This window comes from Theobroma cacao, chromosome 5 (genome assembly GCF_053813885.1).
Source record: "Theobroma cacao isolate CCN51 chromosome 5, ASM5381388v1, whole genome shotgun sequence".
In the NCBI taxonomy this organism is placed as follows: Eukaryota; Viridiplantae; Streptophyta; class Magnoliopsida; order Malvales; family Malvaceae; genus Theobroma; species Theobroma cacao.
Window position 1 is genome coordinate 30994821 of NC_142643.1, and position 72089 is coordinate 31066909.

A 72089-nucleotide genomic window follows, 5' to 3' on the forward strand; every position below is an offset into this window, starting at 1 on the left:
AATTTATCGCAATCTAGCCTCTCAAGGATGAATACATAGTATATATAATTTTTTATACAAATACCAATTTTTCCATTCATGCTCACATATTGCTATAAGCCATATAATTTAAAACACAATTTATAACACAAGCAGACAGTCTCCAATTACTCTAATTTCAAAACCAGTATTCAATTTTCTAGAAAATTTATAAAATCACAATTTCTCTTAAAACATAGCAATTTACCATTTAAACCCATTTTCTATAAAATCACACAATTGTATAAAACTACTCTAGATAATTAAGACGATAATAAGTTTACTCACAGTTTTCGAAAACTAAATTCGGGTACTCCAACTATTACTCCTCGGGGGCGATTTCTTTGCCCTTGCCAGAGGATTCGCCACCTTGACAAATTGCACAATTAAGAGGTTTACCACTTTGGTACTAAACCAAAATAAACTAATTTATACTACTAATGCATGATATGAAGTGCAAAATGTCTAAATTTTACCTAAACGAGATGTTAGCCTATTTCGATCTTTTACCCGATAAATCGATATACGCGTCCGTTTAAACTCCAAATTAATTTTTTTCAATTTCTATACTTCAACTGCACCCAAATTGACTTAATGTTCCTTAGTGTGGTGCAAATTATCAGTCCCGATAGCAAATTACGAAAATACCCCTAGTTAGTAAAAATTCATATTTTTGCTCTGAAAATTCCCATTATTTTTCTAGGCTCATAATTCATCATTATTCATCATAATTCCTCAAATAAACATCAAGATCAGCAGCCAATATTCCCCTAGAAAATTTGGCATAATGGGTTTCAATGGGAGAAAATTATTTCTCTAGCTTATTTTTGCTATATTTCAATATAACCTAACTAAAATCACTTAATTCAATTAAAATCAACCAAAACGCAAGTTCAAAACTCATCCATGGAGGTTTGGCCAGTATGGGTGTCCATACCCACTTTCTAATTTTGCATGGAAATGAGAAAAAAATGCATGGGTAGTGAAAAGCACAAGGAAAATCAATGAAATTTACCTTTTTAATGCTTGATTTCTTGATTTCTCTTTATTTTCCCCAAAATTTTCAGCTAGGGTTCTTATTTCTTTTCCCCCTTTTTCTCTCCTGGTTTGGACAGCTGAAGAAGATGAGAATTCTGGAATTTTGACATTTTTAAAGGCTAAAATAATATAATATTATTTTATTCATTTTTTTTATTAATTCCTTAAATTCTAGCCATCCATTTATTTCCAAATTTTCACCATACACTTGTCCCACATATCCATAGCTTAGATAAAATTCTCAGACTTATCCAAATTCTTGGTGGAGTAATTTTTGAAATTTACACTTTTGCCCCTATAAAAGTCAAAAATTACTTTTTTGCCCCAAAAATTGAAAAATTGCCCATAGACATATTTTTCATCCCTTATATTCATACCATTCTCCAATTTGTCAAATTTGATATAAATTCTCTCAAAATCTCAAATTTTATCCGTGGGTGGAAAAATTACGATTTTGCCCCTACACTCCAGAAATCCCCAGAATTAAACTTTTTCACTGCCAAACCCTCAAATTATACTCCAATACTCAAATCATACTCCAATAAGTTAAATGGGGCCAAAAAAACTCTTTTATCAAAATTCTCATTGTCCTCAAGTGGCAAATGACCATTTTGACCTTGGATAGTAAAAATTTCGGTTTGACTCCAAATTGATCCTCGAACTCCGAATTACCATTTTGAGTCATCTCTGAACTGTGAAACTCTTAATTTCACCTTAAAATTCCTATTTGAACTAGTTCGAGGCTTAATCGACTTAATGGTACCATTAAGGGCAATATCGTCTTTTAACGATTCCTCGAACTTCCTAAACATGCAAACATTTTATTGAGCATGTAAATGATGTCGTAATTATTTTATAGAATAGGGTTTGACAACACTACCCTCCTTAAAATAAAATTTTATCCTCAAAATTTCACTTATCAAACTCAAAGAAAATGTGGGGTATTTTCTTCCATTATTTCCACATACTTCCTGTTTATCTCACAGGTATGAAATATCAATCTTCTTAATCATATTAATCCATCTTGTACGGCTTAACCATGCTATAGATCACATTTCCTTGATATTATCTCCTTGACTATTTCTCGGAGTCTTTTATGTTCACATAGTTCAATTTTTGATAAAATTTCTTATCATGGTACTACCTACATCACTCATCATATATGAAGTTTGAATCTTAATTCACTAAAAATTATTCTTCATTTTAGTTGATCACAATATCATCCCCACATATGTGTATATGCCTTATAATCCCATTTATGCTTCCAAGATCTACCTTGATTTGATCATTGAATACGATGCAATATCTCAATTTCTTAAAGTCATCTTTTTGTCCTTAATCATCTTTCATGCCTCTATATTACCTTGTATCTTTCTTGCATTATGATATTGATTTATCACTTAAGACTCAAACTCATTTGAATCATGTATACCTCAAGCATTTTCGAATTTCAATTTCCATAATGTATTAGGAAAATTGCATTATCTAACTACATTTTCAAGGTTAACTTCTATCATCCTTTGTTCTACTCTTTCATATAAATATAACATCATTCTTCCTTAACCAATTTACAAATTGTACCTGAAATTGTAAAACTTGAAAGTAGATTCTCCTCAAGTATTTTTCAATATTAATATGAATATCACTTTCAACTTACAGCTTCCTTTTTATAATCACATAACTTAATACTTGCTTTCACCAGATCCAGAGTAAAACTTCCCTTAAGTATTTCCTTGGAAATATCTATCTTAAACTTATGTCTTACAACAGATGATTACTTAACTCGTGACTTAGTCATTTGACTCCTCAGCAAGTTTCAAAATCCCACATCTTATACTCATCTCGTATAATGTATAATTCTTCCTCAAAGGTATTTAAATATTCTTGAAACACCTAATCACATATTTGTTCTTTCATACTCCAAGTATATCATTTCCATAAAGGTATAACCAACTACTCATATTTCAGTTTATCTCCAAGAGTTTCTAGCATGTCACCTAGTTTACTTGTGTTGTTACTAATCCTTTCCTTTCAACAAAGTTAAGACAAGATCAGTATATTCTCATAACAATATTCTATATCAACTCATTTGCTATATCATTATTGAAATCTTTATTTACATTTTTCCTCACTTGGTATTGACATCTCTTATCAGTATCTCATGCATTCATCTAACCTTTCGCTCGCTTCCTCATTAGTCTTTAACAAGACTTAATCTCTTGTTTTCCTTATTTCTTAATATTTGACTTCAGTCATCATATTATTCATCTTAACACTCCCCATGTTAATTTAGTTTTATGTAACCATCTCAAAAGCTTTCTAACTTTTCTTTCTCTTACATGCCAAGATACAAGGCAATAAAGAAACTTTACAATTTCACTCATCATCTTTATGTTAATACCTCCCCAATGCACTTAAGATTCCAAACAACAAAGCTTAGCATGAAAACCAATGACCATTCCTCAACTCGTAAATTTCATCTTCATGCCACTCTCAATTTGCTCATGCTTGCTAGCCATTAAGGGTTCTTAACGCAACAACGTTTGATAGTCAGTACTGTGGCGTTGCAACTATTTGTATTCACTTTATCCCAGCAATTCTTCTACCTTTAAAGCTACTACCTCAATTATTCACAATCGTGTGGTTTCCCTCTAAGTCTATACCACAATTAGCAATACTAACTTTCTATCACAAGTATGCGATCAGAACATTGATTTAATGTCTTTATTTTGCCACTACCATTCATATATCTTTACCATAACATTTAGTACGAGTTTGCTTAAGCAAAAATTTCCAAATTTATTCATAGCTACATGTATCTCAGATTGTACATCACTTATCATCAGTCAATAAATCTCACTTTAGAATACTCTTTCCATATTGTATAGTAACTTCTCCATATAGTATCACGGCACTCTGTTCCTCTATTCTACTATCATGTATACTCCACAAAATTTAATTAGAAGATTCACGTACCTTAACTAATGCTAATTCCATTTAATCATATCTTAAATACTCCAAACTTGTAAATTACAACTCCAAGTGTATGTCCATATATTGATAATCCTTATATATTTCATGAAAACTACAACTTACAAACTAGCTTTCTATCATATGCACATTATTAGAACATTAACTTCAACATGTTTAATTCTCCTTTGGTGATATGTTAAGATCATTCCTGGATACATTTTCATATTAACATTTATATGCCTTTACCATAGCATTTAGTAAAAATTTGATGAAGAAATTGTCTCCAAATAACCCTTAAATATATAATTATCAAATTGTATTCCATTAAACATCAAGATCTTGACTTTATTCATCAATAATCAATCACATTTATTAAGTGAATAATTTACTTAGTTATTACACCTTGCCTTTGCAATCATAAGATCAAAGTTATCCTAAACTTAGGATGCAGAAGTTCTCTCTCTTAGAGTATATCCAAACATCAACATTTTCTAAATTCCTTGCTCTGGAAGATCACCTTTAAGACTGATCATTTGTATCATAGAAACTTTGAACCGAATACACTTTTAAATTGATCTTTCAAGTAATTCGTATATCAATCTCAATTATAGAACTTCATATGGCACTTAGACTAGATTCGACATTTCCAAGTCATTTAACCTCAAGTTGCCAATTCCACATCTAGTCCTTTAATCCCTTGGCTCCTTCTTACTATGCATAACAAAGTTCAAGCTCATCCTTAGAGCAGATTTGTTTACTAACTTCTTACTTCATGACCACACATCAATTATAGTAATCATTAGTACTCACTCTCGAGTTAGTTCACATGCTTATATCCGTGAACTATAATAGATCCAATCAATTTTTGAAATCTCACAATCGTTTAATTGAAATCAACACCACTTTTATATGGGCATAACACGCTTAATTAACATAGTGTTCTTATCTTCATGCACATATGTATGAATTTACTCTTACCTCAATGCTTAATTTATACACTCCACCAAATGAATAAATTATCACGGCCTATTTTTCCAATTCCAAATTTCTCCACCCATAATCGAAGGGATATATCATTTCATTAATCTTTCATTAGGAGCATTCGTTTTAAGATCTCTCCAACACTGGCTCGTGGCACGGGTGGCATCTTAAACCCGAACAATGGCCTTACTTATGACCTTTGCATGACATTAACAAGGAAGTGGATTACTGGGAACAGGAGTTCCTATAGCTTCCATAAGATCTATAAGAAGAAACAAAACGAGTCTAAACAACTCCAAATTCTATATGCAGATGCACGTATTCTATTCTGTCAAACCTAACTTAACTTAACTCGGGCCACGCAGTGTTAGTGTGGATTTCTTAAAACAACTTTAAAACCAAAAAATTTAAAATCCAAAGCTTTAAAATCAAAATCTCTGATCTTTAAACCATGCTTTGATACCACTTTAATTGTCACGACCCGGAACTCCCATCGGGCCAGTGACAACCGCTGCGACGTCTCGATAGGTACTCATTATCCCAAATACCGATCGAAACCCCGCAAGGCTTAGCATCAGCTTTCACATATCCCCGGTGAGCGACAGTTATTAAATCTTGCATTTCAAGAAATCACAATTCATTTCCAAATCAAATCAATAAAATATTATTTCTGGCTCACAGGGGCATTTTCGTCATTTTTCTTCGATAATACCGAAACTCGCCAAAAACATGGTGTAAAAGCTTAATATGTTCATACATATTTTAAATCAGATAACTAAAGTATAAAATTACTTTTACAATGACACGTGGGCCCCCAACTAACCAATAAGATGCGAGTCTGTGAACCTATAATTTTGACAACGTAAGGCTAACTGAAGTCCTTGATGCAATTGGCTATCTACTGGCTATCTCAAACCTGAAATGTGGGGAACTGAGGGTGGTGAGATTATAAAATCTCAGTGAGTAAACAGACACCATCTAAACTATCTAAAGGCGAGTAAATGAAGACAATTAAAAATAATTAACTTTAGTAAATTTTTCACATTACGAATATTCATTTCAACCAAATAATCAATATGGCTCGTGAATTACTCAAAACTTGGCTCATGCCAAATCCTGTACTCTGTGACACTTGGACTAGGGGTATCCAACCGAGTCCGCCTAGGCTGTTAAAATTCATATTTCACATAAATCATATTTTTATTTTGAAACATAGTCGTTCCTTGGCGTTGGCTGAGTCTCACTCTCACACGGTGGTGCACGTGAAGTGCACTCAAAAAGCCCACCTCAGGAGATACCCTACGCGCCTCTACGATCGGGGTGAGAATATAAAGGAGTTTACCGTGCCCCTCTAATAGGCTGGCCCACGGAACCCCCCACTACTGTAGTGACTATGGATTATTTTATCTACCACCTGATTTATAAAATATTTATCCTCATGACATGGCAATTTATCGCAATCTAGCCTCTCAAGGCTGAATACATAGTATATATAATTTTTTATACAAATACCAACTTTGCCATTCATGCTCACATATTGCTATAAGCCATATAATTTAAAACACAATTTATAACACAAGCAGACAATCTCCAATTACTCTAATTTCAAAACCAGTATTTAATTTTCTAGAAAATTTATAAAATAACAATTTCTCTTAAAACATAGCAATTTACCATTTAAACCCATTTTTTATAAAATCACACAATTGTATAAAACTACTCTAGATAATTAAGACAATAATAAGTTTACTTACAGTTTCTGAAAACTAAATTCGGGTACTCCAACTATTACTCCTCGGGTGCGATTTCTTTGCCCTTGCCAGAGGATTCGCCACCTTGACAAATTGCACAATTAAAAGGTTTACTACTTTGGTACTAAACCAAAATAAACTAATTTATACTACTAATGCATGATATGAAGTGCAAAATCTCTAAATTTTACCTAAACGAGATGTTAGCCTATTTAAGTCTTTTACCCGATAAATCGGTATACGCGTCCGTTTAAACTCCAAATTAATTTTTTTCAATTTCTATACCTCAACTGCACCCAAATTGACTTAATGTTCCTTAGTGTGGTGCAAATTATCAGGCCCGGTAGCAAATTATGAAAATACCCTAGTGGGTAAAAATTCATATTTTTGCTCTGAAAATTTCCATTATTTTTCTAGGCTCATAATTCATCATTATTCATCATAATTCTTCAAATAAACATCAAGATCAGCAGCCAATATTCCCCTAGAAAATTTGGCATAATGGGTTTCAATGGGAGAAAATTATTTATCTAGCTTATTTTTGCTATATTTCAATATAACCTAACTAAAATCACTTAATTCAATTAAAATCAACCAAAACTCAAGTTCAAAACTCATCCATGGAGGTTTGGCCAGCATGGGTGTCCATACCCACTTTCTAATTTTGCATGGAAATGAGAAAAAAATGCATGGGTAGTGAAAAGCACAAGGAAAATCAATGAAATTTACCTTTTTAATACTTAATTTCTTGATTTCTCTTGATTTTCTCCAAAATTTTCAGCTAGGGTTTTTATTTCTTTCCCCCCTTTTTCTCTCCTAGTTTGGACAGCTGAAGAAGATGAGAATTATGGAATTTTGACATTTTTAAAGGCTAAAATAATATAATATTATTTTATTCATTTTTTTTTATTAATTCCTTAAATTCTAGCCATCCATTTATTTTCAAATTTTCACCATACACTTGTCCCACATATCCATAGCTTAGATAAAATTCTCAAACTTATCCAAAGTCTTGGTGGAGTAATTTTTGAAATTTATACTTTTACCCCCATAAAAGTCAAAAATTATATTTTTGCCCCAAAAACTGAAAAATTGCCCATTGACATATTTTTCATCCCTTATACTCATACCATTCTCCAATTTGTCAAATTTGATCTAAATTCTCTCAAAATCTCAAATTTTATCCGTGGGTGGAAAAATTACGATTTTGCCTCTACACTCCAGAAATCACCGGAATTAAACTTTTTCACTGCCAAACCCTCAAATTATACTCCAATACTCAAATCATACTCCAATAAGTTAAATGGGGCCAAAAAAATTTTTTCTCAAAATTTTCATTTTGTCCCCAAGTGGCAAATAACCATTTTGCTCCTAAATAGTGAAAATTTCGGTTTAACTCTAAATTGATCCTCGAACTCCGAATTACCATTTTGAGTCATCCATGAACTGTGAAACTCTTAATTTCACCTCAAAATTCCTATTTGAACTAGTTCGAGGCTTAATCGACTTAATGGTAGGGTAATATTGTCTTTTAACGATTTCTCGAACTTCCTAAACATGCAAACATTTTATTGAGCATGTAAATGACGTCGTAATTATTTTATAGAACAGGATTTGACAATAAGCCAATAAAACAACAAAACAAAGGAGGAAATAAAATGCAATAATTGAAAAGCAAATTAAGTAAAAACACATTACAAAATGCACCTCAGCATTTGGCTTATTAGTTGGTGCATGATCTCCTAACCTAAATAGTAGTGTTCAAATCCTCATTCTCCCAATTTAGAAAAAAAAAAAACCACATTACAAAATGCGCTACTAGCCTTTGCCCATGTTGAATTCAAAATTAATGCACACGCTACAAAAGAATAAATAAAGGCCAAATCATATTCACATAAAGATAGAAACATCTGACTTCAAGCAAATGTTTTAAATTAATTATAAGAGAGAAAAATAGCAAAATTATTTTGGCATTGTTTAAAAGTAGTATGTAAATCAGTCAAACTAATGAGCACTGTTAATAAAAAATCAGAATAAAAACAAACACTGACAGCATAGAAGGGAAAAAAAATCAACACATGATGCAAACCAAACATGTGCAAAACAAAATATATAAAATGAGCAAGAAAGCATAAACAAATGATAAAATATCATGTGATAACTACTAATGTTCAAAGAAAAAAACAAAACTACTATTAGAACAAAACAAAGATCAGCCAATTATACATATAGAATAACTTCACTAGAAAAAGAGAAATCTTTCCAGGATATTAACTACATAGCTACTTAAATATAAAATTACAATTAAAATTTCTCCTTTGTTTCTTGTGTAAAAGAAAATTTCCACATCCATATGTAAATAAAAGTATAAAAAAAGAATATGCTAAGCAATAGTTAATGTAGAAAGTTCACATAAAAATGAATCGCACCGATAAAATTTCATTTTCATATGCACCAATGCAATAACATCTATAACTCTTATAAAATGAAGCCCCAATGGGACTCACTTAATTATTGAAACAAAAGTATGAACCTTAAAGAAAGCTTTTACAGGAAACAGTAAATCAAAAATAGTTCAAGCTTATAACAGTTATCATAAAAAGCTTTAAAATAATATCAACAAACCTTAATGGTAACCTTTTGTTGTACTCCTTTCATTTTCTTCCACCAAGCTATTATTGCTAGACAATCTCTAAAACTAATTTCTTTGATTTTTAACAACTTCCATAAGCTTTTAGGTACTTAAATTAAAATCTTGTACATATTTACATTATACGAACTTTTTTTTTCTAGTTTTATAAACAGAACCTTAAATCATACATAATAAGCAGCAACCAAAATAAGAAACATAACACAACCAGTAAGTTTATTTTGCAGTTTATCTACACTATTCAATCAAGCTAAAATTACTGCAACCCGACACGACTTTTAGTTTCCTTTGAATAAAAGCACTAGTTACTCTATTGAAAAGTTAGGAAGAAAAATCTATTGGCTCCATTAGTTTTTGATGATAATAAAACATTCCTATTTATTTGTATCTAATACCTTTACTTAAGTGTGCAGGAAAATTAATATATGCAATTAATTAATTAACTCTTCAAAAAGTATATCAAAAGAAAAAGAGAAATAAAAATAACAAGATGCAACTGTCTAGCAAGGAGGAAGCTTATTGGTGAAACAAGGAAGAATGTTGGTTGACCAAGTTTCAAATTGGAGAAATGGCGGGCTGAAGAGTTTGAGAAACAAAATCAACTTAGTCAACCAAGTCAGTCGATTAACTGCTCTCTGCCAGAATCTGTAACCTGAAACAGAACCAACTTAGTAAACCAAGTTAGTCGACTAAGAGCTCTCTGTCTGTAATTTGAACTAGAGCACTACAAGACAGATTAACTGCTAGAACTCATCCTCAACTGTTTCCAACGGACATAAAACTGCCAAACTGCCATCAGAGTTGCTTTTCCAAGTATAAAAGGGTCTTCCAACAATTAGAAACAAGTTTTTAGAAGCCTTGAATGAGATTTGAGCTATAGAGAGTTGAAAATCCAGAAAATCTTCACTGCATTTGTCTGCACTTAAACGCCTACTCTTTGTATTTGTATTTTGCACTCAATTTTGTACCAATCAGATCAACTAGTGATCATAGGTACTTTCTTTTACTACTTTTCTTATATTCTTAGAATGAGGAAGTCACTTTAAGGGGTTGTTCAAGCTTGGGATAGCTTGATTGTTGTAGGTTGTGGTTGAGCCTTGAAAAAATCACTTTGGATTTTAGTTGAGCCCGTGAAAAATTAGTGTAAAAGGTTTTGGCTGAGCCTTGAAAAGCCATTGTAAAGCTTGGTGAAAGCTTGTGAATTTCACCGAATCTTAATGGATTTATTGGGAAAATCCTTGGTTGGATAATCAAGGTAGTGGATGTAGGTCTTAGATCGAATCACTCTAAATTGTTGTGCATCTTATACTCTGTTTTTATTTTCTTAATTTTTGAAAATTAGTTTCCAATATTGTTAAGAGCCAAATTGTGCCGTTCACCCCCTTCTAGCACATATTATCGAAACTAACAAGTGGTATCAGAGCTAGTTCCTTGTTATTAAGGCTTAACATTCTTAAGGAGGATCCAAATGGCTCTCCAAAAATCAGTAGTGGCTGAGGGACAATCAACAAACATATCACCTATGTTTGATGGCTCTAATTACCCTTATTGGAGCACTAAAATGTTAATTTACATTAAAGCTATAGACTATGAAATGCGGGATGTCATAACCGATGGACTCTTTATACCCTCAACCGTGAATGTGGTGACAAATGAGTTGATGCCCAAGCTAAGTTCTAAATGGACCGAGGCTGAAACTAAGAAAGTTCAAATAAACTTTAAAACCATCAACACATTGCATTATGCATTAACCCCCATTGAGTTTAACAAAGTCTCAAGCTGTACAACAGCTAAACAAGTGTGGGAAAAACTTAAAATAATCCATGAAGGGACTTCTCAAGTCAAAGAGTCCAAAATTACTCTCTTAACACATAATTATGAAATGTTCAAAATGGAGCCTGGTGAAGACATCACCAGCATGTTTAATAGGTTTACAAACATCACAAATAAATTGAGTCAGCTAAGCAAGCCTATCCTTGAACATGAATTAGTAAATAGATTGCTTAGAAGCCTACCAAAATCTTGGAAGCTAAAAGTGACTGCCATTAGAGAGGCTAAAGATCTGAACATCATCACACTCGATGAGATTTGCTGTTCTCTTCTTACTCATGAGCTGGAGCTTAAGGAAGAAGAAAAAGAAGACGGAATGAAAGCAAAGGAAAAGAAAAAGAGTATTACACTTAAAGCCAGCATCCTTAAAGAAGAGCTGGAAGAGCTTTCCTGTGATGATGATGAAGAATTAGCTCTAGTTGCAAGAAAATTCAAAAAGCTAATGAGCAGAAGAAATCGATGGCTAGCTAGAAGAGGTTTCAGGAAAGACCAAGGTGCCTCATAGAAAAAAAGAAACAAAATTGACTCCAACAAAAAGAAGGAGCTCATCTGCTATAAGTGCAAGAAACCTGGTCACTTCAAGTCTGTTTGCCCATTGCTGAAAAATGAAACTTCCAAGAAAAATAAGAACTCCAAGAAAACAATGGTGGCTACTGCATGGTCTGACAGTGACACTTCAAGCTATAAAGCTGAAGATGAAAAATCTGAGGAAAGAGCCAATATTTGTTTGATGGCACAAGATGATGAAACAGAGGTATCTTCATCCTCCTGCAATAATTCTTTTGATGACTTACAAGATGAGTATGAATGCCTTTACGATAAATTTGAAAAGCTTTTTTCAAAATACAAATCATTAAAGAAAAATGCAGCATTACTTGAAAATGATTTGGAACAAATCAAACAAGAGTTTACTTCTGTTTTTGAGCAACAAAATATTTTGCAAGTTGAGTTAGAACACTCAAAAACAGACTTTGAGGTTTTAAAACAAGAGCTGGAAAACAAGTTTGAAGCTTTGCAAATAACTCTTGATGAAAACACAGCTCTTAAAAGTTTGAAAAATGAATTTCCAAAAGGAGATGTGTACAAAAAGAAAAATTCTGCTAATGCATCACTAAGATGCTACATTTGTAGTAAAATTGGTCATTTATCACATGACTATTTTAAGAAAAGAAAAGTGCAAAAAATTAAGAAAATCTGGGTTCCTAAAGGATCCTTTGTTACAACTAACACTCAAGAACCCATCAAAGTATGGGTACCTATAACGAAAAACTGAAATTTTGTTAGGTTGAGCTAGACTTAAAGGAGACATGTTCAAGAGCTCAACTTAAGAAGCAACAACCTTGGTACATGGACAGTGGCTGTTCATGACACATGACAAGACATGAAATACTGTTTGCTCAGCTGGATAAAAGAAAGGGATGGACCGTATCCTTTAGAGATGATTCAAAAGGCAGAATCCATGGTATAAGTACGGTTGGTAAAAATTTCCAAACTCAACTTAGTCATATGTTGTTGGTTAAAGGCTTAAAGCATAATTTACTAAGTATTAGTCAATTATGTGATAAAGGATTTAAAGTATGTTTTGATTCAACTAAGTGTGAAATGATAGATATGAGTATAAATAAAATCTCATTTATAAGAAAAAGATTGAAAAATATGTATGTAGTTTTTCTTGAAGATCTTGAAGTAAATAGTGAAGTATGTCTTGTTGCAAATGCTGAAAATGATGGTTGGCTATGGCATAGGAGATTAGGACATGTGAGCATACATACTATGTCAAAATTAATTAAGAAAAATCTTGTTGCTGGACTGTCGAAGTTAAAATTTGAAAATTATAGGATATGTGATGCTTGCCAACTAGGAAAACAAGTTAGAACATCCTTTAAGACTAAGAAGATAGTGTCAACATCTAAACCTCTTGAATTGTTACACATTGATCTATTTGGTCCAATAAGCACAACTAGCTTAAGAGGAAAATCTTATGGCTTTGTAATAGTTTATGACTATTCTAGATATACTTGGGTGTATTTTCTTTCTCATAAAAACGATGCTCTACAAGTATTCTTAAGTCATTGTAAGAAAGTAAAAAATGAAAAAGGACTAGCCATAGTTAGCATAAGGAGTGATCATGGAAGAGAATTTGAAAATGATGAGTTTGAAAAATTTTGCAATGGAAAGGGGTTGGATCATAATTTTTCTGCACCTACAACACCCTAACAAAATGGAGTTGTAGAGAGGAAAAACCGAACCCTAAAAGAAATGGCTAGGACTATACTATGTGAAAACAACCTACCTAAATATCTTTGGGCTGAGGTAGTAAATACAGCAGCCTATATTCTTAATAGAGTTTCAATAAGACCCTTGATTTCAAAGACTCCATATGAACTTTATAAAGGTAGGAAACCAAATATTTCTCACTTTAGGAGTTTTGGTTGTAAGTGCTTTGTATTAAACAATGGAAAACAACCCCTAGGGAAGTTTGATGCAAAGAGTGATGAAGCAATATTTTTAAGATATGCATTAAACTCAAAGGCTTATAGAGTTTTTAACAAAACGACCTTAACCGTTGAAGAATCAATCCATGTAGTTTTTGATGAGTCAAATGCTTTACAAAAAGAAGTTCATGATGATGATGATGATGTAGAAATCCTAGAAAAACAAATGGAGGAAATGAGCTTAGAGAACAACAAAAATAATGAAGAAAGCTCACCTAGAAGAGAAAATAAAACTCCACTTCTAGAAAATCTACAAAGAGCAGAAAATCAGCATGATGATCTACCAAGGAGTTAGAGATTTGTAAGAGATCACCCACCATACCAAATAATATGTGACATTTCACAAGGAGTTAGAACTAGGAAAGCAACTAAAGAAACTTGTGAGTTTTTAGCTTTTTTATCTAAAATTTAACCTAAAAACTTTGAAGAAGCTGAAAAAGAGGAAAGTTGGATAATGGCCATGTAAGAAGAACTTGATCAATTCACAAGGAATCGTGTATGATCATTGGTACCTAAACCTTCAAATCACCTTATTGTTGGTACAAAATGGGTATTTAGAAATAAGGTAGATGAGCAAGGAAATGTAGTTAGAAATAAAGCTAGGCTGGTAGCAAAAAGATACAACCAAGAGGAAGGAATAGATTATGATGAAACCTTTGCTCACGTTGCTTGGATTGAAGCCATAAGGTTGTTGCTAGCTTTTGCATGTTTCATGAATTTTAAACTGTTCCAAATGGATGTAAAAAGTGCATTCTTGAATGGATTAATTCAAGAGGAAGTATATGTAGAACAACCACTTGGTTTTGAAGACTTTGAAAAATTTGATCATGTTTTCAAACTTCATAAAGCCTTGTATGGATTGAAACAAACTCCTAGAGCTTCGTATGAAAGGCTTTCAAAATTTTTAGTTGAAAAGGGTATGATAGAGGCAGTATTGATACTACATTGTTCATTAAGAGATATCCAAATGATTTAATTGTTGTGCAAATATATGTGGATGACATTGTATTTGGTGCAACTAATGAGGCTTTATGCAAGAACTTTGCTAAGGAAATGTAGGGTGAATTTGAGATGAGCATGATGGGAGAGTTGAAGTGCTTCCTTGATTTTCAAATTAAACATAATGAGGAAGGAATCTTCATCAACCAAGGAAGATACACTCAAGATATGCTCAAGAAATTCGATATGCTGAAGGTGAAATCAATTTCCACACCAATGAGTCCATCCACCAAACTCGACTTAGATGAAAAAGATAAGGATGTATATCAAAAGCTCTATAGAAGTATGATCAGCTCTACAGAGGTATGAATTTTAAACTATTCCAAATGGATGTAAAAAGTGCATTCTTGAATGGATTAATTCAATAGGAAGTATATGTAGAACAACCACCTGATTTTGAAGACTTTGAAAAATCTGATCATGTTTTCAACCTTCATAAAGCCTTGTATGGATTGAAACAAACTCCTAGAGCTTGGTATGAGAGGCTTTCAAAATTTCTAGTTGAAAAGGGTATGATAGAGGCAGTATTGATACTACATTGTTCATTAAAAGATATCCAAATGATTTAATTGTTGTGCAAATATATGTGGATGACATTGTATTTGGTGCAACTAATGAGTCTTTATGCAAGAACTTTGCTAAGGAAATGTAGGGTGAATTTGAGATGAGCATGACGGGAGAGTTAAAGTGCTTCCTTGGTTTTCAAATTAAACAAAGTGAGGAAGGAATCTTCATCAACCAAGGAAGATACACTCAAGATATGCTCAAGAAATTCGATATGCTGAAGGTGAAATCAATTTCCACACCAATGAGTCCATCCACCAAACTCGACTTAGATGAAAAAGATAAGGACGTATATCAAAAGCTCTATAGAGGTATGAATTTTAAACTATTCCAAATGGATGTAAAAATGCATTCTTGAATGGATTAATTCAAGAGGAAGTATACGCAGAACAACCACCTGATTTTGAAGACTTTGAAAAATCTGATCATGTTTTCAAACTTCATAAAGCCTTGTATGGATTGAAACAAACTCCTAGAGCTTGGTATGAGAGGCTTTCAAAATTTCTAGTTGAAAAGGGTATGATAGAGGCAGTATTGATACTACATTGTTCATTAAAAGATATCCAAATGATTTAATTGTTGTGCAAATATATGTGGATGACATTGTATTTGGTGCAACTAATGAGGCTTTATGCAAGAACTTTGCTAAGGAAATGTAGGGTGAATTTGAGATGAGCATGATGGGAGAGTTGAAGTGCTTCCTTGGTTTTCAAATTAAACAAAGTGAGGAAGGAATCTTCATCAACCAAGGAAGATACACTCAAGATATGCTCAAGAAATTCGATATGCTGAAGGTGAAATCAATTTCCACACCAATGAGTCCATCCACCAAACTCGACTTAGATGAAAAAGATAAGGATGTATATCAAAAGCTCTATAGAGGTATGATCAGCTCTATAGAGGTATGAATTTTAAACTATTCCAAATGGATGTAAAAAGTGCATTCTTGAATGGATTAATTCAAGAGGAAGTATATGTAGAACAACCACCTGATTTTGAAGACTTTGAAAAATCTGATCATGTTTTCAAACTTCATAAAGCCTTGTATGGATTGAAACAAACTCCTAGAGCTTGGTATGAAAGGCTTTCAAAATTTCTAGTTGAAAATGGTATGATAGAGGCAGTATTGATACTACATTGTTCATTAAAAGATATCCAAATGATTTAATTGTTGTGCAAATATATGTGGATGACATTGTATTTGGTGCAACTAATGAGGCTTTATGCAAGAACTTTGCTAAGGAAATGTAGGGTGAATTTGAGATGAGCATGACGGGAGAGTTGAAGTGCTTCCTTGGTTTTCAAATTAAACAAAGTGAGGAAGGAATCTTCATCAACCAAGGAAGATACACTCAAGATATGCTCAAGAAATTCAATATGCTGAAAGTGAAATCAATTTCCACACCAATGAGTACATCCACCAAACTCGACTTAGATGAAAAAGATAAGGATGTATATCAAAAGCTCTATAGAGGTATGATCAGCTCTCTTCTCTACTTAACAATAAGTAGACCAGATATTCAGTTCAATGTGTGCTTGTGTGCTATATTTTAGTCACAGCCTAAAGAATCACACCTAACAACTATTAAGAGAATTTTTAGATACCTCATAGACACTCAAGGACTAGGAATATGGTACTCTAAAGACTCAACTCTTAGCTTAGTTAGATATTCAAATGCTGACTTTGCTGGCAGTAGAACTAACAGGAAAAGCACTAGTGGAACATTCCAATTTTTAGGAAGCATGCTTGTGTCTTGGTCTAGCAAGAAGCAAAATTTAGTAGCTTTGTCAACAGCCAAAGCAAAGTATGTTTCACTAGGTAGTTGTTGTGCACAAATTCCTTGGATCAAGCAACAATTAAAAGACTATGGAATAACTATACATAACGTACCAATATACAGTGACAACACAAGTGCAATCAATATATCAAAAAACCCTATGCAGCACTCTAGGACAAAGCACATTGAAATTAGACACCATTTTATTAGAGACCATGTAGTGAAAAATGATATTAAGATAGAATTTGTGAGCACTTTACATCAATTAGCAGACATTTGTATCAAACCTTTGAATGAAGATAGATTTTGTGAGATTAAAAGAAATTTAGGGATGATTAATATGAAGGAATTATAGGAAAACCTTTAGTTCTCACATAGAAAACAGAGTGTATTCAGTCGACTAAGGAAATCTTAGTCAACTAAGAGTGGTCTGACAGCATTAAATAATAAGACTTAGTCAGTTTAGAGAAAGAGGAGTAAAATGAGGTAAAAATTGGGTTTACTGGGTGCAAAGAGAATGAAGAAAAACTGCCAAAGGTGAATAACCAAAATTTTAGAAGGAATTTTGAAATTATGAAGAAATAAAAGTAAGGTAGTACTTAAGGGAAGGTGAGCAATTTTTCTAAGAAATAAATGCTGACAACCTCTCCTTTTCTCTCCCTTGAAACCCGTTGCTATAAAAACAAAAACCCAAATCTTCTTGTTTGCCTCTGAAACTGACTCAAACCCTAACCATTAAAAATTTCTAGAATCAAAATGGCAAGAACATCTCAAAGTAAAGAGATATCAGAAAAGAAGAAAGGGAAAAGGTCAATGGAGGAAGGAACATGAACGGAAAGTCTGAAGAAGAAACAAAAAATCATGCCTACTTCAATGAAAGAAATATGTGAGAAACTAAGAGAAAAGAAGTAAAAAACTGACAAGAAGAAAGATACAAAATCCTCACTCCATAAAGGTACTAATTCTTCTTCTTCGAAATTTAGGAATAAGTTGCATGAATATAGGTTCAAAAATATTGAGAATGCACCAATTTCCTGTGGAAAATTTATTGATTGGAAGAATTTTGATGAAAATGTAGAATTCCAGACTAGTTTATCTGAGTCTTTGATGAACTAAAACTAAAAAGTTACAGCACCTTTAAGAATAGGTCTTATAGTGCAAGTCTGGTTAAAGAGTTCTATTCTGGCATTGCTCTGAAAGAAAAAGAATTAGTAGATTCTGATGATTATGTCGAAGATGGTTTGAATGTATATTTGAATGGAAAAGAATTTGCTATGACTGTTAAAGATTTAGGAAACCTGCTGAGAATAAAATGTAAAGAAAATGAGTATGAGTTCTCAGAAAAATATGACCCATCCTCATTGTGGGAGATTATCATCAGAAGGAAGGAAAAATACTCTTCAAAGAGCAATTTAGGTCTGATATTCAGCCCTCAAATTAGGATTTTACACTATTTTATAGTAGCAAAGGGTAGAAGTGGAAGCCTTAGCTACATCAGCCTCCAAGACTTTTGGCTGATGGAACATGCCTTTAACGGGATATCTCTAAATCTAGGAAGATATTTGATTGAAAAAATGAGAAGTGCCTGTAGACTTGATAAGGTTAATCTACCGTATGAAAATGTCATTACATCCTTTGTACAGAAGAAGGGAATATGGGTAAATAAGTATGATATGGACTTGGTAAAAATCAAAGATCAAGCTATTTATTATGGAAGCTTGATTAGAATGGGGTATATACTCGATGGGAAAAGATTCATTAAGACCCCCAAGACTGGTCCAAGAGAAGAACACAGCCTACCTACTCAACTTGAAGGAGCCTCTTCCAGATTCTTAAATGAAGTAATTTTTAATTTGCTCATAAGGATCAATGGAAAGCTGACTAACCAAGGAGAAAAGCTACAGAAAATTGAAGAGAAAATCACTGAGTTGGAAAACAAACTGAAGGAGAAGGAAAACATGCCATCTGAACCTATGACTGCAGACAACTCTGCAACATCTAGCATTGCACCAGCACAGCAAGGTGCTAAAGGTTCAACTAAGCCAGCAGAAAAATCTACTCCTCATGTTGGAAGTTATGGCATTCAAGCTAAAGGTTCCACCCACAAATCTGCCAGTCCTGTTCTGCAGACTAAAGACTCTCACCAAGGGGATGATCAGCCAGGCAAGACAACCTCTCCTGAACTTCAAAGAAAAAATGAATTAGAACAAGGGATTGAAGTGGTTGGTTCAAAAACAGAGAAACACTAGGCCTCTCCTCCAAATTTAGAGGAAGTTTTCATTATGGATGTCTTCCACCAAATGGTTAGGAGGGATAAGCTGAAAAAGACACTGTCAAGACAAAAACTCAAAAAGATGGTGGAGATGTAGGAAAAGGAAAGAAACCTGCATCAACTCCTAGAGTAAAGGCAAAATTCGAGAAAACAAAAGCCACTACAGTATCACCAACTAAGGCAAAACCACCAACCAAAGGAAAGAAGACTATGGCCACCAAGACAATTTTTCTCAAGAGAAGAAATTCTTCCAGGTTGGCAAAGAGATCTAGACCAGTTTCAGCCTCTTCTCCTCAAAGTCTAGTCCCTAACTCAAACAAGTCCTCACCGGAACCTTCCCCTAGAAAGTTATCACCTCTCCGAGAGCCCTCTCCTTTTCCTCTAAACCCTTACTATGGCACTGAATCCTCACCCTCTGACACATCAGATGAATAGAAGCCCCTTCCTTTGATGCTGACAAAAAAGGGGAGTAGAATGGCAGAACCAGAGAATAAATTTTTAAAAAAAAAATGTCAGGGTGGAGGAACCAAGAACCTAAGAAAGAAAAGAAAGTAGAACCAGGAACAGGAACTTAGAAAAATATGAGATAGGAAGCAAAATAGTCTAAGGGTAATTTCGAAATATTTTTTGATTAACTGCTATTTATGCCATGTTGGCACTTGAACACTTAAGTTTAATTCTGTTTTTTATATGGTTGTGTGTGAAATGTGGATGCTGATATGTCTATGTTGTTTAACTACTACAAATTGAAGTCTGCTGATATTTTGCTATCTTGGTATTTTTACTGTCATGAACAAAATCTGCTGATGCTATTTTGATATTGATTTACAAGCTGATAAATGATTTTCAATATGGCATTGAGAATAACTTCTGTTTATAAATAGATATAGATGTTGTGCATAGAATGTCAATTGAATCATGAAGGGAATAGATAAAATTTGATGACTATATGTTGTTGACAAAACTCTGCTAAATTCTTTATGAAAATTTTTCAACATTCATTACTATAAATTATTCTAGATTTTTGCATATGTATATACACATATATAATCTAAGTGTATAATGTCATTCTCTCTATATGACAAGAATAAAATTTGCTAGAATAAAAGTAAGCAAAATATGCACACACTAAGGGGGAGCATATACTTATGGGGAGCAATCCTCATTTTCTATAGAAACTAAAAAGAGTTAAAAGATACTATGCTGTTAATCAAGGAATGTTTTGTCATCATCAAAATGGGGGAGATTGTTGGCTCCATTAGTTTTTGATGATAATAAAACATTTCCATTTATTTGTGTCTAATACCTTTACTTAAGTGTGCAGGAAAATTAATATATGAAATTAATTAATTAACTCTTCAAAAAGTATATCAAAAGAAAAATAGGGATAAAAATAACAAGATGCAACTGTCTAACAAGGAGGAAGCTTATTGGTGAAACAAGGAAAATTGTTGGTTGACCAAGTTTCAAATTGGAGGAATGGCTGGCTGAAGAGTTTGAGAAACAGAATCAACTTAGTCGACCAAGTTAGTCGAATAACTGCTCTCTGTCAGAATCTGCAACTTGAAACAGAACCAACTTAGTCGACCAAGTTAGTCGACTAAGAGCTCTCTGTCTGCAATTTGAACTAGAGCACTATAAGACAGATTAACGGTTAGAACTCATCCTCAACTATTTTCAACGGACATAAAACTGCCAAACTGCCATCAAAGTTGCTTTTTCAAGTATAAAAGGGTCTTCCAACAATTAGAAACAAGTTTTTAGAAGCCTTGAATGAGATTTGAGCTATAGAGAGTTGAAAAACCAAAAAATCTTCACTACACTTAAACGCCTACTCTTTGCATTTATATTTTGTACTCAATCTTGTACCAATCAGATCAACCAGTGATCATAGGTACTTTCTTTTACTACTCTTCTTGTATTCTTAAAATGAGGAAGTCACTCTAAGGGGTTGTTCAAGCTTGGGATAGCTTGATTGTTGTAGGTTGTGGTTGAGCCTTGGAAAAACCACTTTGGGTTTTAGTTGAGCCTGTGAAAAACTAGTGTAAAAGGTTTTAACTGAGCCTTGAAAAGCCATTGTAAAGCTTGGTAAAAGCTTGTGAATTTCACAAAATCTTAGTGAATTTGTTGGGAAAATCCTTGGTTGGATAATCAAGGTAGTGGATGTAGGTCTTGGACCGAACCACTCTAAATTGTTGTGCATCTTGTACTCTGTTTCTATTTTCTTAAGTTTTGAAAATTAGTTTCTAATATTGTTAAGAGTCAAATTGTGCTATTCACCCCCCATCTAACACATATTATCGGGACCAACAAAATCGATATTCATGGATGATTAACTAAATTTTAATCATAAATATCATATAAGTAACATTTATGAAGAACGACAAATTTTATATACCAAGAAGTAATGAATTCCACCAAAAAATTTAAACACAAAAAACATATTAATGAATCATAAAACGTATGAAACACAGGGATAACCAACCACATATTTTAACTAAAAAGAAATTTGCCATCAAATTTATAATATCTTGCATATGTAATCTCAATAAAATTTGACTTTAAAGAGTAAATCAATAAATGAAGAGAACATAGAAGAAAATAAGTGCACTATTGAAAACGAAAGTAACGGAAAACACTTTACAATGTGTGATAATACTTTGTCTTAATGTTGCACATGCTACAAAGCAATAAACAAATTGAGTTGTAGATTCATAATTTTTTATGAATAGGTTTGAGGATGCATTAATTATATTCTGCTACATCTAAAGAAATTATTCCTGTGAACTCATAAAAGAAGAAATGTGTTGACAAAAGCTTTAATTGGCCTAATAATTATATCTCATCCTCAACTTTTACCTTTTCCTTCCCTCTAAAATCAATTTAGCAATGCAAATATCATTTTCTTCTCTAATTATTATTTAATAATGCTTTATATTTTTTCGTTATTAACCAAAATTTTGTTGCTTCAACTATGAGTTGGCACTGCAAATGTAAACCAATCTGTTTGAAATAGAACAAATATAGTTTAAATATAATGTAAAAATTAACCTAAGCTAAATACTCAGTTAATCAATCCTAGTAGCTTACAAAACCAAGAATGACACACAAATGAATAAAGAAACCCATGAAAACAGAAACCAATGAGTAATAGCAAAATTTTAAGTTCGTTGAAGTCGAACATCATTATCAGCTTCACTTTCCACTGCAATATATAAGGAAAAAAACTACCAAGTAAATTGCTTGCAATCGTTATAAGCACTAACACACAAACTGAAGTAGACTCTTTTGCAAATCAAAAAATGGGAAAGAAATCAATAACAAAACCAATGAATGAAATCTAGATGAAAAATCAGAATTCCAATAACACAGGTGCACAAAACATCATTGCATGTTCTTATTGAATACTGCAACAACCAGATAAACTAACAAGCAACTGAAACCTGTCAATGTCAACGTTTTGAACGTTTGCCTAATCTATTTTCCCCTACAGTAAGAAAAAAAACAAAAAAAAAACTATCAATTTATCCAACACAAACATTATCATCAACTTTAGTTTTCATTACAATGTATAACAAAAAACAAAAGTATGAAATAAATTGCTTACAATTTTTATAAACACTAACAAACAAACTGAAGTAGAGTTCCTTTTAAAGCAAAAACTAAGAATGATATCAATAAGGAAAACCATGTATAAATGAACAAATTTGAGATCGAAGACCAAAATAGCAATAATAGAGGTGGAAAAGAACATGACTCTATGTTTTTATTGAATACTGTATCGAAACCTAATCTATACATTTTAATGACAAAAGTTTGAACTTTTGTGTAATCCATTTTACCCAAATAACAATAGAAAAATAAAAAACCAACTATCAATAATAACAAACATATTAGTTTATTCAACGTGAACAATATTATCAAGTTCATATTTCGTTAAAAATAAATAAGAATAAAAAAACCATAAATACTATCTAAGTCCATCTTTAGTCTTCACAATCAATCTCACATAGAGATTTTCCATTGCAAATTAAGAACTTGTAAATTCATTTTAATAAACAACTGCAATCATAAAACTATGATATGCTCAAACAATAAACAGTAAATAGTCACAAACAAAATCGACAAAAAAATATATAAAATCCACATCTAAGGAAAAAAAACAACAAAAACATAATAACGAAACTCATGAAAAAATGCACAAAATTCACATTTAACATAAAAATACCAACAACAGACGCATAAAACAACACGACACCGTGCCCCAATCAAACCCATTTTCCCAAGACAATAGCAAAAAATAAAAACCTAAGGAAAAAGCCTTTAAATAACAGGAAAAAAATAATTATAGTAAAATTGCAAGGAACATGGTGCATAACGAAGAAGATATCCTTCAAAGATAACTAAACAATCTAAAGGTTAAAACTTCTTTACACCTGAGAAAACCCTAACCACCAAAGGAAACATAGAGAAAGCAGAGAAATCCAGATACACAATAACACAAAGAACCTTGAGAAAAAAAAAAACCAAGATTGAAAACCATGGCTAAAAACTCCTAGAAATCTAAAAAAGAGCAAGTAAAGACAATAGCAAGTCAATGATGGACATTAACAAGACAGTGCTGAATAACCAATACATGACACCCATTTCATGCCAAACACGTTAACCAGTTGTACAAAATCGAAGAGGTTGCTCCGAATCCTAAAAATCCAAAACACTATCACATGAGCCAACAAACAGATAGATGTAAGCACAAAAAAATCTACAAAAAGAATTATCCAGCCCCATGTCCAAGCTAACTTGAGGAGAACTCTGAAAGTTTAAGGACGATAAGAGAAAGAAAATGCATAAAAAATAATTAGTCATTATAACGACCCCACCTCGGTCGCTACTGGCGTCCGAGACTTTCAAGGAATTCCGCCAAGTCCCGAACAAGCCTCATTTGAGATTTTCATTAGATTCATTAAATATACATTTACATACATAAGCGAATAATATTAATTGTACTACTATTTACTTCATTCGAAATAATAACAATTAAATATCAATCATAAGGTCTTAAACCATTCATGTCCATGAGTTTACAACATTTTGCAACATCTAACAATTTCTTTATGACACAACCCTAGGCAGCGGAGCAACTTAGAGCGGGTTAAGAGATGCCTTTACCTAATCTACGGTGGACCGTATGCACCGATGAATACACGCTAGGCTGATCCCTATCTACAAAAAGGGAAAATAAGAGGGGTGTGAGTCTCACAGACTCAGTGATCATCGACCCCATGAGTAGGCGAGGAAAGGAAACAAACATAAAGATGGGATATTTATAAAACCAAGAGTAGGCGTAGAAAACACATTCCATTAAACTGAGAGATTTTGTTTTAATACCTTGCAAGTCTTAAGAATAATAAATCACAAGTAAACATATATGAAAACGGTTATATTTAAGGTACTAAAAAAAATCTTTAAATTTTGATATTCAGTCAATAGTAAATCCAATGGCAAGTGTAGAATGAAGAATCTCAAACATAAAAAAATGCGAAATAATTGATCACCAATAAATATGTAAATTTCACTTGCCATTCAATGGTAAATTTCAAGTGTTAATGCCATGCACTGTGTAATAAAAATCCACAAGTAAGCATCATCCTCGAGTAGGTTTAGTATAGCCTTTAGGCTTACTCTCTCAAACATCATCATCTACTCGTGGGAACTGCCCACGCCATTATAGATAAATCGAGGCTTCATGTCTCCTTTTTACCTACTCGTGAGAACTACCCACGTCACTTAATATGAATTGGGGCTTTAAGTCCCCCTTTACCTACTCGTGGGAACTACCCACGCCACATAATATGAATCGGGGCTTCATGTCCCCTTTTTACAATCAAATATCGATACTCAACAATTACTACTTTGTGCACAAAGACCACACTTAACCTGTTGTGGTAACAGGTCCTACCCAAAGTATCTCAATCATATTAAAATAAAAATCATTGCAATTTAATGCATTTGTAAAACATGACAGATCAAAAGCAATATAATCATAAATTGAATGTTATACATAATTTATTTCAAAACATGGCATATCCATCAAATCAGCATGCTAAGTGAAATCAATAAATTTTTTATCAAATCCCATGAATCAAATAATGACCATTGGCCCAAACATCACACAAGCTTGTAAGGTATGATTTTGAAGCGAAAAGCCAGTCAAAGTTTGTTTCCCCGTAATTAAAATCTTGTAGATATATACTTATATATAATATATAAAAAAACGAATTTAAAATCCTTGATTGCAATCACAAACAACCTAAGGCTTTCTACCAACTCATGCTTTCCACAATTTCGTGAACCATCAAAGGTAATATATATAATATATTTACAAGGATATAGTTTTTTGAAATTTAGCACCCATTTACCTCACAATAGCAGGACGTTACTTCGCTATTGGTTTATGCGTGTATCTAGCTATTCTCTCTTCCTTTCCCATTTCTTTCATTCTCTTTCCTACTCCTCTTTTTTTTTTATTTTTTCCTCTTTCTCTTCCTCTCTTTTCTCCCCTTGCTGTCGGCCTTACTCCTAGCCGACGTTTCTCTTCTACTTCTTTTTCTTCTTTCTTCTTTCTTCTCTCTCCTCTTTTTACTTTGGCACCACCGCTTCCCCTTTTTCTTCCTTCTTCCTTTTCTTCTCTTTTTTTCTTCTTTCTTCTTTCTCTCCTCCGGCACGTCGCTACTTTCCCTCTCTCTTAAAATTCTACTTTTTCTCTCTTTTATGCCTGGCACATTTCTTTTCTTTCTTTTTCCCTTTCCTTTCCTTCTTGTTCAATTGGCTGGCCCCATCATCATTATTTCTTCTCCCTTTATTGCTATTTTATTATCTTATATTTTTTTCTCACTTGGCCCGCCCCATCTTTCCTTCCTTCGTACAGGGTGTTACAATTATCATCAAGACGGGTCGAGCAAACAAAAGAACACGGGAAAAGAAACATAGGAAAATGATCAATCATGCCCAAACCCACTTGAGGAGGAATCTAAATCCATCAAGCATGCGGCCTGCCCAAACTTAGCACAAACCTTCCCCAAACCTATCACAAAGACCCTAGTCAACACGCCATGCGACTAATTAAATAGCTAATTAAATGTCAATTTTTGGGATCGGCATATGTCACCTTAAGGGAGTCTTGGGCTTACTTTTATATAGAACTAGAGTTATGATCTGTGCGTTACACACAGGTCAAGAATCCATCTGTCAAAAGATGAGAAGCCAACAAACCTATGATACAACCCCTCTGACTCCCAACCCATCACATGTCAGGCCCCCAACTTAATCTTCAAGAGCTTTAAAACCCTTTTTTCAAGTTTCAATGTGGATACTCTATTAACTGACTTATAGCAAATAGGCTTCTTTTTAAGTATGTTATATATTCATATTTTTTTACTTATCTTATCTTCCTAAAATTGGTAATTATAATGTTTTAGGAAAATAAAATAAAAAATTTATATTTTAAATTATTATCTACAATCTTATCCATATATGTCTATTTTATAAATATAAATGCAATGTTTTACTAATTATATATAGAAGAATATAGATTTTAAAATCATTCCCAACATTTGTATATTAGCAATTAACATAAAATAAACATATTTACTTTTTATTCGTATTAATCAAATTATTGTTGATATATTCTTTCAATTTATTCATTATCTTGTAACCTATGAAATTACTATTTACCCAATTGCATATCATTTTTATTTTTTTATAAAATCATTATCCTCTAAAAATAATGAAAACATTTTTCACCTACTTTATCAATCACCTATATATTTTATTTTCTTTTCTTTTTCTTTATTCCATGTTTGTACTCTATTTACTACACCAATAATTTAATTATTTTTTATAATCAAGGTTTTAAATAAAACAAAAGAAAGAAAGAGTAGAATAAATACAACAAATCAAATAATAAAAAATCATCAAAATATTTTTTTGACCTAATATTCTAATTACTTGTGTTCTTTTCCTTTACTTACCTCTCTTTTCTTTCTTTTTCTCTCAATCCAAATGGCCCATAAGCACAAAACCAACCTAGCATTGTAAGGCCAAAATAAATAGTTCCAACCCATAAAATATTAAACCTACCAAACAGAAAGGTCAAAAAAAGATTAAAAAAGCTCAACCCAAATCTCATCACACCTAGTCTAACCGTTAGCTCCATAATAATCAACTACCAGGATTTAAATTATTATTACTTGAAAACATGGCCATCCTCTTAATTGACATGTGGCTAAATGAGAAAGCCCTAAAGTATGTAATTGTTACGACCTGGAACTCCCATCGAGCTCATGACAACCGCCGTGACGTCCCGATAGACATTCATTATCCGGAATGTTAATCGAAACCTCGCAAGGCTTAACATCAGTTTTTCTCACTTCCCCTATGAGTATTAGTCACTAAAATTGTGTTTTGAGATATTATAAACTATTTCCAAATCAAAACAATAGAAAAATAATTTTTTCTCACAAGGGCATTTTGGTCATTTTTCCTCAAAAATCTCGAAATCTGCTAAAAATGTAGTATGCGAGTACAAAACACATAATTCATAATCAAAAATAAGTTTAAACATCTAAAACCTTCACTTAAAATGAAATTATGATTATTTGGATATAATAAAAAAATAAAAGAAATATTTAATAAAATATTCTATTTTCTTATAAAATAATATTTTTAAAGTTATACGTAAATAAATTTTTTTGTAGTAGCGTAAAAGCAAAATAAATTCATGCATACTGTAATACAGTAAGCCAGAGTATTTAACTTAATTTACAATAACCAGTGGGCCCTCGAATAACTAAAAGAAAGGAAGACTGTGAACCTACAGTTTGGAGGATGCAAATCAAATGGTAACCTCAATGAAATCGGCTATCTATAGCCTATTTTGAGCCTGAAATGGGTGGAAATGAGGGTGGTGAGATTATATAATCCCAGTGAGTAAACAAATACCATCTAAAATATCTAAAACCGAGTAAATGGAGACATATAAAATAGTTTAACATACTGTAATTCATCACCTTTCAACTTGTTTCAACCAAATAAAATCAATTCATATAAATCGAGTAATCAACATGGCTTATGAATTTCTTAAAACTTTGACTCGTGCCAAAATCATTCTCATACCCAGTTATTAGGGATACCCTGATCGAGGGTTATCCCAACCGAGTCCGCCAAGGCTGTTAAAAAGTTATGTACGCATAAATCATGTTTTTATTTTGAAAACATAGTCGTTCTTTGGCGTTGGCTGAGTTCACCCTCACGTGGTGGTTTGACGTGAAGTGAACTCTAAAGTTATACCTCGGGAGTTACCCTACTCGCCTCTCCAATCGAGGTAAAATATAACAGGATTCTGTGCCCCTCTAATAGGCTGATCCACAGAAAACCCGCCCACTGCAGCAAGTTAAACCCACCATATAATAAAATTTACAATAGCATTACATGGTAATTATTTTATTTTATTTTATTTTACAGCCTTTCAAGGCAAATCAACAATTTATACATTTCCAACACATTTATCAAATCAACCATTCATGCCAATATTGCCATAAGCCAATCAATTAGAATCATGAATTTACAACACACAAAAACAGTCTCCAATTACTTTATTTTCAAACCACCATTCAATTTTAAAACAATTTTATAAAATCATTTTCATTAAATCACATTTTGTTTATAAAACCAAAAAATTAATCAATTAATTCATTTTCCATAAAATTCACAAAATCAAATAAAAACATACTTTAGATAATTAAGATGATGATAAGGTTACTCACTATTTAGGGGTCGAATTCCAAGTACTCCGATTCTTCATTCTCGAGTACTATCTCTTTACTTTTGCCAGAATGATCACCATCTAGACATAATGCACAATAAGCCATTTACTACATTGTGCTAAATTGTTATAAAATCAATTCAGGCTTTATACTAATTTATGAAATGGGATGCAAATTGTTCGGATTATTGTCTAAACACGGTGTTCTACACAAATTCAATTGTGTACCTAAATTAAACGGTATTGACCTAATTCGATCTATCACTCGATTAATTGGCCAATACGTCCAATTCAAATCTAAATAATTTCATTTTTCTCCCAATACTCCAAATCATCAAACACAAATTAAATAACTTGAAATATGGCAAAATCATCCTCACATTTTCTCTTGGAAAATTCAGCCATGGTGGGTGCATCAACACTATAATTTTTCCTACTTGATTATCATACCATAAATCACTAATTCCTAACCAAATCACTTGAAATAAAATCAAAATCATCCTCAATATTCCACATGGAGAATTCGACCAATGATGGGTGATGGGAGAACATGAATTTTTCTTGCTTGATTTTCATGCTACACATCACCAATCAACTAAAAACACTAAAATACATTGAAATCTAACCAAATCAAGCATCAAAACCTCTCTCCTAGGGTTTGATCAGCACACTATCCTTCATGACATCTTGTGATTCAACCATGAAAAATGCAAAATAATGCATGGGAAAGGTAGATCACAAGTCAAAATCAATAAATTTTACCTTTGATTGCTTAATTACTTGAAATTCACCAATTTTCTCTTGAATTTTCACCTTAGGGTTCTTGTTCTTCCTTTTTCTTCCTTTGTTCTTGCTTTGGCCGGCCATATGAAGAGAAATAGGCTGATTTTGTGCTAATTTATAAAGAAAAAAATAAATGGATGAGATTTTGACACATGTCACCATTCCATTGGTCCATGTGTCATACGTAGCTATTAAGCAATCTCTCTCTACTACTTAAATTTTCTCAATTATCCATGATAATATTGAGTAAAATCCATGTGCTGGACAATTGTTGGGTGGTGTAAAATTACAATTTTACCCCTAGGGTGGCAAAATGACTATTTTACCCCTATGCTTGGAAAAATGTCAAAATTAAAATTTTTCACTTCTCAAACTCAAATTATGTTCTAAATAGTCAATCTTGATAAAAAAACTTCTTCCAACATTCCAATTTTAACCTCGGGTGGCAAAATGACCATTTTGCCTTTAGGTCATGAAAATTTCAATTTGACTCCAAATCGATCCTCGAACTCCGAATCACCATTTTAAGTCATTCTGGGGTTTTAAAATTCTTAATTCATCTTAAAATCTTTATTTGGACTAGTTCGATGCTTAAATCAACTTAGTTGTACCATTTGGTACATTGTCGTCCTTTAACGATTTTTGAGATACCTAAGTAAGCAAACATGCATTCTTATGTAAGAATGGCATAATAAACATATTGTAGAGCTAGGCTTGACAGTAATAGATATATATATATATATATATATATATATATATATATATATATATATATATATATAGAATAATATAGATTTTAAAATAATTCACAACATTTGTATACTACCAATTAACATAAAATAAACATGTTTACTTTTTATTCATATTAATTAAATTATTGTTGATATATTCTTTCAATTTATTCATTATATTGTAACCAATGAAATTACTATTTATCCAATTGCATATCATTTTTATTTTTTTATAAAATCATTATCCTCTAAAAATAATCAAAACATTTTTTCACCTACTTCACCAATCACCTATATATTTTATTTTCTTTTTTGTTTCTTTATCCCATGTTTTTACTCTATTGACTACACCAATAATTTAATTATTTTTATAATCAAGATTTTAAATAAAACAAAAGAAAAAAAGAGTAGAATAAATACAACAAATCAAATAATAAAAAAATCATCAAAATATTTTTTTGACCTAATATTCTAGTTACGTGTGTTCTTTTCCCTTACTTTCCTCCTTTTTCTTTCTTTCTCTCTCAGTCTAAATGGCCCACCAACACAAAAACCAACCCAGCATTGTAAGGCCAAAAATAGATAGTTCTAGCCCATAATATATTAAACCTAACAAACAAAAAGATTGAAAAAAGATTAAAAAAAGTCAATCCAATTCTCATCACACTTAGACTAACCCTCAGCTCCATAATGATCAACTATCAAGCTTTAAATTATTATTACTTGAAAATGTGGTGTGAGACCTTGACCCCTATAGGCTCGTAACTAGGCATAGACGCAATAACACGAGTTAGGGGTAATTTCGTCATTTCTTTAGTAAGCCCCTAAAAGTAAGTTTTAAACAATATTATGGCCTAAATAGGCCTAAGGCATAAATGGATGATTAAATAAGGGTAAAATGACAAAGGAAACAAAAATTTTGATGATTTCCACGGTAAGGGCAAAATGGTCATTTTTCACCTCGGGTCAAAATTTTTAAGTTTTCATGAACCCGAACATTTCTAGACCATTATGGACCTTGTCCCAGTATCAAAGGAGTCAAAAGACTGCATAATAGATTGGAGGAGAATAAGCTAACTTGTGGAGGGGCATTTTGGTAATTTAAGTGGAGTGGATAAGCTTGGGCTATAAATATCTCTTTCTTCCAACAGCTTCTACTTTCTTCAGCAACTTTTCTTCTTCTTCTTCTTCTTCTCTTTCACGTTGCTTCCCAACCTCCATGAAAGCTTGTTAAGAAAGCTCCACAACCTTCTTCAAATAGCTCCAAATTTCATGCTTTTGGTGCACCCTTTCCATAAACCCTTGTGCTCTTCCACTCTCTCACTTTAAAACCCTTGAAAAAATCTTATTTCCATACTCTCTCACTAGTTAGGTGTTTTAGAGAGAGAAAGAAGAAGCTTCAAAAATAGCTTGAAAGTTTTGGAAAGAATTTCAAATACAAGCTACCAAGGTGAGTAGTACACTAGAATTGAGTTTTGGTGTTGAGAATGATTAATGTTTAGATTTGGGGGTGAATTGGTAGTTGGGGTTGTTAATTCATTTTAGAGTGCTAAGGGTAGTGAGAATAGATAGCCATTTAAATGGCCATTGAAAGCTTGCTAAGAGAAAGCTTTTAGAATTTATAAATATGTGGCTTGAATTAATGGTGACACTAATGTGATAATAGGTTCCAACGAAGCCCCATCACCCCATTTAGACAATTAGAGAAGTAGAGTCGACAAAGGGTTCAACGAAATACCGGTGAGTGGACTTGCATTTCAAATTTGTTTCGAGAAATGTGAATGATTTTATCCAACTTGTCTTTGAAAATGTGTGCTAGAGAACAAGCCTTGATTAAATGTTTTTGATATTGTAAAATGGGAGACGTGTATAAGGATGAATCCATATGTTTATTATTATGTTGGTATGTAAATATATATCTTATGAATATGTGCTATGTATTGATGAATGATGTTGGGTGGTGATGTTGAGGTGTGTGAGTAAGGAGTGCACACATGATAATGATGGAGTGTGCGAGTAGGGAGTGCACACATGATGATGATGTATGTATATGTAAATGTGTGTGTTATAGAAAGTTCATAATATGGTATATGGTTGAAATGCCTATGAATTTGGCATGTTGAACTTTGGGAAATCTTTATGTGCTTTATGTTGATTTTGTCATTTCAACAAGATGGTTTTTTATTAACAAGAATGAAACTTTTTCTCACTGCTCTATTTCTCGCTACAACGAGAATGAATCTCGTTGTAGCGAAAAACTATTGGGTTGAAGGGGTAAGGCTGGTCGAAAATCTCACTGCAGCGAGAATGTTACTGTAACTTCTCACTGCAGCGAGATTCATTCTCGCTGCAGTGAGAAACTTTCTATTTTGTGACCAAAAATTTTGCTGCAGCGAGATTCAGCGAAAAACTTTCTGTTTTGCTCCTCATTTGGTTCGGTTGCTACCCTATTTTCCATTTTTTTGGTATCATAGTTGAGCATGGACTTCCAACATTAAGGAATAAATGAATTAAGTTTAAAATGAGAAGGTTTGGTAAGAAACCCTCGGCTAGTTAAGAAACCCTCAGCTAGTTGATAATTTAAGTCAAGTGTCGTTGCAGTAAAAATTCATTCTACGCTGTAGCGAGAATGTCTTTTCGCTGCACCAAGGACCCGTCGTTTATTTGACCTGATTCGTATGAATGCTATTAAAGTTTTCACTCTTCAAATCTTTTGTTGAGCATGGACCCTTTTCATAAAGTGATTTACTCATGTGGGGTTTACATGAGGGGTTTTAATAAAAACTAAAATAAATTGCATTGTTTTAAAAAAATAAATGCATCATGATTTCGTTAAACATTTCTTATTATATGCTTGTTCCTTTTCTTGTTCACTCACTGGGTTTATACTCACTATTTTCAACTTCATATTTTTAGATCAAAAGGCAACCGGTAACTAGGTCAAGGTGCCCTTGTAGATTCGTTTTCTTGGTAGATATCTCGACATTCAGTAGCCGTACATCATTCGGGTCTCTCCGCTGAAAATCGAGTCTTCTTTTTTAGATGTATAGACAAACTTGATGTAAATTATTAAGATACATGTTGTAGACAATGTACACTTGATTGGTATGCCACAATGAGATGGCAATGCTTAGTATTATTTTGATTCAAAGTTATAAAATGTGACTTAGCAACTTTTAATGGAATGGTGAAAAGGTTATATTAATAGGCTTGCTTGGGCTTAGTGGACTATGTCCATTGGGCCCATGCGCCGGTCATGGCTCGGAATTTGGGTCATGACACGGGGTCATCCTCTTAACTAACATGTGGCTAAATAAGGAAGCCCTACTTCCTTTAAGTATGTAATAGATATATATATATATATATATATATATATATATATATATACCATAATATAGATTTTTAAATCATTCACAACATTTGTATATTAGCAATAAACATAAAATAAACATGTTTACTTTTTATTCATATTAATCAAATTATTGTTGATATGTTCTTTCAATTTATTCATTATCTTGTAACCAATGAAATTACTATTTACCCAATTGTATATCATTTTTATTGTTTTATAAAATCATTATCCTCTAAAAAAAATCAAAACATTTTTCACCTCCTTCACCAATCACCTATATGTTTTATTTTATTTTCTTTTCTTTATCCCATGTTTTTACTCTATTTACTACACCAATAATTTACTTGTTTTTATAATCAACATTTTAAATAAAACAAAAGAAAGAAAGAGTAGAATAAATACAACAAATCAAATAATAAAAAATCATCAAAATATTTTTTGACCTAATATTCTAATTACGTGTTTTCATTTCCCTTACTTTCCTCCATTTTCTTTCTTTCTCTCTCAGTCCAAATGGCGCATCAACACAAACCAACCCAGCATTGCAGGGCCGAAATATATAGTTTCAACCCATAACATATTAAACCTATCAAATAGAAAGATAAAAAAAATTAAAAAAACTCAACTCAAATCTCATCACACACAAACTAACCCTCAATTCTACAATAACCAAATACTAAACTTTAAATTATTATTACTTGAAAACGTGACTAACCTCTTAGCTTATATGTGGCTAAACAAGGAAGGCCTTTTAAGAATGCAGTAGGTTGTAGATAGATATGAAAATGGGCTTTTGTCAAACGGAAAGAAGCCCAACATATGTTAATGATCTCGCCCTTATCTACCATCAAGAACCAACTTGTGTGGTTCATCGGAGGGGTATAGTTTTGTCAAAGAAGAAGAAAGCAGGAGGAGAAGTGGAGCATTACATTGGATTTGGGTGATGAAGCTCGTCACTTGTAAGCATATTAGTATGGAAAAGTTTTGATTGCTGCTACCTATATTCTAAATTGTTGTGTTTTTGGTTTCTACGTTGAGAATTTAGAAAAAAGATTGCACAGAAAATAGAAATGGCATTGCAACACACTCTCGATATCCAGTACCGGTATTGGTTGTCTCCCGCAAAAGAGAATAAACTAAAACCTTTTCTTCTGTCTTCCTCAGCCAACCCAAACTTACCTAAGTTGCCTTTCTGGGTATGTTCTTGGTTCTTTTATTCCTTTCTTTCGTTTTTTTCCCTTCGAAATTAATTTCCAATTACAAATTAGTACTTGTTTGAAAAATGCAGAGGGGAAGTTCCATTAGAAATGGAGTAAGAACACATGGAATGGTAGAAGAAATTGGAAAGAAATTTGCGGGACGAGAATTAAGTGACAGTGATGATGAGGATGACGATGATTCATCAACGAAAAAGGGTGAGATGGGTGATGCATATCATTTTGATGATGACGAGCGACGTGAATGGAGGGCCAAGATTAGGGACGTTCTTTGTAAGCATCCTGAAATTCAGGAGGAGCTTGACCCAGTTGAAAAGTTGAACCAGATGCAAAAGCTTCTGGCTGATTATCCTCTGGTTGTAGATGAGGACGATCCAGATTGGCCTGAAGATGCTGATGGCTGGGGTTTCAACCTGGGCCAGTTCTTTGATAAGATCACTATCAAGAATGCCAAGAAGGATAAGGATGATGAGGATTATGATAGTGAGAATGAAGTAGTGTGGCAAGATGATAATTATATTCGTCCAATCAAACAAATTAAGATTGCTGAATGGGAAGAGACTGTATTCAAGGACATTAGCCCTTTAATCATTCTTGTGCACAACCGCTACAAAAGGTTAGTTTTTCTTTCCCTTTCCAGCAAACAATATACAAAAAGAAATAAACACTCTGAGTCTCAATATGTTATGATCTGCACAGGCCAAAAGAAAATGAAAGAGTTTGGGATGAGCTGGAGAAAGCTGTGCACGTCATATGGAATTGCAGCCTGCCTTCACCAAGAGTGGGTATCTCTATTTGATTGTTTCTGGTACCCCTGCATTCTTCCTTAAACCATTGGTCCTAATTTATGGTACTCATTCAGTGTGTAGCAGTTGATGCTGTAGTTGAGGATGCTTTGGTCTCTGCTCTAAAAGTGTCTGTCTTTCCAGAATTAATATTCACTAAAGCTGGGAAAATTTTATACCGTGAGCAAGGTACGTGCTTAAATAAACAGTAATCATCCCAACTTCTTGCCATTGTCTTGTTATTGATGAGATGAACTTGTAATCTGCTGGTTGTTCAGCTATTCGAACTGCAGATGAGCTGTCGAAAATGATGGCATTCTTTTATTATGGAGCTGCCAAGCCACCCTGTTTAGATTGTGTTGGAAATAGCCAGGAAATGATCCCATCAGTTGCCATCAAGAGATAAAACAATTTGGTAGTTACCAACCAGTTGCCCTAAACATTTGTATCAAAAATTTTGATGTGGATGTAGTTAAATTTATCTATTAAAAGGTGGTTATTGTATTATTGTAAATGATAAAAATGGTTGACTGATTCTGTTTAGGTTATATTGAGAGGTTTCAGTTTATTGCTTTTCTTACATCCAAATTAACTGCTGCCTGAATTCAACTCACATTGAAAATTCTAGTTATTTGGCATGTTTGGTGTTTGGAGATAAAAAGGAATCAAGTGTGCTGCAGGAATGATGAGAAAATCTTCCTTCTCTTGGCAACAAAAGCAGCACTAATTTATGAGAATTCATATTCCATTTTTTATTCAACTCTTTCATATAAATCAACAGTTTCATCACCCTATTCCAGCTCCAATACACATCTTCTTGCTCCATTGGATAATGTCATTCAGCAGAGGTATGTATATCACTCAAACTCTTTTATTCAATTTCTTCGATCCATTGGACTTGCTCTGCATTCCTTCCCTGTAAAAAAGTTAAATCAATGATGACTTCCAACTTTGTTTGATGATATGAGTGTATATTGCTCCTGTGATCTGTCTTTCCTTGACATCATCCAGCACTGCCCAGATCTTTGCTTGGATGTATGGCGGAGCTCTTGATGGAAAACCAATTTATTGACTCTAAAGATGGATTTCTCTGAAATACCTCAAGGTACATTAAATTAGAATGACATGAGGAAAAGTGTCAATAAGAGTTTTTTTAGGACTTGCCTCTATTGTAATATTCCTATGGTTTTTAAATTAACTGCTACCTTGTGAAATTTACTCATTGTGAATGTCAGAACAGCAAAGTTCTTTTCAGAAATGGAAGTGAAAGGCAAACATCTGCTACAGGTTTGACCAATCAGGTTTGCATTTTGCTGCAACACTTGTGTCTTTGTCTTCCTCTTCACTCCAGAGACTATAAGGGATTTTCATGTACTAAAAGATAACCCAGAATCGTATCCACAATGCTTTATCTTATTTGGTGGAATAATTGATTTCCGGTGGGCTATGCTCAAGCTTTTTAGTAATGTCAATGAGCCTAGATTCACATATTCATAAAAGTATGTATTAGTCTAGTTAATTTGTTGCAGGTGTTGGCTGTGAAAATTAGAGTTTTGCATGGTAGATCTTCTGAAATTATTTGTGTTTGATGAAGGCAGGAAGTTGTGCACAATTTTCTAGTTAAAGTTTTAAGCTTGAAGTCTGTTTAGATCTGACAAAAAGGAAAAAGTTTGTGTGATCAAATGGGTTTTTTTGGTAAGGTGGCGTTGCATTTAGATCTTGTTGACCTTGATTCAACTTTCTGTAAGAATCTCACCTTGATGCTATATCTTTCTACTTTATGCCTTATTTATTTTTTTCATTTTGGTCAAATGGTGCCTAGATGAACCAATAGTTCACAATTGTAAAGATAGTAATGTTTTTCTGTTCTTTTAATGGAAAGGGTGGTGGTAGAAAACCGCTCATTTAGATTTTATAAATTAGAAGTTAAAATTCAATTCTCTGTTTGGATAAAATTAGAGAGTTTGTCATTCCAGCTCACTGAAATTGCGGGTCTTGGCATAAACAGTATCTTATAATGGCAATTATGATAACAAATGCTTTAATGCATTTTAGTGCGGGCATAATTAATCATTTTAGTGATCCTGTTAATCATAAACATATTCATCATTCTGCAAGGTCATGTGTGTTATTACAAGGAATAGAACTTTCAGATGTATGACAAATGGTGAAAGTTGGAATGATGAACTTGACTTTAAAGAATGTTAGACTCATGCCACCGTTCTGGATAGATTGCTAGCATAGGAAAACTTTGGATGAAGTAAAGGTACATTGTAAAGATTTTTTTTTTTTTTTTTTGTATTTATCCATTTCTTTTTCTCAAATTCATATGGCTAGCTGCTTGCCATGGTAGTCTATATTACTTCTTCCACCTTCAGCTGTAGATTTTGTGTGATTTGTACGCTATATGCTATTCTTTCTCATGTGTATACCTCGTGCTGAATCTTATGGATATTTGGCCCCTGTTGTAACAAGGAGAGGCAATGAAAGCTTGAGTACAAAAGGAAGGTTGCTTGGTAAAACAAGAAGAAACTTGAAACTAGTGCAGAATCCATGGATAAAACAAAGGCGGCTCTTTGTTATTTACAATTTTACTTACCTGATACATAGTTGACATGCGTTCCATGGATTCGACAGTGTTGGAAGTAAACCATATACTTGATGAGATGTTGTACCCAAAACTCGTATGGTTGTTTAGAGTCAAGTTGCTGTCAGTAAAATGTCATCTTAAGATCTGTATATTGCTTTTGATTCATTTTAATTTTTTTTCATTATATTTTAATCAAATTATGCAATTAGTCTTTATATTTTGTCAAAATGGTGAATTTAATCTCTATATAATAATTTGTAAAAATTAAAATTTTATATTTTTTAAAATTAACAATATTTGTTTAATTATTAAGTGTTAAAATTTTTCTGTTATTTATTTTGACATGAAACTTGATGATATGACATTTGATGACATGAAATTCAAAGAATGATACAATGATTATGCAATGAAGTTTTTTGACTAACTTGTCAAAATAAATTAAAAATCCAAATAAGTTTTTGAGTCCTTTGATTATTTACGATTCTCTCTTTGATTCTTTCCTTTTTCTTGATTCTCTCTATGTTATCCCTCAAACTAATAATGGAATGAAATTGATTATCCATTTCTAAAATCACCTTAAATTATAATCGAATTGGAAAATGCAAAGGGATATGAAAATGGAAATTCAAATTGGAAAATATGGTATAGGGATTAGGGATGATTTATCAAAATTGATTTTATAGATTGTAAACTAAGTGTTTGTTTGGCTTGATTTTTTTTTAATTTATTTACCTTTTAGAAGCAAATGAGAATTTTGAGAAGTTTTAAAAGCAACTGTTTTTAGAAAAACAAAATTAAAAAAAAAAGTTTTAAGAAAAGTTTTAGAGAGGAGTTTTCTCTTCTCTTTTTTAAAAAATACGCATATTTTTCAGAAAAATTTTCTTTTTGTTTCAAAAAGTCCTCATCTATTAAAAATAATTTCAACATTATTCATTTTCATTTTTATATGATTTATTATTAATTATAAACTTTATGTTATATAAAATGCTTTTTATATTTTCAAAAAATTGTTTTAAATAAATAAAAAAATAAAATTAACTTTTTTTCATTGTAAACAAAGGAATTCATGATTAATAGAAAATTATTTATTAAATACTGTTTATGGTAATTTTAATCAAAATTAAAGCTTATATAAATTGTTTTGTCTAACAACTTATCTATGAAAAAGAGTTTGTAAAAATAAATTTATCAAGTAGATTTAGTTTAATTTTAAAAATTATAATTTTGTATAAGAGATTCATAATAATTTTTACGTTAAAAAAAAGTGAGGTCAAACTGATGTAAAAGCTAACATTACATCAGTGTAATCATTTTATCATTTTTGGATATTACATTATCATTATTATGTCATCAAATTTAATATCATACCATTATAGTCAAATACCATAAATGATTTGATTGACATATTATTAATGTTTATAAATAATTATATAAGGAGTAATCCACCGTTTTGACAAAATATAGAGATTAAGGATTCATTTGTTTTGACTTAAAATATTTTTCGGAAAACGTTTGCAAGACTTATGTTTGTTTAGAAGATGAAAAATTTATTCTAGATGTAAAACATTTTATGAGTCAATAGGAAAAATATTCATTGACCACGTAAAATGTCTTACATTCTTGAAAGGAGTAAGATATTTTTCAAAAAAAAAAATTGCTCTTATACTAAACTTAGTATGATAAGTTTGATGAATGTTAATATTTAACTTAAAATATAAAAAAATAAAAATATTAATATTTAACTTTAAAAAAATTTTAACTTAAAATATTAATATTTAAATTATTCAATACTATTAAAATTAAAAAATATTTTTTAATGAAATCATTCAATACAGTTATTATTTTTATTTATAAATTGAATAAATCTTACTAATAATTATAATAAAAAATATTTTCGTGATCATCATTTAATGAATATACATTTATGAATATAGTTTTTGGATATTTTACACAATTGATGAATATTGATATTTATATAGTGTTAAAGTAAAAAAAATGATGAGATGAATTTTTTAAAAAAATTGGAACTTACTTTCATTATAATATGTAGTTAAATTAGACTTGGCAATTCATATTTTCGTGTTTTAATCGTGTCAGATACGATTAGACACAAAATGCGATAAAGTTAAATACAAACACGACATGAATAATTATTCGTGTTTGCATCTAAAATATGTGCAGGAATACGTTTAATAACTGTGTAACACGACACGACACGATTAACATGTTTATTAAATGTGTCAATATACGATACAACATAATTAATAACACGCTAACACATTTAACATGACTAAATAAAAATTTTTACAATTAAATATAATTTTATTATTTAAATTTAAAATCAATAATTATAAAAACAATTGTAACAAAATAAAATAATAGTAACATCAAATACAATAAAATTTAACATAAATAACATACATAAAATTCATAATCAATTTATCATATTCATACTAATAAAATCCTCATTAACATCTAACTTAAAACAAAGCAAAAGTCCAAAGTTAGGGCTCGGGGATAATTACATTATTATCCTTATGAAGTTCAAAAAACTTTTTAAAATAATTGTTTAAAATTATTTAAGTAGGGCTAAAATAGAATTTGATTATTAATTTTTAACCAGTTGATAAACGTGTCATATATACACGTTTAAACATGATTAATACGATTAATTAAACGTGTTCTAATGTGTTACTCATGTTCGACACATTTAAGACATGAAAATTTTGTATCTTAAATGTGTCAAAGACGATTAGATATGAAACATGGTAAGGTTAAACTCAAACCAGTTTAACCTCATACTTCTTATTTCGTGTTAACATGTCATGTCTAAAATTGCCAGATCTAGGTTAGTTCATTTGAAAAACATCATTATTGATTTTTCCTATTTTCATTTGGGACATTTTAAAAAATAGCCCTCAAAGATAAAATATTTTCAAAAATAACCTTTTTTATAATTTTAACTATTTTTAGTCAAGTTGGACAAAATTACCCATCATGAAACCTCCTCATATTCAAGTGCATATGATGTTACAAGCCATGCATATGATGTTACACGCTATGTTAAAAAAATATTATTATACGTCATGTATAAAAACATATTACACATCATGGTTAAAAAATGTTTTACATGTCATGTAAAAAAAAAATTTGTTACCCGACATGTACAAAAACATGTTATAAGTTATGTTGAAAAAAAATATTGTTGTTACACGTCATGTTGAAAAAATATTGTTATTACACGTCATGTTAAAAAAAATTATTACACTTTAATACTTAAACTATTGTTGTTACTTACGCGTAAAACTTCAAATTCTCCCGACTACCTTCATTTCGTTTGTTCTTTTGATGATTTGGCACCAATTAAAGTGTTTCTAACATGTTTTCATAAAAAAAAATATAATTTTTTTTATCTTAAACACCGGTTTCGGCTAAAAATAAAAAAAATTCTATTTGAAACCCTAGGTTTATAAATTTCAAAATTTTGAGTTTATTGGTATTTATGCTTCGAATTGTTCCAATTAAAAATAATTTTAAACATCTATGATTATTTCTACCATTTTAGTTTCTTCAAAACCACCTAAAAATCAAATTTCCTAAATGGCCACCCACCCCTAACACATTAAAACTATCGCTTGGTGTTTTGAAAGTGTGCGAGAGAGAAATCGGGAGCATAGAAGACGAATGCTGAATAGAAAAATCGATAAAATTAGAGAGAGCTAGATGATAAGAGAGAGAAATTGAAAGCACATATGGATACGGAAAAATTGTAATAAATGGTTTTACTTATTTGAAATGATTTTAAAGGTATTTTTGTCAAATTATGGCTAAATATGATTAAAAACAGTTAATTTTATTTTGGGTGTTATTTTTGAAATCAAGATATCAATGTGACAATTTCTCACAATTTTCTCTTTTTGTTTCTATTTTTAATTTTAATGTGAAAATCAAATGTTATCATTATTTTGTAATCAACTCCTATTTACCATTTTAACACCCAAATAACTCCACTAATGATAGTGAAAAATATTTTACACAAGATGATCCAAATAATACAAAATTTTTTCGACAACTTATCCAAACTATAAAAACCATTAAATTTTCTTATAAAATATTTTACATAAAAAAATTTTCTCTCAAGTTATTTTTCGATTATCAAATGGACACTAACTACATATATTTTTTATGAAGAGATTATGGCTTCTTTCCATTTGATAGCCTTTTCGTTAACTTTTTGTCCAACGCGTTTATATTTTTTTGGTACATTACAAAGGGAATTCCAATGTGTTTTTGTTGCCTTTGTGGCACCTTCAAACCAGAAATGAGCAATTGTTTCAACTCAACTAAAAGCCACAAAGGACAGGAGACAAACAAGGTCATACACCAAAATGAACAATAGTTATAATTCAACGCAAAGATTAAAAGGATAGAACTAGAGAATTTTATTTGATGCACCGGTTGTCAATGAATCTATACGCTGTTAGGATCTCGAATAATATCATGTTATTATAAAAATAAATTTTAAATTAAATATTAATAATTTTTTTAAAAGAATTACTTAAAAGATAAATACAATTGTCTCTCTTTTCTCTCTCCAACTCTCTCTCAATCATTCTTTTTTCTTTTCCTTTTGTTTGTATCTCACAGATGAGTTTGCCTCGAGTGTAGGCAAAACCGAAAGTTCACCTCTATTATATGATATATTCCCTGGCAAACCATGTGTAAATTGGCTGATCAGTTTGTTCCTTGGCTGAGTTGTTTGATATGCCCAAAAAACAATTGACAAAATGCTAACAAATATAACTGTTATAATTCTAGTTTTTTTACTTTTTATCATTGAAAATCACAAATATTGGCATCCAACCATCACACAATCTGTAATGTTGAAATGCATTTCTGACAGTACGTTTCCATAATAAATGCAATATTCGATTATCTTCAATGTATTGGTCGAAAATATTTTGGTAAGGTTTAACCTTAATGAATGTTCCTAGAACATCTAACAGTTGAGAAGAAATGCTTTGCACAAATATTTGAAAGAAAGTCAGGATTAAAACAGATTTCATTTCGGGATAAACAGAGTAAAGGTCATAATTTTAATGGGGTTGGACAGAGATTAAAAAAAAAATCAAAAAGAAAAAAAAATAATTGAGAGAGAAAAAAATTGTATTTTTATTTTAAAAATTTTAAATTTATTTTTAAAGTAAATATCTAAATTTTTTAAGTTTTAACTAAAATTCCACGTGGGTCCATTAGGTTTCATAATGGACATCGCACTCAAAAAATTTTTTCTACTGGACACATAGGTCTAACTATTAATCAATCATTAGTATTTCTGTTAATTTGATGACGTGTTAACATTAAAAAGATAACTTTATTTTTTATTTTTTTATACAAAAGAAAAATTTCAGGCCGAGGGAGGAGAGCACCGATTAGGAGGGTGCTTCCCTCCATTGGGGAGCAACTATCGTGAAGTGGTCAGTCGGAGAATGGGAGCGTACTGATCCACCATAATGTTTGAGAAAAAAAAAATTTTAATATTTTAATATTTTTTATTAACGGTGTTTACACTTTTAAGTTTCATTATTTATTTCAAAAACTAATGAATTTTCGTAAAATTTAAATTAAAATTTAAAATATTTAAGCAATTTATCTTTATTTTTGTAATAACATGACATCATTTAATGAAGTTACAATATGTAAACCTGAAGGCATATTAGATTGGCATACTATATTCTCCACCTAAATTGTACCAATTAATGATGTAGCAGGGTCCTTTTCTTTTGGCGGAAGCTTTTTCCAATCCTTTGCTTCCGGGCTAGCTCTGCAATATACTCTCCCTTGCTGGCAAGTTTCATTGCTTTAGTGGAGGATAAAAACCCTAAATCCTTATAAAGCTTCTTTTATTTCTATTCAACCTCTCTAACTCATATCATCACAATTTTGCAGAGCGAGAAGATCAAGATGGGCCAAAACGCATCAGCTGGTATTCTCTTTCCCTCTTACTCTCTTAAATTTTCTGCATCGACTATTCTTTTTGTATATATACAATTGCATACAAGTTTGCGGCACCTTCATAAATGGATTACATGTTTCTTTATTACAAATTTGATACTAGCGTATTTATATAAAAATGTTGATTGTTGCATTGAGTACGTAATGAAAAACGAGAGATATTACATACATATTTTTATTTATTAAATATTTGGTTCAATAATAAATATATCTTTTTATTTAAACAATTATTTAGTTTATCTTATATCGAATTTGAGTTTTCAAATTCTTAAAATTATTTTTCTAATTAATTTGGTTTCTATTTATTTTTTTATTCGGTACATTTCAATACATTTGTTTTGATAATCATACATATAAATGATAATTAAAAATATATTAAAAAAGTAATGTGAAAGAGAGACAAAGCCGATTTTTTATCCTTAGCATTTTGGTCAGATTGGTTATTTTAAAGCTTTATGATAATAAGAGTGCAAAGTCCCTTATTTTGTATGCATTACCGATGCAGGAAAGAAGAAGGGTAAAGAAATTGATGCCGTGATAGAGAAATGCTACCAAACTTATTTTAAAGACAAGAAAGATTGGACTTCAGCTAAGTTCTACGGAGCAGTATGCGAAACTGTCGAGTATTTCATCTTGCTTTTAGCTCTTTCCATCATAAATCTTTACCTGAATTCACTCAAGGAAAATATTAATTTATTTGATTAAATGTGTTTACTCCCTTGTTGACAGAGAAATCAACAAAAAGCTTGGAAGCACGCAGTTAAGTGTGCCAAAGACTACGACGCTGGAGCTAGCCTATGGGGTACAGCCATTGAGTTCCCTCCAGTCAGCCACATCCCTATATCCCCTTTCTAGCTGATCCAAGACATCCAGAAGCAGTTTCTTATAATTAGAAAATATCACCAATAAGTCCAACGCGTGTCACAAATTAAATTTTGAGTGTTGAATCAAATGCCTTCAAGTCCATTAAGCCATAACCCCTAAAAGTAAAATAGTAGTATATTATTGACAGTGGTTCATTTAAAATTGTTGCAGAGATACAAGGAAGCAGCAGAAGGAGAATTGTCAAAAGAAGAGTTTCAAGGGATTCTCCAGGAAGTGCTAATTGAGACTGGATTTACAGGAATTGGAGCCAAGGACATACTCTTGTACCTATTCGGGATCCCGGTTACAGGCTTAATGATCAAGAAACGTGCAGCCCTCAAAATCCATGACGATTTATTCATCCCTGCTATCACCTCGGCCACTGTTTTCCTCCTTGCAAAACTAAAAAAAATTTGAGGGTCATTGGCTCATTCCCTGCTAGTTACTACGTCTATCCTCAAATCATGTTTAATTTACTGATGCAATGGTGGTTGTTGTGGAGGATATCTGCAAAGTTCCTAATTAATTACTGAATATCCAAGCCATATCCAGCAGTACCTCAGACTAAGTAGAGACTAATGTGGAATACCATTCCTCCACAATTTGTCTTGGTGTAAACGGTAAAGGAAAAAGCATCGTCATACTAATGATGGGATTACCATTCATTGCGCACGTAGCACCAATAACCTCGAAATAAAAACGCATTTATTTGGTTTTCATTGCTATTATTTATTTATTTTTTGCATTTTATAAACAAAAAGCTACCTTAATTTGATTTTAAAAACAAAGAAAGGGGAAGGGAAACTCAAATCTTAAATCTCAACTATTTCACAACTGGATGTTTCCCCCTGGTTTTGGCATTGAAATATGATTGAAAACAGTCAAATGTGTGTTATTTTTCCGATGCTCGTCAATTGCATAAATATTTGTATCGGGAGGCAAAGAAAAATCCCAGGAATATATATATATATTTTTTTACATTGTAACTCCAAGAATAGTAAACTTGCATCCAAGTTTCGTTTGTCCCTCCAAATGTTAGGGCTTTTAGAGGTTGTAGGAGATGAACAAGTCACCCTTTGAATCACCAAGAGAAACAATGTAGGAGAGAATTGTGCTCTCCTATCTAACCTTCTTTAGGCAAGAAAACTCATAGTTAAGATGTTGTCAATTTTTCAAGATTAATGCGGGGATTTTAACATGTAATATCTTATTTTAAACATAGGCATCACTTCATTTGTCACAAATCCCATGCGTGCTGATTGTACGGTTTACCTGTGACTCTCAGTGACCTGACCACAAAATTTTCAAAAGAAAAAAAAATGAATTTGACACAACTTTGAATCTTATTTTGTTGGGGTTGAGAAGAAAATAAAATTCTCTGGTTCAATCGCTCTTTTCGCTTTCCTTCATTGAAACAAGAGAGACAAGGGGCAAACATATTGTAAGATTCATACATTTGTTCATTACATGGTTCCTGCATCTTCACCCACATTGCAATGACATTTCAATTCCAATCAACCATAAACAGATCCTAAGCTCACTGAAATCATAGCATGTTAACGTGTAAAAGAGGTTGCACACGATGAACAAAGAGCAAAGTAGTGTTCTAAGGGCATGGGAGGCCACCGTACGCAAAACACAAGCGGCCAAAAAGCGCGCAAATAGTATTTTCGGGACAATATCTATGGCAAATGCAGCAGAGGATGATCCTGAAGATGATCATGATAAAAGTGTAAGCATCTCTGGGGATGCACACTTTGCAGAGAAAATTCTACCAAATGGGGATTACTATACCGGGCACTGGTATGACAATTTTCCTAATGGACAAGGAAAGTATTTATGGACCGACGGGTGCATGTACGTAGGAGAGTGGAACAGAGGCAAAACTATGGGGAGAGGAAGGTTTAGTTGGCCCTCCGGTGCTACTTACGAGGGGGAGTTCAAAAGCGGATATATGGATGGGACAGGTATATATACCGGATCAAATGGGGACACTTATAAGGGACAATGGGTGATGAACTTGAAACATGGTCATGGCTTAAAGAACTATTCCAACGGAGATTGGTATGATGGGGAATGGCGCCGTGGCTTGCAAGAAGGGCATGGGAAATATCAATGGAAGGATGGGGACCATTATGTAGGAGAGTGGAAGAATGGTGTGATTTGTGGCAAGGGAACTTTTGTATGGAGTAATGGGAATAAGTATGATGGCTATTGGGAAGATGGTATGCCCAAGGGAAATGGAACTTATCAATGGCCCGATGGAAGTTTCTATGTTGGGAACTGGAGTAAGGACCCAGATGAACAAAATGGGACTTACTACCCTTCAGAGTCCTCGCTGGCTGCAAATCTTGAATGGGATCCTAAACATGTGTTTAATGAGCTGGCTGACTGCAAGATTTGCCCGGGTGAAAGGGTTTCCATCTTACCGTCACAAAAAAAACTGGCAATCTGGTATTCAACCAAGGGTGGGGACAAACCAAGGAGAATGTCAGTTGATGGGAGGGTAAGCGTAGGCATAGAGAGGCCATTTGATAAAATGAACATGTGGGAGACTGATGGCGATGGTCATGATTTAGGAGAAGTGAGGAGAGATTTGGATTGTGAGCTGTTAGGTGTACATCATGATGACACAAACCCAAAGTTCAACCTGGGATTGCCATTGAAAGCTCCAAAACCAGGAAAAAGACAAGGAGAAACGATATCCAAAGGCCACAAGAACTATGAGCTTATGCTCAATCTGCAATTGGGAATCAGGTGGCATTCTCTATATTCATTGTTATAATAATATATTGTGCTCTTGTTTTGACTTGTGTTTTTCTCATCTTGCACCATATACTTATAGATGTTTAAATTATTTTCTAAGAACATCGTTTTCCAATTTGTAGGAAAATATTATTGATATTCAATTAGGGAAACTAGTATTATATTATTGTATTTTGTTTTCCTTGGCTCTACTTAGTTACTAATATAGAAAGGATAAGGGCCAAAAAGAGCAGCTTAAAGTTTTGGACTATAAGAGAAAATGAGTTTCCTTTTCCTATCTAAGGGGAAAACGAACAAAATTTGTGTCTATATTTCAGGCCAATTGCCTGCACCATGGGAATCCAAACACGGGACAAATTGAGATCAATTTCAAACAGAAAAAATGTTTACTAGTTATTATGATCAACACCCTGTTTCTTAAGAGGTAAATATCAAAAGATTAAATTCAAAAAGTTTTTAATGTTTGTATTGAAGACACTATTAAGCACACAGGTGGACAAGAGCTTGCTACTTTTACGAGCTTTATAAACCAAATCTGAAGAATTTCATCTTTCCTTCCTTATACTTATTCTGCATGAATTGACATTTTACATCATTCCCTATTTTTTTTTCTTTTTCAACATTTTATCAAATTCTCAAACTTGGATCCTGTGATAATTATCTGCTCTATGTGATGTGGAGTTTGTCACATTATCAACATTTGGAGTGATTACACAGGCATTCTGCAGGAAGACCTGCTCCAGCCACATCCCTTGATCTTAAGGCTTCAGCTTTTGACCCAAAGGAGAAAATTTGGACTAGATTTCCTCCAGAAGGCAGCAAATACACTCCACCACATCAATCTAGTGAATTTAAATGGAAGGATTATTGTCCAGTAGTTTTCAGGTAAGGCAACGTTGTACATAAATTACAATCCAATCATATTCTTTTTAGTGCAGTAAAATGTTATAATTTGTTAGTATATCATCACACATGCATTTGAACCTGCGCATGGATTGCTAAGGCAACAAAGCACTATATGAAGCTTCTGCACATGTTTAGTGGCTAACAACTCTGAAAAAGCTTACTACATGGGGCTAACCAGAGAGAGATGTTGTGAAGCATCTTGTTCCCCTTGATGACAACAATTACTCTAGATGTTTAAATTCTCATTTAAGAACATGCAAAGTAACTCCACATCATCATTTGTCTAAAGGACTTTGAGGAAGTTGTTCAAGGTAGATCCTGCAGATTACATGATATCAATTTGTGGGAACGATGCACTTAGGGAACTATCATCCCCTGGTAAAAGTGGTAGCTTCTTTTACTTGACCGACGATGACCGATACATGATAAAGACAATGAAGAAGTCAGAAGTGAAAGTGAGTTCTGTATATACATACCTATTATAGTTTGGAAGCAATGCTGATTGTTGCAAGTCCAGGTTAATAACTGCTTTAACTGTGTGCTATAGGTACTTTTAAGGATGCTTTCAGCCTATTATAACCACGTTCGATCCTTTGAGAACACTTTGGTGATAAAATATTACGGTTTGCACTGCGTGAAGTTAACTGGGCCAACTCAAAAAAAGGTAAGTGAATGACATTGTTAGACAAACCAACTATTTCAGTCAGAAATTTGTGGCAATACTTATTTAAAGGAAGCTTCATCAGTTGAGGTTTTAGTGCTTGCAAACTGTGGTAAGAAAACCATTTTGATTAATTATAACAGTCTTAGGGTTGACAATCCAGGTACGGTTCATTATTATGGGGAACCTCTTACGCTCCGAGTATACAATTCATAGACGCTTTGACTTGAAAGGATCTTCTCTAGGGCGCATAACAGAGAAGCCTGCGTCTGAGATCGATGACACCACCATACTTAAGGACCTTGATCTCAATTTCATATTCAAACTGCAGAAAGCTTGGTTTCAAGAGTTTTGTAGGTGAAATACAGTTTCTTTCTTTTTGGCTTTGTAGATGTTTATTCCATTGCCTTGACATTGAAGTAATTAAACATGTTTGGTACCTATAAATTACGGCACCTTTTATTTTTCTAATTTTGCTTCAAAATTCTTTCAAGCATGGATTAAAAACCATACATGCTGTCTAAGTTTGCTTCCCATCTTTCTTCATCAACTGCATTAAATATTTATACGTGTTTCCCCTGACAGGCAAATAGATAGGGATTGTGAGTTTCTTGAACAGGAGAGAACTATGGACTATAGTCTTCTGGTGGGTCTTCACTTTAGAGAAATATCAACTCATGGAGAGCTAATCCCTTGTGGAAGGCGGACTCCATCCGGTTATCTTTCATCTTTTTCTTACCATTTAAATCTTGTCAAAAATCCTTCCTTAAGATTAATTGAGTGCATACGGATCTCCTCCAAACTCTTTATTTGTGTTAACATGTTTTGTTTACTCTCTTGCAGGCAATTCTGAGAACGAATCAGCTCCTCGTCTTTCTAGAACAGATGTGGATCAACTTCTTCTAGACCCTAAGAGGTGAAATATCTCCATGCACAAATCTTGGTATCATCTTTCAATCTTAGTATTTAAGTAAGCCCGTGCGTCAAAACTTGTCTCAACCCTAAACTACAAAATTATTCTGAACAATTTAAGCATAACAATTAATTCCACAATGGAGCCAAGAGACAATGACTTTGCATCTTGGTATTAAGAAGCAAATGAACATTGCAGGTGGGCTAGCATCAAGCTGGGTGCTAACATGCCAGCACGTGTAGAAAGAACTATAAGAAAACCAGAAAGTGAACTACAGCTGGTGGGAGAACAGACGGGGGAGTGTTACGAAGTGGTAATGTTCTTTGGCATCATTGACATACTTCAAGATTATGACATTACCAAGAAGTTGGAGCATGCATATAAGTCCATCCATTATGACCCTACGTCAATATCAGCTGTGGATCCAAAGCAGTACTCTAAGCGATTCCGTGATTTCATATTTAGAGTTTTTGCTGAAGATACTTAGCTGTTTCAGCTTTCAGAAGGGGCATGGGCATGACATAGTCTTCCATATGGTGACTTATGTTCTAAGCTATGCCCCAATTACATTTCATTGGATTTTGTTTACAGGAATATCATGTAAGTATTTCAGTGAAGAGTGATGTAGAATATGTTGTAGCAGGAAGAGTACTTCAACCAAATTCGAGTACAAAACTGTGTTACTATGTACTATAACTTTTACCAACTCATTCTTATGTCTCTGGATATACAGAATATTTACATGGATTTCTTCCATTTGTGTTGGATTTAATTATAGGAATTGGATCAAAGTTTTGAAGTTTTCAAGATGTTAAGTGATCAGAATGAATTGGACTAATGTAGTAATATGCTTTTGTCTCTGTGTATGCTTTATTTTATTAGTATAAAAGCCTTGTATTTGATGCATACCATGATTAAAAATAAAAAAATCTTTGGCTTTATTTTATTATTTTAATATATATAATTTACTTTTCTAAATTTTTTCTCTTCATTTTCTTTTCTGTTCTTAACAATATTATTTTTTGCTCAATCAATTCATATTCATTTCATTGATTAATAGAGTGGGGTACAAACTTGGCAAAGGCCAAGAATGATCAGAACATATGATCATCCCACCGTAAACCGTTTAAAATACACCAACAACATAGAAAAAACCACCAATGGCAAGCAGAAATTAACAAACACCTATTCTGCTGCCAGAGACATAATATGTCACAATACATCTCGGCTACTTGTGTTGGAACATTTTCAAATAAAATATCTGTTGGAAAAATCGTATTTGAAAATTATATCTATTGGAAATAAAAAAAATAAAAGAAGAGTTATGTTTGTTAGAAAAAATTAAGAGTTATGTTTATTTGAAATAGATAAATGTGACTGTTTGAAAGAGATACAAACTGTCTGTTGGGAATAGGCATGTAAGCCTATAAAAAGGACCATCTTTTAGATAACATAACGTACATTAGAAAACAGTAATATCTTTCCTTTCTTTCTCAAACATTCTCCAAGTTTTCTGCTATATTATTTTCCTAAAGAAATCCTGTAGAAAAAATATTATAGAAATTTGATAATCTTGTTATACTCCAGTGAGTACTTAGTGGATTGATTTCGTCAGTGCAAAACACCGTTAATTACTGGACTTCATGGTATCTTTGAGGTTTATATGTTAGTAACTCTTTTACACACTACAAGTGGGGGCGAATAAAATTGTCACAGCCCAATTTTCGAGCCATGACCGACGCAAGGACCCAATAGGCATAGCTTACTAGACCCAAGCAAGCCTCTCAAAATGCACGTGTATATTAACCCATCTATTTAGTATATTTCTTTAAGAATAAGCTTAATAGTGTTCAAATGTCGACTTCTCCAACGCAACTCATAAAACCCAAGTGAATGCTCACATTAGCATCATAATTCCAATCATACATAGATAGTTTGCCAATATATCTTTGCAATTCACATTACCATATACAAAGACTTTAACCGTCAGAGGAGAGACTTTGGATAGGGAGATATGACTACTGAGTGTCAAGATACCCACCCAAGGGATGGGGGAACGCGGACACCTCAATCTACGTATCAATCACCACTGAATCTGAAAACATGAAGTTGAAAACGTGAGTATAAACTCAGTGAGTGAACATAGGAGGGGAACAAGCAGTGACAAGGAATGATTTAAAAATCATGATGCAATTAAGTTTGAAAACAATACAACTTAGTTCAAGTTCTTATTAAAATCCCTCCATTTAACCCCTGGTTATTAAATCATTTAATGATGAAGGAACCATATTCAACATGAAATTGGAAGGAGAGGAAATTTCCAGCAATCATCCAAGCAAGACAGTATAAATAGAATGTTTCTTGCTACAATAAGATTAACTCACAAGTAAATGGGAAATTTTCAAAATTCATCATGCCATATAATCACATATTATAATCATAATCTTTCTATTGCATATACATATACTTAAGCATATATTAATTAGTATACCACCACATCTCATCCAGCTCATGTGCATCCCCCCACATCGTGCACATAGCCGAACACCTCATCCCACCCAGCTCATATGCATCCCCTCACATAGTGCACATAGCCGGAGTCATCGTGTGCATCCCCTCACATCATGCACAAAATAATGCCATCGTGTACATCCCCCCACATCTTGCACACAGGCAATATCACCATCCATCTCCATCACCAACAAGTGCACCTCACCCCGCACATGCACGATTGCATTTGTCACACAATGGTACCATTTATGACATAGTATATATATATATATGTCAACATTATACAAAAACATATGGATTCATCCTTTAAAACATTTCACATTTTACAACATCAAACATTTTATCAAGGGCTTGTTCGCAGGAAATTTTAAAGTAAAAACTAATAAAATTCCCAAATGATTCATTGAAACACATAAACATTTCCCCAAAACATTTTGAAATGCAAGTTCACTCACCTGGCAACAATGAGGTATTAGGTCGCTATTTGTTTGAAGGTGTCTCTAACTATTTTCACTGGCCAATCGCTTGTTATTTACTCTGGCACGCCACCACAATGCTCTAACTTTACTTTAACATGTCCTAGCAATAATCCAAACTCAATATGTTTAGTGCATCGATCCCACCTCTGTTTCTCACCCTATCATGAAACCATATTCAATTATAATATCGACAACTTATGTAAAATGTCCCGTACTTCAACCTTTTAATTAACTTCCGCCCAAATCTATCTTATTTTTCCACAGTATTAACTATATTTACGATAACCACAGTCATTTCGAATCTATCCAATTATTTTCCAATTTCAATCCACATTATTTCTTCTTATTCCTTCGAAATATTATACCACTCAACTTAACATTTTCAACTAAATTACACAAATAAATTCCTCCGACAACAATAATTCTTCACAACGAATCATTTAAAATTTCTTAACTTCACTTGAGCACTATTTCTCAAATTTCATATTTTCTCCTTTACTTTAGTCCTATGACACATCATAAAAGAATTTTTAAATATTGTATTAAAGTAATTTAAATTTAATTCATATCACTAATAACCAAGATTTAACGAAGCGAGTGGGCTAGCTTAAAATAATGCAACTTCATAACAAGCCCAATAAAAGCAAAGAACCTTTTACCTATTTAGGCTAAATTGGCCCAAGCTCAAGTCTCCACCAGACCCACAGTTTGCTTTGGGAATGCACTGTTCAGCCTTGTGTGGCTGCTTCCCAGCACCAGCTCTCTCTCTCTCCACCGACGGCTTAAAGCCTCCTCTCCACTTCCATCGTTGGTTAGCTCTAGATCAGTCCAAAGAACTCAAATTTTCTCTTTTTTTATTCAGCCTTTTTGTCACCAAAAACCAAGCTTTCTCTCTTTTGGTTTGCATAACCCGGATCCCCCCACTGCTGCCCTAAGAATCTGAGTTCTCTCTTTCTCTACCAACTTCAAAAAAATCAAACTTTTTCCCTTTCAAAATTTGTAGCAAACTCTTTCTATTTCCTTAAAAAAAAAATTGCAGCAAAACTCTTATTATTTCCCTCTCAAAATTTACAGCAGAACTATGTCTTTTCCTTTCTTTGTACATAAACCTTACATTCCCAGCAAATCTTACATGGATGCCCGGCCATGAGGAACAAAAAAGAAGAGTCAAAGCTTCCTTTGGAAGCTTTGACCAAGCTTTGTAACAAAATTACTATTCTACCCTTCAAGGTTCTCATCCTTTTAATTAAGTCCTCCCAAAATCTTTAAATCTCCAATTTCCTTCTATTATCTTCTTTTACATGTGTACAAATGAAATATAAAATTTGTACCCCAACGCGGTGTTCCCATAATATTTAAAATATTATTTACCCCGTGCTATCTTTATTTAATAAAGACACGCAAGCCTCATTAACGTAATTTTTCTCCGAAATTTCCTCGTTCTTCCTCTCCCCCACTTAGATTGACCATATACTCCTTCTTCATGAAACATTTCGACACTGAATAAAATATTAATATTTTAATATTATTTTATTAATAAAATATTATTTTATTTTAAAAATTTCCTCTTATCTCTTTGGTACCCAAAATACCTTATTATGCCTTAATTGACATCCAATAAGTTTTATTAATCACCATATCAAAGTACGGAGTATTACAAAAACCTTCAGGACAATGGCAATGATACAAACCTTGAAGCCAATTTCTAAATTTTCCAATTTGGTGTTCTAACAACCTGTATGCACATAACAATGGACAGAACCAAAGCACAAGCAACTGTCCAACCACGCTCATGAATCCTCTTAGTAGCATATTTAAATTTTTGAGCAAATGTAGAAGTAAACAACATGGGATATAATAACCAAACACCACTATAGGTTCCACCAAGCATCGAACACCTCTTTTTTATTAGTTTCAAATTTAGCTAAAAAATCGACCATGGAATCAGTTTCTTGGAATATGTGATTGAAGGACACATCCCTAATAACATAACAAAAGCCATCTAGTTCATTAAAGAACTTCCACATATGCCATGGCCTAGTGTGAACCTCCTATACCTAAGTCACTGTAGTTTTTGAATTCGATTCAACAAGTTTATAAGATCCTGCCCGACTAGTAGAGGAAAGAAGCTTAATTGCATAGTAAATAGCCATCAACTCAGCAAAGTTGGAGTAATGCACTCTTAGTGGGTCATATAACATACTTTTAACATGTCTTTCAAAATCTTGGAGGATTCTTGCACAACTTGCTAGATTGGGTTTGCCTCACACCAACCCATCCACATTGAACTTATGTTCCAAACGTCCCAGTGGAGACGATGCTGCAATTACTCTAAGTTGTACAAGTGAAGTGGGTGAAGTGACTTTCCAATGCTTTACCCACTAACTATTCTCCTTTACACATTCCTCCCCTTCGATTGCCTTTACCCATGGCATTGCTCTCATTTTAATGACAAACATATTTTCATCACCATCCCATTTTTTCCCATTTAATATTGAATCATTCCGAGCAAGCCATAGTCGCCAAAAAGATACACCATAAATAATTATCCATTTAAAAGTTGAGCCACCTCAACACCAACTATCCACCCATGAAATGAAGGCTTTAATTAATGGTGGTATCACACAAGTCACATCCCACAATCTAAGAACACTACACCATACTTTCCAACTCAGTGGGCATATCAGCATAGGATCACAAGTTTCAATTTCCTCCTTACACCACGAACACAAGATTGTGGTCTCAATAAATGGAACTTTTTTCGTTCTTAGGAAGCACTTGGTGAGGATTTGGCCAAGTATAGCTAGCCATAGGAAGCCTTGCACTTTGGGAGGGATTGCAAATTTTCATATTGATTTAAACCACACCATCCGATCTTCTGGTGTATTCATATGTTCCAACGCCATAGATAACTTTTTAATGGAAAAGTCACCTCTAGCATCATTAACCAAAATCAATATGTCTGACTTACCATCCATAAATGACACCTTACCAAGAAAGTCAAGGATTTCCTAATATTGATGATTTTCCCAATCATAAAGCCTTTGTCTAAAAGGTATATTCCACCCTATATCATGAAATATATAACATGCCAAGTTTTCCTTATCTAAGACTAGTGGGAAAGCCTTAGATAAGAAACATTGAAATCCAACCAAAAGAATACTCATGTGCTGTTTCCAATCATTGATCGACATCCATTAAAGCTTATTAGCTTGTCCACCCCTTTTTTGGCTGAAAGCTACACTATTTGACTCCATACCGAGGACATCTTCATTATGTGTGTGGTTGATGGAACCCATTTAAATCTATCTTCACCATATTTTTCCACAAGTAGTCTTCTCCATAGTGTATTCTCCTCTGAATGGTATCTCACCACCATTTACTAAACAAAGCCTTATTCTTTTGTAAAGATTGGATTTACCTAAACCACCTTTAGCCTTAGGCTTGCAAACAACCTACCAACTTACTTTACCAATTTTTCACTTCTCTAATGTGCCTCCCTATAGGAAATCCTGTCTCATCTGTTCAAGCTTGTTAATAACTCTTTCAAAAGCCTAAAAGATGGATAAATAATAAATAGGGAATGAGTTCAATACTAAATTAATCAAAATAATCCTACCCCTAAAAGATAGATATTTGCGTTGCCATGTTGCCAACTTGCTCTGAAAGTTAGAACCACTGGCTCCCATGTCATTGCACTTCTAGGATTTGCCCCAATGGAACACCTAAATAAATAAAAGGTAGGGACCCAACTAGACATCATAATATCTCGGCCATAGCCTCACAGATATGAGATGATGTGCCAATTAGATATGAAAATGACTTAGAAAAATTAATACATAACTTGTAGGCTAGTTGAAAACATTTGATCAATCTACGTATACTTAAAGCCTCATGCCCACTTTCTTCTACAAATAAGATAGTATCATCAGCAAATTGATGAATGGAGATACACATACCTGATTCGTCACTTGAATACCTCTAAAAAGGTTGAGGTCTTCTACTTGAGCTATGATAAGATCGAATGCCTTGACCACCATGAGAAATGAAAAGGGATATAATGGATCTCTCAGTCTCAATCCCCCATAATCGAAAACTCTTGTGTTGTTGAACCATTTACCAGCACTGCCACTCTAACTACGAAAATACACTAAAAAATCCATTATCTCTATTTCCTACCAAATCCCATGCTTCCATTACTGATAACAAGAAACCCTAATCAACATAATCATAAACTTTCTCAAAATCAAACTTCAAAATAAAGGTGGTAAGTCTAGATTCAACATTGTTCAATGTTTTCAATGCAAATAGTATAGACATTTTTAGAGGGATTGTTTTACCAAAAGGGTGTGAGCAACAAGAATGAAAGAAGGTGAGTGTGTTTTCGTTACTGATGATGATGATTGTGTTCCTCTTGCAAGTTTAGAAGATATGGATGCAAATCCTAGTGATGGTTGGTATCTAGATTTTGCTTGTGTCACTTAGGTATGTTCTCAAGAGGACTATTTTGATTTATTTCAAGAAAGGGTGGTCGAGAATTTGACTTTGGGTGATAAGTCAATTGTGAAGATCATGGATCTTGGAGTTGTGAGAATCAAAATGTTTGATGGGGTTGTGTGCTCTTTTGGTGGTGTGGCCTATGTCCCAAAAATGTGTAAAAAGCTAATATCATTAAGTCAATTAAACTCTAAGGGTATGAATTTTTTACCTATGTTGAAATGGTCAAAGTCACACAAGGTGATATGGTCTTAATGAGGTGGAATTTGTGTAATTGATTGTAGCACCTAAAATATGAGGCCTCAAAGAGATGGGAATAGTGCACAAGAGATGGTTACTCCCCAAGTGGGATTTCATTTATTAATGAGGTGATGAAAGGTTCCTATAGTGTAAACAATTATGAAAGGATGAAAAATCTTGTCAGTGTTACTGAATTTGAGCAATTATTAAGGTCCTTCTCCGAAGTCACATTGGTCATTTGTGGAATCGAGTGTTGGACCATGCTTAATTCATTATGTGTAGTTGAGGTAATTTTGAAAATCAATGATTTGGAAAGTCTCGTGCTTGGAAAGTTGTTAAAGTTGTTGAAAGTAGGTGGAGTTGGAGAGTTACAATTGGGTGTAATTGGTGGAAGCAGTTTAAGGGGTTTGAATTCAAGTTAAAGGTGGAGACTTGTTGAGTTTTGGGTTACTTAGAATTCAAAATCTTATTTCACTAGGATTCTAGTTTGTGTATAACATTGAGAAGTTGTGCAGTTTTAATCTTCTTGTTCCACGTAAGTCTTAATCATATTTTACTTTGGATTTTATATTATAAAAGTGAGTCTCTAGGCATTAAAAAAGTGACAAATGCTTTGAGAGCCTTAAAGAGAGAACACCTTATAATTCTATCTTTTACTTTAAATGAAACTAGAGTAGATGCGAGTAGAGGTTAAAGGAGATGGGTGGCAGGGCAGTTTTTAATAGTTTTTATATTTATGTGTATAAAGTTGAAAATATATATTTTTCCCACCTTTATTCAAATGAAATAAATTGTTTTGGAATAATGGTAAGTCTTCTAACTTAACCTGCCATGTCCAAATTTCAAAAAAATTTTCCTTTTCTTTGTTTTTCCTTTGTCCAAATTTCAATTTTTTTTTCTTTTTTTCCTTTTTTTTCCCATGTCCAAATTTCAACCTTTTTATCTTGATAGCTACATACAAGCCCTTCAGTTTGTTTTTAACCCTTAATCTCTTTTTCTTTTTGTTTCCTGTACACTGCCTAGAGACCTTTAGAGTTTTTTTTTTTACCCTTCATCTTTTTTGATCTTTTTTCCCTTTGTACGCTCATTAGCAGAAGTAGAAAGGTGGCAAGGGTTGGTGGTTGCCACCCTTGAGTTTTTTTTTTTTTATTTATTTTTATGTGTATAAAATTTAAAATATATGGTTTTGTCATCCCTAAATAAATCAAATAAATTGGTTTGGAATAGTGGTAAGTCATTTGAGTCAACATTTTAAGGCCTAGATCCAATTCTTTCTAAGCTCGAATTTTAATATGTTTTTTAACCATTCGCAAGACATTGCTAATGCAATGAATTTAGTAGCTACAACAAAGAAAGTTATTCAAAACTTTAGAGCTAATGGCTGGGATGTTTTGTTTCCCAAATTTTAGAATAATTTTTCTTTCCTTTTTTCTTCTATTGATAGAAACCTTTCAGTTTTTTTTAAACCCTTCACAAGACATTATTAATGCAATGAATTTAGTAATTACAACAAAGAGAGTTAGTAAAAAAAACGAAAGTTACTCAAAACTTTAGAGAATATTTTATCTCAAGAAGTCAAGTCTTTTTAGGAGAAACATGAGATAGAAATTTTAGATATGAATGGTCCTCATCAATCAGGTAGAGGTCCAGTACTAAAAGATGTGCAAGTTCTGATCATGCATCTGTTGGTCCCAATAATATGTGCTAGAGGGGGGTGAATAGCACAAATCGGCTCTTGATAAGATGAGGAACTAATTTCCAACACAAAAAAAATAAAAATATAGTAGACAATGCACAACAATTTAGAGTGGTTTGATCTAAGACCTACATCAACTACCTTGATTGTTTAGCCAAGGATTTTTCAAACCAAATCACTAAAAATAGTGGATTTCACAAGCTTCCACCAAGCTTTTACAATGACTTTTCGCAGGCTCAGCCACAACCTTTAGTAATGGTTTTTCACGGGATCAACCAAAACCCAAAGTGGTTTTTCAAGGCTCAACCACAACCTTTTACACTAGTTTTTCACGGGCTAAACTAAAACCCAAAGTGGTTTTTCTAAGGCTCAACCACAACCTACAACAATGGTTTTTACTAGGATCAACCAAAACCCAACAACTAACTTTTCTAGGCTAAGTTGGAACCTTTACACTCAATCAAGCAATTCAAGCTTGAATAAATCCCTTAGAGTGACTCACCTCACTCTAAGTGTACAAGAAGAGAAGAAATAAAGAAGTACCTATGATCACTTACTTGATCTAGATGGTACAAGATGAAGTGCTGAACACAATTACAAAAGATGAGAGTTTAAGTGCAGTAAGGTATAGAGAAGATTTTCTGATTTTTCAGCTCTATATCATTTGGAAGCCTTCAATTCTCTCAAAAACTGATTTTTAACCATTAAAAGACCCTTTTATACTTCGAGAAACAACTCTGATGGCAATTTGACAGTTAATGGCCGTTGGAAATAGTTGAGGATGAGTTCTAGCCATTAATCTGTCTTGTAGTGCTCTGGTTCAAATTGCAGACAAAGAGTTCTTAGTCGACTGACTTAGTCGACTAAGTTGATTCTGTTTCTGGTTTGCAGATCTAGGCAAAGAGCACTTAGTCGACTGTCGTGGTCTACTAAGTTGATTCTGTTTCTTAAACTCTTCAGCCTGTCATTTCTCCAATTTGAAACTTTGATCAACCAACATTCTTCTTTGTTTCACCAATAACCTTCCTCTTTGTTAGACAGTTACATCTTGTTGATTTTATCTCTCTTTTTCTTTGAAAAATACTCTTTGAAGAGTTAATAAAATTAATTTCATATATTAATTTCTTACACACTCAAGTAAAGGTATTAGACACAAATGAATGGGAATATTTTGCTATCATAAAAAACATATAGAGTCAACAGTCTCTTTCTCTTATTTTTGATGATGACAAAACACTCCTAGAATAAAAGTGCAATGTCTATGTTCAATATGAATGCTTTAAATCTTTATGCATAATGAGTTGCTCCCCCTTTCTCAATACATCTAGTTTTCTTTAAAGATTTGCAATGAATTATTTATCATATCCATAACAGCTAAACAAGATATACAATGCCCACAGTAGCTAAGCAAGATATATTGAATATCCATAATAACTAGCACATAATATTCAATAAAATCCTAACTAAGCATCACACACATAAATTAAACATGAAGACCTATTTAACTCTATTTGATTTAATCTTCCTTCTCTCCTTTTTCTTTTTCATCATTAAACAAGATATTCAAAACTCCCCCTTAATGAGTGCATCAAGATTTTCCTTTAATCTTTAAATCAAACTTTAATGAATAAGAATCATAAGCACTCATACACTTAAGTCATACAACCTTATAAATATAGTTCAATAACTTCAAGAGTCAAGCTTGTGTCTATGTAAGAACAAATGTATGGGAGTTAAATCATTTCAAGAATCTGTCAAAGATTACTCAAATAATATTCAAGCAAATTTCATCATTTTGTCATAATCAAAACTATAATAATTTTAAAGCTAACAGCATCATTATCGGATTGATTTATTCACTGTACTATAGATTCAGTGTTGCAAGAGATGAATAGAAGACTTAATGAATGATACAATGAAGTTGCTTGTTCTTAGCTTATCTTTGGATCTTAAAGATGAATTTAAATTATTCAAGATTGATGACATCTACAAGCTTGCTCAAAAGTTCTATTGTGATAACTTCACTCATAAAGAAAAATTGCATATTAAATATGAATTGGAGCATTTTGAACTTGATATTAGGTGAGATCCATATTTGAAAAGTGTTTCAACTCTTTCAAAGCTATGCTAGTTAATGTCAAAGATAGAAAAATCAATTGTATATCCTTTCCTAAATCGTTTCGTTCGACTTATCTTAACTCTTCTATTTCTTACAGCAACTATAAAACGTGCATTTTCAGCCATGAAAATTGTATATCCTTTCTTGGTAAAGATGTTAATATAGTTGGCCAACAAGGTCAAAGGGATGGTAACTTACTCAAAGGGTCAGCATTATCCAGTCCACCAAATCAAAGAAAAAATTTTCAGTTTCGTAGTCCCCCATGTAGCAGTGATTTTAGTGGGGTTAATTACAGAAGGGCTATGAGCAGTGGGATGACTAATTCAAATCCTAGACAGAGTGGTCAGTGGGGTCCTTTTTACACTTTTTGTGGTCAGATTCATACAGGGCCATGTAACCAAATGACGGTGTTTTGCTATGAGTGTGGGGAATTGGTCATGTGAAGAGGGATTGTCCTACCCATAGACATAATCAGGAGATGGCTTATGGCTCAATACGACACGATTTTGTTACCGCACCAACTAGAAATGTCAGAAGGGATAAAGGAAAAAGGGTAGCTTCCTCGTCACAAGGTCGATCAGCAAGGCCAACTCAACAAGGTGCTTCTAGAAGGGGATAAGCTAGAGTGTTTGCTTTGACACCACAAGATGCTCATGTCTCGAATGCAGTGGTAATAGGTAATCTTTTCATTTGTGGTTATGAAGCATCAGTTTTATTTGACCCAAGATCCACACATTCTTTTGTGTCTTCAAATTTCATACCTAAATTAGGTAAGCATTATGAATATATGGATGAATCATTAGTCGTAACCACCCTGTTGGAAGAATCATATGTTGCGGAGTATGTGTTTCGTTCTTGTGTGGTCCAGATTAAAGATAGGGACACTTGGGTGGACTTAGTGTTAATGATAACACTAGGATTCGACGCGATATTGGGAATGGATTGGTTGGCATCTTGCTACGTTAATGTAGATTATTATCGTAAGTTGGTGAAGTTTAAATTTCTTGGAGAGCCGTCATTTGTTATTTATGGTCACAGCAGCCATTTGGTTGATAGTGTGATGGCTACAATTACTAAAGAAGTACATAGTGAAGAAGGAAATTTAACAGCTATACCCGTAGTAAATGAATTTGAAGATGTGTTTCCAGAAGAATTGCTCGGATTACCTCTCCAAAGGGAAATCAAATTTTGTATCGATTTGATTCTAGAAACATAACCAATATCGATGCCTTCGTACCGAATGGCCCCGACAGAGTTAAAGGAACAACTGCAAAATTAAATTAATAAAGGCTTTATTCGCCCAAGTGTGTCACCTTGGGGAGCGCCAGTGCTGTTTGTGAAGAAGAAAGATGGTAGTCTTAGGCTATGTATAGATTATCGGCAGCTTAATAAAGTCACGATAAAAAATAAATATCCGCTTCCTAGAATTGATGATTTGTTTGATTAGCTGCAAAGGGCTCAATGCTTCTCAAAGATTGATTTAAGGTTTGGATATCATCAATTAAGGATCAGGGAAGAGGACATACCCAAAATCGCATTCCGTATGAGGTATGGACATTATGAATTTTTGGTGATGTCTTTTGGATTGACGAATGCTCCTACTGCTTTCATGGATTTTATGAATAGGGTGTTTCGAGCATACTTAGATAGATTTGTGGTCGTCTTTATTGATGACATTCTAATATACTAGAGAAGTTGGGAAAAGCACGCATAACATTTAAGGATCGCGCTACAGACCCTATGGGAGCATAAACTGTACGAGAAATTTCCTAAGTGCACGTTTTGGTTGAGTAGTGTTGGTTTTTAGGACATATTGGATCCAAGGATGGAGTATAAGTAGATCCTAATAAAGTGGAGGCAATTGAGAATTGGGCTAGACCCTCGACAGTTATGGAAATAAGAAGTTTTCTAGGATTGGCTGGGTATTATCAACGATTTGTGAAAGATTTCTCTAAGATAGCCTCTTTGTTAACGAGGTTAACTCAAAAGGGAGTAAAATTTGAATGGTCAGAGGCTTGTGAACATAGTTTCCAAACATTAAAGCTTGTTTGACTTCCACACCCATATTAAGTCTACCATGTGGGTCAGGGGGTACACTATTTATTGTGATGCTTCGAGAGTTGGATTAGGATGTGTATTGATGTAGCATGGTAGAGTTATTGCTTATGCCTCAAGACAACTTAAGAGGCATGAACAAAATTATCCTACACATGATCTGGAGATGGCAGCAATCGTGTTTGCCTTAAAAATATAGAGACATTATTTGTATGGGGAAACATGTGATATATATACGGATCACAAAAGTTTGAAGTATATATTTCAACAACGAGATCTAAATTTAAGGTAACGCAGATGGATGGAATTGTTGAAAGACTATGATTGTATGATACTCTATCATCCCGGCAAGGCGAATGTCGTAGCTGATGCATTAAGTCGAAAGTCAATGGGTAGTATGGCACATATTACAGCGGCGAGAAGATCGATAGTGCAAGAATTACAGGATCTGGGTAATATGGGAGTTAAATTTGAGGTCAGTGGGTCAGATGCACTATTGGCACATTTTAGGGTCCGACCAATACTGATAGATCGAATTCGAGATGCCTAAGCTGGAGATACATTTGTAATGACGATTTTGGGGAGTGTGGGTGAGCAAGTTTATGAGTTTGGTTTTGGGTCTGATGGATTGTTGAGGCACGGATCTCGAATCTATGTGCCAAACTTGGATGGGTTAAGGGAAGAAATTTTAGAGGAAGCACACGTTACTGCTTATGCAGTACATCTGGGAGCCACCAAGATGTATCATGATTTAAGATCCGTATATTGGTGGCAAGGATTGAAGAAGGATGTAAGGGAATATGTTTTGAGATGTTTGGTGTGCCAACAAGTGAAGGCAGAGCATCAAAGACCTTCAGAATTATTACAACCGTTACTGATACCTGAATGGAAATGGGAACATATCGCAATGGACTTTGTGACAAGCTCGCCCCGAGTCAAAGGAAGATATGATTTCATATGGGTAATTATAGATCGGTTGACTAAGTTAGCACATTTTCTCTCGGTCAAGATAAAGTTTGGAGTGGCACAATACGCTCAAATTTATATTAATGAAATTGTTAGACTCCATGGTGTACCGGTGACCATTGTGTCCAACAGGGGACCACAGTTTACTGGTCAATTTTGGAGGAGGTTGCAAGATGAATTGGGGACCTGATTGAACTTTAGTACAGCATACCACTCTCAAACAGATGGTCAGTCAGAACGCACGATCCAAAGATTGGAAGATATGTTAAGAGCAATCGTGTTGGATTTTGGAGTTTCTTGGAACTTATACTTGCCTTTGGCAGAATTTGCATACAATAACAGTTACCAGGCGAGTATCAAGATGGCACCATTTGAGGCACTGTATGGGTGAAAGTGTAGGTCACCCATTGGGTGGTTAGAAGTTGGAGAAAGAAACTTATTGGGGACGGAGATGGTACAAGCAGTAGTGAAAGGAGTACAAATAATTCGAGAACGAATGTTGGTTGCTCAAAGTAGACAAAAGTCGTATGTAGACAACAGACGTAGGCTCCTAGAGTTCGAAGTAGGTGATCTTGTGTTTCTAAAAGTGTCACCATGTAAAGGAATATGAAGATTTGGCAAGAAAGGCAAACTCAGTCCTCGATATGTTGGCCTATTTGAAATATGGAATGCATAGGAGTTGTTGCTTATTGATTGGCATTACCACCGGATTTTGAAGGGGTTAATCCAGTATTTCATGTATCCATGCTCAGAAAATATGTTTGAGACCTTTTACATGTGATACAACATGATACGATATTGTTGGAAGATGGGTTGAAGTACCAAGAGCAGCCTGTAGCTATAGTGGACTATCAAGTAAAAAGGCTTCGCTCTAAGGACATCGCCTTAGTGAAAGTAACGTGGCAAAACCACTTGGTAGAGGAGGCGACTTGGGAACCAGAAGAGGAAATGTGAGCAGAGTATCCATATTTGTTTTAGAGTTAAATGTACTGTTAAGTGTTTCTATGTTGATGCAATTCGAGGACGAATTTATTTTAAGTGGGGGAGACTGTGACGCCCCAGTCACAAAGAAAAGACAAAGAGAAGAAGAAGATAGTGGGGGGCTGGCCAAAATAGAGAAGGAAGAAAGGAGAGAGAAAAAAATAGTCAATGCTGCCAAAAAAAAGAGAGAAAAGACAAGGGAGAAAGAGAAAAAGAAAGAGAATAGGAAAGAGAAGGAAGAGAGTGGGGGGCCCGAGGGAGAGAAAGGAGAGAAGAAAAAGAGAAAAAAAAGAGAAAGAGAAGAAGAAAGAAGAGAAAGAGCATGACAGAGCAGAAAAAAGAAAGAGAAACAGAAAGAGAAGAAGAAAGGAGAGAGAAAGCATGGCAGAGTAGAAAAAAAAGGAAAAAGAAAGAGAAAAAAAAGGAGAAAGGGAGCACGATGAAGAGGGAGAAGAAAGAGAGGGAAAAAATAAGAGAAAGAAAAAGAAAGAGAAGGAGAGAGGGAGCATGGCGACAAGGGAGGAGAAAGAAGAGAAAGAAAAAGAAGAAGAAGGAGAGAAGGAGTAGTGGCACAAAAGAAAAAAAAAACGAAAAGAAAGAGAGAGTAGCTAAGTACACGCTCGAAATAATAGCGAAGTAGCATCCCGCTATTGTGAGGTGAGTGGGTGTTAAATTTCAAAATTTATGTCCCTATAATATAATATATATATATATATATATATATATATGTCATATTTGATAGTTAATCAAATTGTGGACAGTATGAGTTGGTAGAAAGCCTTAGGTTGTTCATGCTTGTCACAAGGATTTTGTGGCATCCCCCCTGGGCCCACTCCAAGGTATTATTCCGCATGGTCGAATCAGCACAGTCCTAGTCCGATGCAGCGGCACGTCGATCCTGGGATTCGAACCCACGCTTTTTATTTCCCCTGAAAGGAACGCTTTTAACCATTCCAACTGCCAGAGGGGATGCCACAGATTTTAAATCCGTTTTTCTTTAAAATATATATAAGTATATATATCTACATGTTTTTAAATATGGGGAAACAAACCTTTGACTAGTTTTCACTTCAAAATCATACCTTGTAAGTTTATGAGATGTTTAGGCCAATGGCTTTTGTTTGATTCATAGAAGTTGATGATAAATTATTTATTTCAATTAGCATGCTGATTTGGTCAATATACCATGTTTTGAGATAGAATATGCACAGCATTGATTTGTGATTATATTGTTTATAAACTATGATGTTTTGCTAATGCATTAAATTGCAATGATTTTATTTTAATGTGATAGAGATACTCTGGGTAGGACCTATTACCACACCAGGTCAAGTGTGGTCTAAAAATTTTCGATTATCGATATTTGTTTATAAAAAGGGGACCTAAAGCCCCGATTTATAATTGGTGGCATGGGCAGCTCCCACAAGTAGGTAAAGGGGAACCTAAAGCCCCGATTTATATTTGGTGATGTGGGTAGGTCCCACGAGTAGGTGAAAGGGAACCTGAAGCCCCGATTTATATTTGGTGATGTGGGTAGTTCCCACGAATAGGTAAAAAGGGAGATTTGAAGCCCCGATTCATCTGGTGGCATGAGCAATTCCCATGAGTAGGTGATGATGTCTGAGAGAGTAAGCCTAAGGGCTATAGTAAACCTACCCGAGGATAATGCTCACTTGTAGATTTTTATTTCACTATGCATGGCATTAATATTTGAAAATTTTTATTTTTCACTTGCCATTGAATTAAATGTTGACTGGATGTTGAGGTTGAAAGATTTTTTAGCATCCCAAATACAACTGTTTTCATACATGTTTACTTGGGAATTATTATTTTTAAGAATTGCAAGGTATAAAACAAAATCTCTCATTTTTATGGAATGTATTTTCTACTTTTACTCTTAAGTTTATAAACATTCCATCTTTATGTTGTTTCCCCTCTTCGCCTACTCAAGGGGTCGATGATTATCACTTAGTTTATGAGACTCACACCCCTCTTATTTTCTCTTTTTGCAGATAGAGATCAGTCTAACATGTAACCATCGGTGCATACGGACCACCGCAGAATAGGTAAAGGCATCTCCTAGCCTCGCTCTGAGTCGCTCCGCTGTTTAGTGTTATGTTAAAACGAAATTTACTAGGTGTTGAAAAATGTTGTCAACTCATAAACGTGAATTATTATTATTTTGAATGGAGTAGATAGTAGTTTAATTTTTATAAATTCACTTACACACGTGATATTATGTATTTAATGAATCTAGTGAAAGTTTTAAATGAGGCTTATTTGGGACTTCGCGAAAATTCTTTGAAAGTCTCGGACGCCAGTAGCGACCAAGGAGGTGGTCGTTACAACTTTGATGCTTAGAATCTCAAAGGTACACATACAAACATGTTTTGAAGAGTGATTCAAAGGCATTTCAAGAAATATCAAGTGGGTTGCAAAATTCAAGAGAAATAAAGTAAGGATTGTGGTTTTAGTTTGAATAATTCTTGAAAATGGGTTGGTAATTATAAGATATGTTTTGTGGCAGCAAAGATTAGCTTGATTGGATAGGATTTAGTGACATGCAAAACTACCAAAAATGTGGATGCATGGTGGATTCAAAATGGAAGAGAAATGGTAAGCATAATATTGTGTTTTAAGCCATGTTGGTAAGATCTTTGAAGAAATAAATTGTGAATTATCTTGGCAGCTTGGTGATTGAAGTTGTGGAGAAACCTTGGAGTGCATGTGCGGATCAAGCAACCATAAAGGTAAAACAAATGAATAATGTTTTAAGTGTAGTTGAGAAATCTTGAGAAATGGTTATTGTTGTGTAGATAGATTTGAAATGATTATTGCTGCCATGTATGTGGTTAATACTATGAAAATATAAGATGGATTAAGATGGAAGCTGCTTAGAAAGGTTGAAATAAGCACTTAATATTATAGAAAAGTTACCGGTGTTTATAATCTAAAGAATTACGTGAGCAAAAGAATATAAGTAAGTTTAGTAAAAATATATCAAGATGTGAGTTAATTGAATGTGGATTCATGATTGAATGAGAAAGAGAATTGGAATTGATGCACTAATAGATTGAGTTTGGATTATTGCTAGGAAGTGCAAAAGTAAAGATATTATGGTGGGGTGTCAGAGGAAGTGACAAGTGACTGGCAACTAGAAATAACGACGTAGTATCTCGCTATCGTAAGGTGAGTAGGGGGTGTCCATTTCAAAATTCATATATTATGTATATATATACGTATGGTTATTTGAAATGCAAAAATTGTGGAAAGCATGAGCTGGTAGAATCCTAGGAATTTGTGATTGTTTAAATGCTTATAAATGTTTTGATTATATATATATATATATATATAAGCTAGATACGTAAAGTGTTTTTAAATTGAGAAACAAGCCTTTATACCATGATTTTCTATCAATTGTGCCTTGATGTTTGTGTGGTGTACAATCATAAAATAAATATGTGTTCACCATGCAGATTTATGCATTAACTTCATGCCATGATTTTACATTACAAAGCTTATAAGGGTTTTGAAATGGCTTTTGAGAACGTAACTCAATTTTTAAGTGATTTTACTAAACTGGGAGATTCGAGAATAGGCCGACCATCACTTCGGTTAAGTGTGACCCTCGTGCACAAGTGAGCTCTAACTAGAGAACTTTTGGGTCGCTGACAGGTGGTTAGGCATGGTAGGGGCCACGGCTTGTGATATTACACGTGGCTAGGCCACTGGTGATATACGAGATTGCGATCGCTTGATTTCTCTAATGTCGGCCAACATCGTTGAGACTGCCATGGCATGTGGGAATTCGGTGGAAGAACTGCTCCCGAATGTTATTACGTGATAGCGGGACCATGGGTTTTATTTCTATTCCCTACTCGAGAGTGGCATCTCTTTGGGTTTTCAAACTCGTATTTCTATGCATGGTGAAAAATTATGAGATTTCCCGCAGCTCGCCTTTTTATACTATGACATTGGATTTAACTCCTCGCGTACAAGGTGATTTGTGATTTGCGTATAAGTTGGAATGATATTTGAATTTATGGGAGCTTGCGCGATTGTATTGATTGGATTGAGTAGAGCAGTTAAATGATTTCAATGGCGAAAGTTTTTTATGTACACTGGTTTTAAATCAATATTTCAATTGATTTGATTTGAAAAAGGTTATTGATCATTTCGACGTGGAAACTTTTATCTACCTTGGATTCGATATACTGAGTGAAATAAATAAAATGCATAAGAAAATTCTTGGTTTTATATATAAGGCACAAACTTCCGTTTGAATTAAATTGTTTATATAATCTTGTATTTGATGTTCAAGCTTATCTGCCTTATGCTTATTTCCCATCTACACCCTATTCACGGAGTCTATGATCATTGAGTCTGTGAGACTCATCCCCTCATTTCCTTTTGTAGATAAGTAAACCACTCGAGTGCACTATTCAGCACACCAAGACTTACTGCAACATAAGTAATTGCATTTCTTAGCCTTCTATTCCGAGTCACTCCACTGTTAGAGGTCAAGTTGTAGCACTTTGTTTATAAATATGTATATGGATAGTGGTTTTGATATAAATGACAAGTTGGAGACTTTAGATTTCATTGTATATATACTTATGATTATATGACTTAAAGGTCGAATTGATTATTATGTTTATGGTTCAAATCTTGACACTATAGCATATGGATTAAGCATTAATATGGTTTAGTGGTCGTGTATAGTGAGTTATCGAGAATTTTCATTAAGGCTTGTTCAGGACTTGGTGGGATCTCTCGAAGGTCTTAGACGCCGGTAGCAACCGAGGAGGGGTCGTTACACGTTTTGCTTGTTTCCCATCTTCACCTCGCTAACTGAGCCAATGATCACTAAGTTTGTGAGACTCACCCCACCACTCTATTTTGCACATTAGTGAGCGACTGTGTGCAATGATAACTCTATGATATAGAGTTATTTGGACTTAATTTTAATAGTAATTTAACTTAGTTCTTGTGATAATGTATAGAAATTAGTAGGTTTTATTTAAATAAATTTAAATTAGACAATTGAGGGGAGTGAATCTAATCTTAGTTAATTTTATGATTAATTTGGTGTTAATGTGATTAAGATAGGTTGTTATTGACTTATTTGTGCTTTTGTAGGTGTTGAATGGAGGAAGAATTTTACTGGAAGAAGAAGAGCAATTTTAAAGTGTAGACCTCCACTATACATGTTTCAGTATTTCAACCATAACTCTTTATAAAAAGCTTCAAATGAAGTGATTCTTAACCATTGCAAAGCTAAAAGAAAAAACTACAACTTTCATGTTTACTACTTCTCCCAATTCGGCTTGGTAGGTGGTCTAAAATCTTAATGAAGTTAAAGCACTATAATAGTCCTAGAACAATTATGATTTCTGTTATTTAAATTGTCAAGGCCGCGACCCACGTAGTCTAATGAGGAAATCCTGATTGGAATTGACTTCTTTCTTCACCCAACTTGGCCTAACTTCAAAGCCCTATAAAAACAACCTTTCGAAGGACTTTTAGAACGAAACACCAGATTGAAAGCTAAGAATCAAGCCGCAAAGTCATTGAAACTAAGAAGAATTTGACAGATTCAAGGAGATTTGGAGATCAAGAATACAATTCGTGGGTTTTTCTATCTTATTGTTATTCTATTTTTTTTTTGTTTTGTTTTTAAATGTTTAAACTTTATTTGATGATGATGTGTGACTTGATGGGAAACTAAATTGTTTATCTAAGATTATGATTAAACTCAATATAGAGTCTGATTTATTTATCTCTCTTTTG

At 33.3% G+C, this 72089-nt stretch overlaps 3 protein-coding genes across 4 annotated transcripts; all 3 read left to right on the forward strand.

Moving 5' to 3' along the window:
• Window positions 1-34846: 34846 nt before the first annotated feature.
• MRL7-L (Thioredoxin superfamily protein) lies at window positions 34847-36618 on the forward strand. 2 transcript variants are annotated; one of them, XM_088806841.1, is made up of 6 exons: window positions 34847-34997; window positions 35084-35234; window positions 35327-35871; window positions 35955-36036; window positions 36118-36229; window positions 36319-36618. In XM_088806841.1, the coding sequence occupies exons 2-6, from the start codon at window positions 35109-35111 to the stop codon at window positions 36444-36446; spliced, it is 993 nt and encodes a 330-aa protein (XP_088662967.1). In that variant the 5' UTR covers window positions 34847-34997; window positions 35084-35108; the 3' UTR covers window positions 36447-36618. The 2 variants fall into 2 exon arrangements, with proteins under 2 accessions (XP_088662967.1, XP_088662966.1); XM_088806840.1 differs by having other exon boundaries at window positions 34889-35234.
• Window positions 36619-44504: 7886 nt separating this feature from the next.
• LOC18598737 (uncharacterized) lies at window positions 44505-46228 on the forward strand. The gene is made up of 4 exons (XM_007028398.3): window positions 44505-44616; window positions 45151-45268; window positions 45375-45447; window positions 45681-46228. Exons 1-4 carry the CDS (start codon window positions 44595-44597, stop codon window positions 45924-45926), a joined length of 459 nt encoding a protein of 152 aa, XP_007028460.1. The 5' UTR covers window positions 44505-44594; the 3' UTR covers window positions 45927-46228.
• Window positions 46229-47091: 863 nt separating this feature from the next.
• On the forward strand, window positions 47092-51242 carry PIP5K5 (phosphatidylinositol- 4-phosphate 5-kinase 5). Its single transcript, XM_018121144.2, has 8 exons — window positions 47092-48266; window positions 48993-49160; window positions 49471-49636; window positions 49729-49845; window positions 50006-50199; window positions 50428-50558; window positions 50686-50758; window positions 50954-51242. The coding sequence occupies exons 1-8, from the start codon at window positions 47092-47094 to the stop codon at window positions 51240-51242; spliced, it is 2313 nt and encodes a 770-aa protein (XP_017976633.2).
• The last annotated feature ends 20847 nt before the right edge of the window (window positions 51243-72089 follow it).

Coding starts and splice junctions, on each gene's coding strand:
- PIP5K5 (XM_018121144.2), top strand. CDS start 47,092: ATGAACAAAGAGCAAAGTAGTGTTCTAAGGGCATGGGAGGCCACCGTA. Junction 49,637..49,728: donor TGAAGAAGTCAGAAGTGAAA/GTGAGTTCTGTA, acceptor TGTGTGCTATAG/GTACTTTTAAGGATGCTTTC. Junction 50,759..50,953: donor CTTCTTCTAGACCCTAAGAG/GTGAAATATCTC, acceptor TGAACATTGCAG/GTGGGCTAGCATCAAGCTGG.
- LOC18598737 (XM_007028398.3), top strand. CDS start 44,595: ATGGGCCAAAACGCATCAGCTG. Junction 44,617..45,150: donor GGGCCAAAACGCATCAGCTG/GTATTCTCTTTC, acceptor TTACCGATGCAG/GAAAGAAGAAGGGTAAAGAA. Junction 45,269..45,374: donor GCAGTATGCGAAACTGTCGA/GTATTTCATCTT, acceptor CCTTGTTGACAG/AGAAATCAACAAAAAGCTTG.
- MRL7-L (XM_088806841.1), top strand. CDS start 35,109: ATGGCATTGCAACACACTCTCGATATCCAGTACCGGTATTGGTTGTCT. Junction 36,037..36,117: donor GCAGCCTGCCTTCACCAAGA/GTGGGTATCTCT, acceptor GTACTCATTCAG/TGTGTAGCAGTTGATGCTGT. Junction 36,230..36,318: donor AATTTTATACCGTGAGCAAG/GTACGTGCTTAA, acceptor CTGGTTGTTCAG/CTATTCGAACTGCAGATGAG.